The 72,089-nt window shown below is 42.1% G+C and overlaps 2 protein-coding genes and 1 long non-coding RNA gene across 22 annotated transcripts; all 3 read right to left on the minus strand.

Annotated features, from left to right (window-relative positions):
- Nucleotides 1-22,025: 22,025 nt before the first annotated feature.
- On the minus strand, nt 22,026-28,103 carry grk7b (G protein-coupled receptor kinase 7b). The gene is made up of 4 exons (XM_076281563.1): nt 27,501-28,103; nt 26,235-26,672; nt 23,622-23,893; nt 22,026-22,368 (listed from the first exon to the last, which is right to left on the minus strand). Exons 1-4 carry the CDS (start codon nt 28,101-28,103, stop codon nt 22,026-22,028), a joined length of 1,656 nt encoding a protein of 551 aa, XP_076137678.1.
- Nucleotides 28,104-35,739: 7,636 nt separating this feature from the next.
- On the minus strand, nt 35,740-53,552 carry LOC143121837 (uncharacterized). 18 transcript variants are annotated; one of them, XM_076282469.1, is made up of 22 exons: nt 53,311-53,551; nt 53,034-53,103; nt 52,292-52,366; nt 52,079-52,158; nt 50,256-50,290; nt 50,013-50,159; nt 43,082-44,788; nt 41,759-41,837; nt 40,988-41,094; nt 40,794-40,900; nt 40,272-40,556; nt 39,944-40,034; nt 39,796-39,859; nt 37,984-38,084; nt 37,768-37,806; nt 37,591-37,662; nt 37,443-37,508; nt 37,220-37,308; nt 37,024-37,135; nt 36,765-36,867; nt 36,532-36,611; nt 35,740-36,184 (listed from the first exon to the last, which is right to left on the minus strand). In XM_076282469.1, exons 8-22 carry the CDS (start codon nt 41,790-41,792, stop codon nt 36,143-36,145), a joined length of 1,392 nt encoding a protein of 463 aa, XP_076138584.1. In that variant the 5' UTR covers nt 41,793-41,837; nt 43,082-44,788; nt 50,013-50,159; nt 50,256-50,290; nt 52,079-52,158; nt 52,292-52,366; nt 53,034-53,103; nt 53,311-53,551; the 3' UTR covers nt 35,740-36,142. The 18 variants fall into 18 exon arrangements, 14 of the variants coding, with proteins under 14 accessions (XP_076138584.1, XP_076138585.1, XP_076138580.1 ...); XM_076282470.1 differs by adding an exon at nt 41,181-41,269 and having other exon boundaries at nt 35,740-36,611; nt 41,015-41,078; XM_076282465.1 differs by adding an exon at nt 41,181-41,269 and having other exon boundaries at nt 35,740-36,611; nt 40,988-41,078; nt 53,311-53,550.
- Nucleotides 53,553-66,385: 12,833 nt separating this feature from the next.
- Nucleotides 66,386-70,684, minus strand: LOC143121169 (uncharacterized). Of its 3 annotated transcripts, none has more exons than XR_012986421.1 (6): nt 70,532-70,684; nt 68,589-68,681; nt 68,222-68,328; nt 67,957-67,982; nt 67,708-67,854; nt 66,386-66,643 (listed from the first exon to the last, which is right to left on the minus strand). It is a non-coding gene; the product is annotated as an uncharacterized LOC143121169 (long non-coding RNA). The 3 variants fall into 3 exon arrangements; XR_012986420.1 differs by having other exon boundaries at nt 68,589-68,684; XR_012986422.1 differs by lacking the exon at nt 68,589-68,681.
- Nucleotides 70,685-72,089: the final 1,405 nt, after the last annotated feature.

The following is a 72,089-nucleotide window of genomic DNA, read 5'->3' on the forward strand; positions in this document are numbered from 1 at the left end:
ATCCATCTTCCAAGCACTTAAGGTGTACCAAGTACCAACATCAAACTAGCGCCGCATCAAAGAGTAGGAAATTAACTGAATGTCAACAGAGAGAGAGAGAGTGGAACAGAGAGAAAGAGGGAAAGAAAGAGAGAGATAGAGAGAATGAGAGAGAGAGAGGAGTAAGGGACTCGACAACACCCACATCTTTCAAGCACCCCCTTGTTCCTTGTTCCTTGTTCCCCATTCCCCGACACATCAGTCACCCAAGGTGGGCTACTGAAAGGTGCCCTGTGTGTTTTGGGGGCCCCCCTCTTCCCTGCCCCCCCCCATCTTTCCGTCTGTCCATCTGTCTGTCCGACTGAACCCCGGCTCTGTGCTTGCGCTTCCCCACAGGCCCTCGAATGCCCCAATCTGTAAGTAATTATGTCAGGAGCCAGGAGTCGGACGGAACAGAAGGGGACAGGACGGAACACAACAGACAAGAACAGAGCGGGCCTGTTTCTGCGGAGTGGAAGAGTTCACGTGTGGTGAGTAGGCAGGGCTGGGCTGGTGGGGGGTGGAGGTGGTGGGGGGTGTGAGGAAAAAGGGGGGAGGGATGGGAAGAAAGAGAGAGAGAGAGAGAACAAGAGAAAGAAACTATCGTTCCCTTAGCTCCTGTGAGGAGGCAGACCTACCAACATGTACACGCAGACAGAGGGGGGAGAAGGAGAGAGAGAGAGAGAGAGAGAGAGAGAGAGAGAGAGAGGGAGGGGAAAAACAGAGAAACATGGCAGATGAGAGGACCCCCATCCTCTCGTTCACAGGGGCAGGAAGTCGATGGTGGAGATAACAGCAGAAATGAGGGATGAGACAGATAAAAGAGTGATAAAGAGCTGCTTTTGTATCCGAAACACGAGCTGGCCTCCACCTTTCCACTCCCACTCACTCTCTCACTCACTCACTCTCTCACTCACTCACTCACTCTCTCTCACTCTCTCACTCACTCACTCACAGGTATGGGCAGTATTTCTGCTACATATATTTGAAATACACATTTCTAATACAGAATAGTATTTTGTCATTTGTATTTTATTGGGTTGAAGAAATGTACTTTGTACCTTGTTTTTGTTTTGTATCGAAATACTTTACTGTTGTATTTAAAAAATCTTTATAGGACATCTATGTGATGGCATCAAAAAAGTGCAAAATGATGCATGCAGCCTCTAATCGGTGCTGCTGAGCCAAGCAGACACTTATTTCTGACCTGATTTTAGCCCAAAATCAGATGGATCTAGCAACATTTTGAATTCAAAGTAAGTGAAGCGGGAGATCCAGGACCTGTACTGGTCCAGGGTCAGGAAAAGGGCAGCAAAAATCTTTGCAGATCCCTCACATCCTGGTCACAAACTGTTCAACCTCCTTCCCTCTGGTAGGCGATACAGGGCACTGTTCGCCAAAACCAGCCAACACAAAGACAGCTTCTTCCCCCAAGCAGTCACTCTGTTAAACACTCAGAAATAGCCCCTACCCTTACACTGAATAAAGTCAATCAATGCTGTTCTGCTTATCTGCCTAACGTTATTATAGTAATTGAACTGCCTTGCACTATATTTATATTTAAATCTTAAATCTCAGTCTATTCTGATATTGCACTACTCTTATGTCTCTCTCAATTGTATATTGTATCCTGTTGAGGTGTCCACGACCATGGCAGCCTTAACAGGGACAACAAGGAGGCGGACATCCCCAGCCACACCCCCCCTCCCCAGACAATTGCACTGCCCTAACCCACCCATAGTGTTATATTTATTGCAAATGCTGTAATTATACTTACACATAGCCATATTCTACTGCTCTTCATTTCATTCTTACTGTTCTGCTTTGTATTCTCTTATTTATTCTTTATTCTTATATACTACGTGAGTGTTAAGTGAGTGTTGTACTTTGAGAGCAAATATTAGTATTAGAGTCAATTAGTATTAGAGTCAAATTTCTTGTTTGTTTACGCAAACCTGGCCAATAAAACTGATTCTGATTCTGAGATAGATAGACTGAGAGAGTAGAGACTTAAAACATGCTGATCTTGGGGTCAGGGCCGGGGCAGCTCTATAGTCTACAGCGAGTGGTATAGCAACTGCTGTGCGAAAAATATATGGAAACACATGTGGTGGTGACAGTGCACAGAGAACAGCAGGAGGCACAGAGGAGAGGAAGGTGAGGGAGAGAGAAAGACAAGGAGTGTGTGTGTGTGTGTGTGTGTGTGTGTGTGTGTGTGAGAGAGAGAGAGAGAGAGAGAGAGAGAGAGGGCAGTGTGTGTGTGTGTGTGTGTGTGTGTGTGTGTGTGTGTATGTGTGTGAGAGAGAGAGACAGAGAGAGAGAGAGAGAGAGAGAAGGGAAGAGAGGAGGGGGCGCAACAACACTGATTCAGCATAAAGGTAGAGTCTCTGGCAGGCCATGCTGGCAGCAACAACATGTGCGTGAGTGCACAGTTGTGATCTTCAACAGAGAGAAGAAGAGATAAAGTTAACCAGAACGAGAAAGAGAGAGAGAGGGGGGAGATACAAGAGCATGTCTGCGTGTGTGTGTGTGAGAGAGAGAGAGAGAGAGAGGGGGAGATACAGAGAGCATGTCTGTGTGTGTGTGTGTGAGAGAGAGAGAGAGATGATAACTATCCGTGTGTGTATGAGAGAGAGAGATGATAACTATCCAGTCTTGATAAGATCAGTCTCTTCCTGGTAGGTGGCTCCTTCAATCAGTGCAAGCGGACTGTGAGCATGGCTATCGTGCGGTGCCATCTCACGCCTAGCCACTACGCCTCGCCCTCCACACCACCAGCAACGCACAGGGGCCAGAGACAGAAGAAGGGACCTTGACATAATACCTCCATGAAAAGCGCTGGCCAAACGTCAGCTTGGACGTTGACTCATACATTAGACACAGGAGCTCATCCTCAAATGCTGCAGTATAAAGAGCGGCACCTGGTCGTTAGGGTGCATCATCTGCCTTGACATATGCAAATTAATCTGTCCCTATGCTTATTATGTTCCAATAAGCGAAAAAACATTCCTGATAAATTTTGAAGTAAATTGGATAATATTTAGGTTGCCCACCATCAACCTTTATGAATGGTCGAAATTGTTGCCAAATTCAGGAAATCACCTCACAATATGGGGGACTATGGGGGTATATTTCACATTATTTCACTATTATCATTTTTTTAGCCAGTAGTTATTTAAATAATAACTGTATTAAGGGCATAAAGCTCATTGGATAAACATTCGCCAACTGTCCAAACTGTCGCCAAGTTCTCTATTGCTTCGTGTGGTATCTTTCGCATGGTTCATCAGAAACCAGGACAAAGTGGGAATCAGCAAATATCTGATGAACTCTAAATTTAATATGCATAAAGACTGAACCAAAAACATGGATATATCAATGCACAACTCCAAAATGAATGCAATATGAAATATGAAAATGAAAAAAGAATAGCCTAGAATACATGGATTTCTATGCAACGTCACGAAAACATGCGTGCGCAAGAGGCAGAAAGCACCATAGAACAGCATAGAGCAGTGCTCTCCATGAAAAGAACAAAATTAGTTTTTGTGCTGAAAACTGCACCAATTCGAAATCACGATGGTTAGAGAATGTTCAATATGTTCAATATCCCTAAAGGAATGCATGTCTTCGCCAAAAATGACAAAATACGATGTTAATGCAAATGAACGGCAAACTCTGAAATAATAGCCTGAAATGAGATGTTATGATCATTGAGACAACAGGGGACCAGGGGTATATAAAAACCAAGCGTCTTCTGCCCCACGGCTGCTCGCGAATGTAGTTTTGTTGGTAAACGGGAAACCCATCAGAGCAGCCGCTCCACAAACGTGTCTTAATTAACATCATGCAGTGAAAAAGGTGCGAAGGAGCTTGCTCTTCTCCGCAACCCTGTCTATCACGTCATCAGCATCCAAGTTCATTATAGGACCTCTTTCTCTGTCGCCATCAGCATAAAGGCCTCCAAATTATCCTGTGACAATCGTGTCCTTAGGCGATTCTTGATGAATTTAAGAGTGGAAAAACTCAGTTTGCATGCCACTTGAGTACATAACAGTGTTAGCAGGAATTCATTTGCTAACCATATATAGTTGTAGGCACAGGTAAAGAGGTTTAACTGCTGGAGAAGGAAATAGCAACAGATTGCACAGTTCTTGCAGGTAGCACATTTCTTGCTCACCAGTCACCAGGTTTATTTCTGTATCTCTCTGCGGCATCATCAAAGTCCGACGCTTTGACTGTAGGCCTATACTCGTTTAGAGGAGACTTTTTCAGGCTGTCAGAGTGCGTGGCGAGATGTGTCAATTCCGACTGTAGATTTTCAACCGTAGCACCTTCTCTGAATTTAAGCAGACATTCTCTTATGTTTCGAAGTGCATTTGGGGGCAGTTTATTCGCTTTTATAAGGGGAAAATTCCGAGGATCAAGGCATGCTAGATCGGCAATTCCCTGTGCTGAAGGAAGTAGACGCATTCGGTTTTGAAATTCCCAGAAGTCATTGCTTTATGTAGCCTAACTTTTGTAAACCAATAATAAAATAAAAGATACAGGCACCATATTTATTGTATTCCAATTTCAAACAATGCACTTTTAAATCATTTGATTGAATAAGGTTACAAAAGAATGTAGACTGATGTAAATATTGAGGGTCACCATGACTGTAGTGTAGAAACTCATGTCTGGTATAAATACTGATCAGGTTCCTACTCTGAAAGAGGAAAAGGGAGTTAGAGATAAATGGCTTATACGAAGCCATGTCACACTATTGATGCTTGTGTGGGCTGAGAAGATATTGTAAAACCGTCTTATAAATGGGCCGCGCAAACCCGACAACCATGCCGCTCCGTGATTGGCCGGCCCAAATGGCCCACGAGGGGCCGCGGCACCTCTGGCATCTGCCCAAATGCCAGTCTGTCACTGCCCAGGTGACCAGCTTTTATAAAAAGGCCAACATTCCTTTGATATCAGAAAGGAAAGCCTGTGAAAAAAATCAAACTTATATAAGTATAAGTATATATAGGCTACTCTTTTGATCCTGTGAGGGAAATTTGGTCTCTGCATTTATCCCAATCCGTGAATTAGTGAAACACACTCCGCACACAGTGAACACAGAGTGAGGTGAAGCACACACTACTCCCGACGCAGTGAGCTGCCTGCTACAGCGGCGCTCGGGGAGCAGTGAGGGGTTAGGTGCCTTGCTCAAGGGCACTTCAGCCGTGGATGTGGGCAGCCGTGGATGTGGGCACCCCTCGGTTACAAGCCCAAAGCCCTAACCAGTAGGCCACGGCTGCCCCCAAATGGCATGAATGGCATTGATTTGGATGAAAATGGCAAACTCTGAGTTATCCCACTGAAACGACAGACCAGCCCATCTACATTGGAGAAACTTCAGAAGATGGAGAAAAACTGACAAGACTTTTGCTCTGTGACCAGAAAACGCTGAAAGAACAATGAGGACTTGTTATTTCTGGAGTCTATGAAATATGACCGCCAGGCCTCATTTGGTTCATTCGATAAGGCATTAGCTGACCACATATATTGTTTTCCAGCCTTCAAATTTGGTACTGGCAAAACCCATGACAGCAAGCTTTTATTGATAGTTTACTTTCATGTTGTTTATTGAAAATGCCTGGCAAAGGCAATTTTTATTGCATCTTCCCCGAAAATGTACTACTGTCATATCTCAGGAAGTAATAAAGATAGAGACACACGACTCGCACCAAATGATGCGGAAAGTATTTATATTCAACTTCCATTGACATTATAGGGCTAGACCCATTATTTTTGCCGTTATTTAAGAAAAAAGGACATTTACAGCCTAGCTTTATGGACGTCTTTAGTTGGAAACTTCAGAGGCTCGGTGGGCCACCTAAACATCAATAGAATTCAATAAAATTTCTCATGGAAATTTTATTTGGTTAATGGAACCAAATTATTCTAGGGACAGATTGATTTTCACATTTTTTTCAAAAAGTGAGGCGGATGATGCACCCTACTGGTCGTCCTGGTGTTTGGATAAACACTATTCAGATAAAGCCTAATTAGACTAAAAAAAATTCAAGTTTATATATAAACATTAAGTTTATATATATATATATATATATATATATAAAGATACTCTATCTGACCTGGAGCTACACTTGGGTTTATGTAGATTGTATAGTAAAGTCCTACTTTCAACATGAAGATGTATTATTTCTATTTCAAGGTCTCAAGAGAGCTATTTGACTCCATCTGGACCAGACAGACAGTAACTTTCACCTTTTGTAAAGTTTCCCTCATGAGTGTGAGACTTGTGTTTGAACTTGAACTCAGTTTGATGTTGAGGGAGGCAGACCAGAGGGACGTGGATTACTGTTAGAGGCCTTTCGCTGAGGAAAGGATGAGTAAGGGGTAGACAGGGCAAGGAGAGTTCCCTTAAACCTTGCCATGGAATAATGAGTGTGTGTGTGTGTGTGTGTGTGTGTGTGTGTGTGGTGTGTGTGTGTGTGTGTGTGTGTGTGTGTGTGGTGTGTGTGTGTGTGTGTGGTGTGTGTGTGTGTGTGTGTGTGTGTGTGTGTATGTCTCTCTCTCTCTCTCAGGCCTGAGTTTCGATGATTCAGTTTCATCCCAAAGGATGGCTCAGAAAATCCCATTTAAACCAGGAGTGTGAATATGCATGGGCTCAAATCTTGCACACAAGTTTACAACAAAGACCGAGGGCCAAGTGGCCAGTGTGTGTGTGTGTGTGTATGTGTGTGTGTGTGTGTGTGTGTGTGTGTGTGTGTGTGTGTGCGTGAGTCAGAGAGAGGGAGAGAGAGAAAAAGAGAGAAAGAGAGAAAGGGACTGAAGTGTGTTCTTTTGGCAGAACTCGTGCTGAATTCAGTTTCTGTTTTCTGAGTGGTTCGGGAGTTTCATATGAAATCGAGTCCCGACCCAGAAGGCGCTACAGGGGCACATATTAAATTCACATTGTCACTGTCGATTAAAGATGGCTGCTTTTAACACAGGCAGACGCCATGGGCGAGCAACCAAACACGACTTTTGACGGTCAGAGGCGCTTTGCCCCAAAACATAATATCTGTGATTTATAGTTTCTGGGCCCATTCATTCAGAATTCACCAAACTGAAAGACTAAGCCCTCTCAAGAGAAACCATTGCAGGTCTGGCCAGATCGTACTTATGTGTGTGTGTGTGTGTGTGTGTGTGTGTGTGTGTGTGTGTGTGTGCGTGTGTGTATTGTTGAGTCGAGTTGAGTTATGTTCGTGTTAGTGTGTGAGTGAGCTGAGCGTGTTTGTCTGCGTCCGTCTGGTTGTTTGATGACTTGTTTGTTGACGCTGATGCAAACAGATGTAACCCAGTTGCACATTTTTCCACCAAAACAGCAGAAACTGGTGATGTCACGGAGGTCATCTTGTGCCTTTGGGCCCTGACGGGGAGCACCACCAAGTGTGGAAACGTATGTGAGTGAGAGCGACCGAGCGAGCGCTTCGTGGAGCTATTGGGATTAAAGCCTTAAAATGCTCTAACTATAGCACCCTCCCGCCCACAGATAATTATTTCTCTAGGAAAAACAACTCGCTGCGGTCGGCAATAAATCCGTCCGAGGGGTGGTGAGCGGGGAACGGGAGATAAGGATCTGCTGGCCGCTTCAGTTTCTGAAACTGAATATGGCGGGAGAGAGAGTGAGCGCTCGGAGCGCTGCGACACACCGCTGCGCTGCGCCCAGAGCCCGAATGGCAGGCGGGGATGACTAACGCGGCGATACACTTGTTTTTTCTGTGAGCTGTCACGTCAAGGTCACTTGAGGGTCAAGCGGGGACACCACAGCAGGGTCAGTAATGAAGGCTCGGGGTGTGATGCTTACACTCTCTCAGTCACACACACACACACACACAGAAGGAGGACACACACATATTCACGCAGTCAAAGGTAGCGGTTCATGCAGAAATATAGGAAACTATGCAAAGAGAAGGTTTCGAGCTCTACTTGCAGCTCCACTGACGTAGAGGGTAGGTTTCCTATGAGGAGCACAGCAGTGTGAAAGAGTAGCCTGTCTGAACTGTCCACTGGAGAGAGACACCACTACCCACTAACCTAGGCTTCATAAAGACTGCATTTTACAGTAGCAAGCACATACTGTACACAGCCACAGCCACAGCCACACACACACACACACACACACACACACAAATTTTTTATCGAGTGGCCAGGGCATGACCTCGGCCGCTGCAGAACTCAAGCCAAAGGTCTTAAACTCCACACTCAAGCACACCCACCCACCCACCCCACACACACATACACACACATACACACACACACATACACACACACACACACACACACACACACATACACACACACACACAGACAGTCCCTCTCACACACTCTCTTTCACAAAAATTCCACTCCCGCCTCCCCACACACACTCCACTTGCAAATGTTCCTGGCAAACATGGCAAACACAAGTGCTTTCTCCTACAATATAACCTTGTGCAGTAAAGACGAAGAAAGAGATACTCTTCAACACCTACCAACCATAGATGCCATCAGACGATGATCTACCATTGTAACATAATGAAGCATGTGCAACACTATCTGCGTGTCCATTTGTTATGTCTGGTGAATGTTTTCCTCCATTGCTCCAATTTATTACTAAAATAAATAAATCAAAAACTGCAACTGTATGTTCATAGACAACATTACAGTATGTCAGCATACAACAAACACACTCCAGACTGATACTTCAACTTTGCAAACGTAAATTAAACATACCAAACTAATATTCAAACTTGTCTATAAATATAACTCAAGTCAACCAAAGAAACAAGAAGAAACATATAGACTTTTCAGCAGCTTGACAAACTCACATTGTAAGGTCTGTGTCCATGAGCTCTATGTGTGTGTGTGTGTGTGTGTGTGTGTGTGTGTGTGTGTGTGTATGTGTGTGTGTGTGTGTGTGTGTTTGTACTGTATATGTGTATATATGCGTATGCGACTATGCGTATGCATATTTGTATGTGTATGTGTGTGTATGTGTGTATGTGTATGTGTGTGTGTATGTTTTGTGTGTGTGTGTGTGTGTGTGTGTGTGTATGTGTGTGTGTGTATGTGTATGTCTATATGTATGCGTATGTGACTATGCGTGTGTGTATGTGTTTGTGTTTGTGTATGTGTATGTTTATGTGTATGTGTATGTGTATGTGTATGTGTATGTGTATGTGTATGTGTATGTGTATGTGTATGTGTATGAGTGTGTGTGTGTGTAAATGTGACATATGGATATGTCATAACAGCGTTCATATCCTCAATGAAACTTGGGTAAGCTGCGCTCCAAATTGGTCCCTATGATGCCATGTAGGCGGCCATCTTGGAAAGGACACCTGCCCACCCCCCACCCCCCATCCAAATTCCCATCAGCCCCCTCCCCCTCCACTGTCGCCCACGCACATGTGCATCTCCATCATGGAATGTATTTGCACAGGATTAGAGTGGCCCTCCCTGAGAAAGTGCGTTCAACTGTTCCCCCCAACACACACACACACACACACACACACACACACACACACACACACACACGCACACACTGCACACAGAGACACAGACAAGCACACACACACACACACACACTAAGGAGTCCCAAGGACGTGACAGGAGGGCCAGGGGAGAGTGCCAACAAGGAGCAGAGAGTCAGAGCAAGGCCAAGGACAGCTGGAGAGAGAGAGAGAGAGAGAGAGAGAATGTAAATGAGAAAGGACAAGTAGAGAGAGAGTAAATTCAAAGGAAGGAAAGAGGGAGTGGTGTTGTTATTGACAGAGTGAAAGTGATAGAGCAAGATGCATATGTGGAGAGAAAAAAGAGATAGGGATTGAGCTGGACGTGTAGAAAGGCAAGAATGGGAGAGGAGACAGAGAGGCGACAAAAGACAAAAGGCTGGGAGAAGAGAGAGAGAGATGGAGAGAGAGAGAGATGACCAGTGACAGTGACTATTAAATAGAGAGAGGGGGAGAGAGTTGAATAAAGGGTTGAGAGAACCAGAGAGAGAGAGAGAGAGAGAGAGAGAGAGAGAGAGAGAGAGAGTGTGTTGAGAGAGGAGAAAGGGAGAGAAACAAAGGCCATATTGTCAGGGCAGGGTGTTAATCGGCCAGCCTCTGGTTGCCAGAGACAACAGGTGAGAGCAGTTTGTGTCCCTCCAGATCCCTGTAGGCTTCATTACACACACGCTCTCTTTCTCTCTCTCTCTCTCTCTCTCTCTCTCTGTCCCCTTCTCTCTGTGTGAGTGTGTGTGTGTGTGTGTGTGTGTGTGTGTCTGTGTGGACCCCCAGAATCATGCAGGAGAGGTAAGATACTGCCAACAAAAGCAGTACATGGAGAGACATAGACTGTGCGTGTTTGTATGACAGCAAAAAGAGAGAACTGCCATCAAAGAAATCCTTTATAAGGGACAAAGTTGATGGATAAAGGGATAAGGAGAGAGACTAGACTCTCTCTCTCTCTCGTTGTGTGTGTGTGTGTGTGTCTGGCCCATAACAGTAAGTTATTACTGCGGTGCTGAGGCCCACAGGATGGCTGTACGCTGAGCGCCCTGATGGGAAAGACTAACCTTTGTTCTGGGCCGTTCCACTGCAGAGGTGTAATATGTCATAATGATTTTGACACGACTCTGCTTCCACTGCAGGATCATTCCAGAGAGGCCGCGTATGTGTGTCTGTGTGTGTGTGTGTGTGTGTGTGTGTGTGTGTGTGTGTGTGTGTGTGTGTGTGTGTGTGTGTGTGTGTGTGGTAAAAGTGGACACAGAGGAGTGAGACTTAGCAGAACAGAAAACATCAACTGTGCGTGCAGAGGTAAATACACAGTGAGCCACCACCACATCTGGGTTCATTGTGTGTGTGTGTGTGTGTGTGTGTATTTATGTGTGCGTGTGTGTGTGTTAGCATGTGCAAGGTCTCTTTCAGTAAAAGTGTCCAGTGTTTAAGTGGTAATATAAATGTGTGTGTGTGTGTGTGTGTGTGTGTGTGTGTGTGTGTGTGTGTGTGTGTGTGTGTGTGTGTGTGTGTGTGTATGTGTCTGTGTGTGTGTGTTTGTGTGTGTCCATGTGTGCGTATGTGACCCTCTACAGTTGAAGGTTCCAGGTTCAGCCAAACTATAAATATTCATCCATATTCCTTTACAGAGACCTAAACTTAGCCTTCTGCTCATCCAGGGTCCTTTTGCATGCAGCCATCAAAGTCTTCCTGATCAAAGGAGGGTCACTCATCTTTCACTGGCCTGCACTAGTGAATGTAAATAAAATTTAAATGCCTTCTGGTGCTTACGACTTGACTAATCTTGTGGCTTTGCTTAATGGCAAAGTTGATGGGTTAGAATGTCAAGGTGTGAGACTATGCATGACGAGGCATGTCTATTTCAGATGAGATGTTAGACTTCCAGGAGCAAGCGTGTATTATGTATCAAATTTTATTATGACTATGTAATAGTATGTTAAGAGGTCCTAATATATTGGTAATTACACAGTAACTAACACATTATTATTTATTATGTGTTCTGAGTGAAATATACTTCTGTAACGGTCCCAGGACTTAATAGTGTAGGATTCGTATCACTGGATGGGACTCTATAAAAATGAAAGAGCTAAGCAGTGACTATTCTATCTTTAGGGGACTCGATGAGTCCTTTTATGTGTTGACACAGAGGCATTTATCCTGAAGTAGCATGAATGCTAAAATGTGCTATGTTGTTGTTGTTGTTTCTACATCAAAGTGTGGCTCATGCATGAGTTCCTATGCAGCCGTGGTGACTCCAGGGTCCCAGTCTCTCAATCTAATCCCTCTCAGACTCCCCCAGTAAACACCAGTACAGGGTTGAGGGCTCTCAGTCTCCACACACACACACACACACACACTCACAAGGTCACGCCTCCACACACACTCATGACAGCTGGCCTCTGAGACCTGCACTAGGGGTCTCTCTCTCCCCTTTCTTTCTCACTCTCTGTCTCTCTCTCTCTTGCCCTCTGTCTCTCTCTCACTCTCTGTCATTCCCCCTCTTTTTCTCACACACACTCACAGACACACACACAGGCAGACCGATATCAGCGCTGAAGTCAAGAGACTTGGCTAAGCCCTTAGTTACAAAAATCTAATATGATGCCAGAGACAGGTGACAGTTCACACACACACACACACACACACACACTCACACACACACACACATACACAGACACACACAGGGAGAGTGATGGCCTTGGATGGTCTCCAGGGCAGCCCACTGTGCCAACTGTCAGTCACATGACAGCACCCACAAGGAATGCAATAAGCACTGGCTAATTAGATTAAATTAAAAGGCCGCCCACTCCAAACACACACACACACACACACACACACACACTCACACACACACACACACACACACACACACACACACACACACACACACACACACACACACACACACACACACACACACACACACACACAGATCTGACCAGATCTATTACACAGGACCTGACGCTCAGACAAGTGGTTTCAGCTTTCTCTACTTTCGGTCTTCCTGTCTTCCCTCCCTCCTTCCCTTCACTCTTTTGTTGATCCTCCTTTTCCAGTCTGATTTTTTAACTCACCTGCTGCATCCGAGCTGCTTTCTCACCCACTTTCTCTCTGTCACTCGTTCTTTTTCTCTGTTTCTTTTTAACCGGTTTTCAATTCGCTGTCTGAGTGCCTTCTATTCAATTTCTCTCTCTCTCTATCTCTCTCTCACTCTGTTTCTTTCTCCCTTTCTCTTTTTCCCTTGCTCAACCCATCTCTATATCTGTCTCGGCCTCCCTTGCTAAGACTCTTTCTCTCCCTCTCACAATGAGATCCGTGTAAGTGGAGCCGGGGGTCGGTGAGCGTTATCTCCCCCAGTGTGTCTCCATATGCATGTGTGTGGGGCTCCGTGTATTTGTACTGAGGTAAAGTGGAGTCTTTTGTCCACTTTGCAGATAAAGCCGCAGAGTTAACTGGCCTCCACAGAAGCCCAGCTCGTCTCCAGTCAGTGGTGCCAAGCCTCCTCTCCCTCTCCCTCTCTCTCTCTCTCTCTCTCTCTGTCTCCATCTCTCTCTACAGCCAAAGGCAAGTACGCTGGGCCTCGCAGCTGAGGTTACTGGCAACCAGTATTTCAAGAACAAATGAACTCCAAGTGAACTGCTTATAGGAGTTAAATTTAAGAACCCATTTCTGATTCAAGTACTTGAGAGATGTGTATTATAGGCCTTTGGAATTGGAGTGAATATTTTATTATTTTTGGTTGATTTTTATGTAATCAATAACAGTGCCATGTCAAACAGAGCAAAAAAAAAGCATCAGTACGTATTTGGGTTTCTCAGTTTGGAGAAGTTGTCTGTCTCCACAGGAGATCATTTTTTTTGCAAGGTTCCATGTTCTCAAATAAGACCCATGAATCACCATCTATCAAGTGAAGCCCAGGAGTCAACTGCTAGCAGCATTGTTCTGATAAGTTTCAAACTCTCTGTGGGCTGACTGCAACACACACACACACACACACACACACACACACACACACTGCCATTCTCGTCTCTCATCTAGCTAGTGATGAAAGGCGAAGAGGTGAAGCCCCGTGGGTTTGTGAAGTCCGCTCTCATCTCGCTCTCCTGGTCCCCTCCCTTCTGGCTGGTGGTCATCTGGAGTGGCCAGGGCCATATGAGGTCTGTGTGAGCCTGTTCTCCAACACCAGAGAGGAGCAGCGCAAGGGGTTTGTGATGGGACAACACTCTGTCTTAGCACACACTCTGTCTTAGCACACTGGCCAGTGTGTATGCGTGTGCGTGTGTGTGTGCGTGTGCTTGTGCGTGTGCATGTGCGACGTGCGTGTGTGTGAGTGTGACACTTTATGCGATATGCCCATAGTGTGCAAGTGTTACAATTCAAGCATATGAAGCATATGGATTATATGTGTGTGCGTGTGTTGGCACGTGTGATGTATTATGAGATGTGTGCACGGTATGCATGTGTTAGTGCACGAATAGTGTGTGTTGTGTTTTTGAATGTATATGTTTGGGGTTAGGGGGCCTATAAGAGCTTTTGTTGTTTATTATGATTTAGTCAACGGATGTGCATGCTAGCTGGAGTTTGGTGTGACTGATTGTGTGTTTGTGCATGTGGTGTGTGTATGTGTATGTGGTGAGTGTGTGTGTGTGTGTGTGCGTGCATTTGTGCTTTGTGTCAGTGTGAATGTGTGTGTGTGTGTGTGTCCATGCTGTGTGTATGCAGTGTGTGTGTGTTTGTTTCTATGGTTTCAGTGCGCTCTGGTTCAGACGGGAAGCACGTCAAGGCCGGAGCCTTAGCCTCTGCGTCTCTGTGTTGCTGTTGGACGGCGGCGCGGGGTTCACTTATTTGTGGAAATGTCAAGAATTCAAGCAATGGGGCTCAGAAAATTGAGCGTAAAACAAAAAAATAAACCCCCGCTCCTCGGTGGTGAAGCACACACACACACCACCACCCATTCCCACTTACACACACACACACACACACACCACCCCACATACCACCCCATCCATACACACACACACACACACCACCCCCCATTCCCACCCATACACACACACACACACACACCCACATTCCCACCTATACACACACACACACCACCCCCATACACACACACACCATCCCCCATTCCCACCCATACACACACTCACTGGCCCACACTGGCAAGCCCGGAATACTCATCACCACTATCTGACGAGCAGAGAGGATGGCACTCTCTTTCTCATTCTCTTTCTCTCTCTCTTCCTCGTTCTTTTTCTCTCCATTGTTCATCCTCTCTCTCTCTTCTCTCATTCTTTCTCCTCTTCTTTCTCGTCCTCCTTCTCTCTTCGTCAGGCTTTGGTTAACCATTGGCCACACAAAGACTTACTGTTATTAATGTCTAGTCTTACCCCTTCTTCCTCTCTCTCTCTCTCTCTCTCTCTCTCACACACACACACACACACACACACACACACACACACACACACACACACACACACACACACACACTGTAGCCAGTCCATCTAACAGTCCATCTGAGCTCCAGAACTTGGTAGCTGTGGTTTCCCTCCTTGTTGTTTCACATAGGGCCTTCAGGCCCGCTCTCTCTCTCTCTCTCTCTCTCTCTCTCTCTCTCTCTCTCTCTCTCTCTCTCTCTCTCTCCCTTTCAGCTGGTGAATACTTAAAGGGGTTTTCATCTGCTCCTTTGGAAGAGAAAAACCCCTCTGGTCTCAGAGTTTGTGGTGGTGGTGACATTCAAATATTCATAGAGAAGCAATGGACATCATGTCCTGTGACTGTGCCTGTCCGGCTCGCTTGCGGATGTACACATGGACAGCTGCGGTCAGCTGCGGACACCACGAGCGCATATTTGTTCTCATTATCCTTTCGAGCCTGCTTGGAGTCCGTCCATGCTCCGTGGGTGCCCTTGTAGCGTGCAAACAAACAAACAAACTGGAAGGTATACAGACGTCCACACAGATCCATGGGTGATGACACGTATGTCACTTGCACCCTCACTTACTTGAGGACGGAGGTGGATAACCCAGTTTCAAAGAGTAAAAGTCCTACCACATTTGGTCCAACCGTTCACTGGACCAACCGATTCTAGACTCTTTAGCCAAGTATAGACAAGCTACTTTCACAGGTAGCAGGCTTTCCAGAATTGAATTGAAACTGGCTCTTAAATTCCAATTCAATTCTTGAATTTCACTTGCATTTCAATTGAGGTAGCAAGCAGGAAGCAGAATTGCAATTCGAATTGTGCACAACCCTGACAGGTAGAACCAATACCTGGTAGGACTTTTAGTTTCTGAAACCAGAGTAACCCACCTCTGTTCTGCGGACACACACAATTTCACACTGTCACAAGGATGCGCCCCCCCCACACCCTCCCCAGTGGTGTAGTCTAGTTAGCTGTAGTGGGTGTACTGTGATCAACCCCAAATATTAATACGTATCCTTGCCTATTTTATGTGGGTATACTGAGATGGTGATGCTTTTCAAAAGCCCACCACACACGGCGGGCGATGCGACAGTCAAACACGAAGGTGGAATTTTGTACTCGCTTTACGACACACACTGCTGGCGACGCGATCACCCATTGATTCAGTCAGACAGCTGTTTTCTATTATGATGTATCAAAAGCGCCCTGAAAAATAGAAAAAAAACGACGGCGATGGTCGCCCTGTCGTTCCACTTGCTGTGTGCGTTGCACCATTCACTTAATTTTCCATTTCCATTCTGCCGGTCGCCTGCCATAAATCGCCGTCGCATCGCCGGCCGTGTGCGTAGGCCTTAAGTGGGTATACTGTATAGTCCTGCGTATCACATAGACTACACCCCTGACCCACACCATTTTCCATCCTCCAAACACAGACCAGAAATCGAACTCTTGGGTGGGCGTCTGATCGCCCTCCCCCCCACACACTGATCCTTCAGTGGCTACAGTGCATGTTCTCAATGTTGAACAACACAACAAGCAGTCTGTCAGTACCCAAACCCTGAGTCTCCTTTCCAGAATCTCTGGTACGACTGAATAGACTTCATATTGTGAAGTCTGCTTCTTCGTTAATGACTGCAATTCCCACAAAACGTAAACATATTAGCGCTAATAGCTCTGTATGGGTACAGTGAGCTACTCAACACACCTTCACAGGCCATTTCCAAAACAACTATCCAGCACAAAATAAGCGTTCATACACACACACGTACACACACACACACACACACACAAACACACACACACACGTGCGCAGGGCGATAACATCCGGAGGATGCCAAAGCTCAGCGGAGTGTTTGCAGACTCTTTGATGTCAAGCCAGAGCATGTCACACACACCGCCTCCAAATTACCCCCTCTGCAGCTTTGATCTTACGCACCAACTGCCTGCACTTTGAGGTAGTACTATGCGTGGTGTGTGTGTGTGTGTGTGTGTGTGTGTCTGTGTGTGTGTGTGTGTGTGTGTGTGTGTGTGTGTGTGTGGTGTGTGTGTGTGTGTGTGTGTGTGTGTGAGTAGGCACATGTGAATGTGTGCATTAGAAATAATAAATGATCAAACTGGTATGAGGTACATAGACAGGCATTTGGAATGGGTATGCATGTGTGTTGTGAGTTACTGAAATAAATCTTTATCACCACCTGATAAATACTCTCAGTGTGTTTGTGTGTGTGTGTGTGTAGGCTTTGGAATCAACCATCAGCAATTCCTCAGTTTCTCTTGCTCTCTTCCACACACACTCCAACACCCACCCACTCACACACACACACACACGGTGTGGGTCACTATGGGCTGCCATTTTCACGCCTGTGCCTAAGTAGCAACTCCACAATCATGTTCGGAGAGATCTTGTGAGAGAGTTTTGCCTGTCATCGCGTCAACCACAGATGGCTCCCCTATCCCCTCTTCCGCGTGCGGCTCCAAGACTATCAGCTTGCACCTTGGATTGCCATCAGAGCGCTCAGAGGCTCAGCTCTCAGAACCCCCCCCCCCCCCATGCCCCCACAACACCCCACCCTCCCCCTGATGAGAACCACAACGTCCCTTTAAATCCATCTCCTGTGTCACCTCCTGTGTCATTAACGAAGAGGGGGGAACGAAACGGAAACCTGTCTGGATGCTTGTCAGATGCGAGTGTGTGAGACACCGAAAATGAGACCTGGGTGTGCGGGCTGACGGGTGTTTAGCAAGGTGGTGGTGATGTCGGGTGCTTAGACTTTTGAGGCGTAGTTGATGTGGAAGAAGGTTAAGTGAGGCGGCCGTTAGGTCAAAGTGACCCCTGTATCCTCTTGATGGAATCAATTCAGGAACCTTGGAGACAATGTTTTGGTCTTCTTCAGCCTATTTTCAGTGAAGGAGAGAGGACAGAAGAGAGTGATAGGGAGTGGGTTCGGGATATTACCTCAGGTCAGGCTTGAGTATAGGTCCCCATTGGCACTAAGTGCCGCTTACACTGCACTACACTTCCCCCAACTGGTGACGATTAAACAGCAACTCCATGCAGTAGCCTTAATGTTTCATGTCATCTGTGGAAGCAATAAAAGTGGAATCTTGTGTCTGATGTTGACCTTAGATGCCACCCTGGAGGAGTGTTCCCAGTACCATTGAGAACAGGGAGGGTCATGCTCTGGTGACTCTGGTGGTCAGGACTAGGCCTGGGGAATTGTTATGAGAGTCTTACGGTAAAAGTGGCGAACCGACACACTGTGGCTTTTGGTGGCACGCGGGCAAAAAACGGTACGCGACCGCTAAGCGCTTAAGTATCGCCCCCTCGGAGGCTCGCGGCCAAAATCATCGTAATTTGAGGTCGAACGGCCTGCTGCCCCCGACTTTGCGGTCCTCTTGTTTCCGTCAGAGCCGGTTCAGCCGTCTGGAGCCCCGTTCTGCCGACGCCAGAACACGCAGAGATGCAGACTTGTATTTTTAACGCTGACCGTCCGAAACAGACGTGCCAGTCTGCCGAGGTGTTGACACATGAATGAAGTCTCTGGGAGGCACAGGATGTGCCAGTGATCGGTGGACTTTAGTACGAACATCAGTCACCCTCTGCCCATTCACACAGAGTCACAGCCAGTGATTACAGTGGAAGATTACTCTGGGAGACTGCCAGGGTCTACAGAGGCCCCGAATGCCAATCAGATGGTAGGAATTCATTGTAGGCTACATAAGCAACCCCATACCATGGGGCCGCATCATACACATGAGTACTTCCATGAGCTTAACAGGGGCTGCTATTTTTCAATCCTGCAGGAAGTTTCTATCTGTGAAAAAAAGTTGCAGTCCTGCAACCAAACAATGTCAGAAAACATGGATTAGATTCACCTGGCAAGACAAGGAGGGAGTTTTCCCTGGAAGGACAGCATCTCTTTGTACAAGAATCACTCTATTCTTTTCTTGTCAACTCAATAGGTAGGCTATGTTCAGCTCAATATAATGTGTGTCATTACTTCATTAAATAAAAAAAATAAAACATCAGTAGTTGACTTCAGCCAGTTTATAGAGAACAAAAAACACGTCTCTGACTGTTATTCTGACGTCTTTTTGTTCCGAGTCTTTTCAAATCAAAGAAGCCTGTCGTTAAGGTTTTCTCTTTCTCTTTCGTCTGCAATTTCATGTGGAGCGACACAATAACAAACCGCCCCATACAGATGAGTCTGACTCTGCGTCCCCCGGCCGAAATTCCACAAAAGTCGGCCAAAACCTTGCGCTTGGCACCGGCGGTCGTACAGGCACTTGTTGCTTCATACACAGCTTCACGGGAACTCAAGCGCGACCGTTGTCCAGACACCAACTCTACGCTACATAACTTGGCCATAGCAGCTGACTAAGCTATGGGTCTAGCCTCCAGCAGCAGCAACTCTAAGGAATCTAGTAGGCCAAAGGTTTTATAGCCATGCAAGGAAAATTTTTTGGTTTCGTTTTAGTGTTAGGTTAGGTTTCTTGAAGGTAGGCTTAGATGACCTCTGACATAATCGCATATTCAATCTGTTTCTCTGCTTATGATCTCTGATGTAGGCCTACTTCCTTCCACACACCGGCAATTTAACCACCAATATGTAAGCGATCAATATCTGGTGTTAGGTTGAAGTAGTTTCCTGGGGCCTCCACTGCTAACTGTGTGTGTGTGTGTGTGTGTGTGTGTGTGTAATAGTAGGGGTTGTGATGACTGGAATGGCAACAAATAAATGACACAAAAATCTCAAGTAGAAATCTCAGAGTAAGAAACATATTATAATGGTTCCCCTCCCTCCACCAGTTAATACATCAGATATCCATTCAGACATCTGTCTACTTGTCTGCTAAAAGCAGTTTCCTTGCACGCCAATGCATTTATTGACAGTGTTCCTCTCCCTCTGCTGGTAATCCTGAGTATGACAGGTTAAAGGGGGACACGTAAAAGCATGGTCAGATTTCCATCATACACCAGTACTGGGGCAGAGAGATAAGCCACTCAGACTTCATTGCTTCATCAAAAATGTCTGTTGGAAATAATGGAAAGTGACTTATATGTACAACAGCAGTGAATTCAGTCGGCAAAGACATCAATATTTTATCATTACAGCACCCTAACACACACACACACACATAAAAGAACAAAAGTAATTACATAGTCACAGTGTAAAGAAATGCAGAGATGTGCTAAGGACTATACCTCTCTAATTAGAGTAAAAATAAGGCAAGTACAAACAAACCAACATAGAGAAATGACAGACAGATTCACATATGGGATATGAATTTCCTTATTTCACATACTTGAAAGAATGCTACATTATACATACAGTCATTGAATGTGAATTAATGAAATAATGAATGATTGCTAGATTAGACTCAAATCTTAGATTTAAGCTACAGCAGTTAACACTTACAGTGGCAACAAAATACAAGTGTTTTAATAGAATACAATAGACTTTATTGTCAAGCATGAAAATTGTCTTCGTTCTCACCAATAAATAGATAAAAACAGAAAGTACAGTACATAGATAGAGATAAGCAGCAGTGGTGAGATACAGGGTCAGCAGTTAGCAGCATAGCTATGTCCCTGGTATACAATTCACAATCGTCAAATTGTCAGCTGTCAGTATTGAGTAGCTACACATAATTTAATTTCTTACAGATGTAATGGTTTTCTAATGCTCTGTTGCCACCAGTACAAAGCCACCATTGGTTGGTATTTTTCAAGCTGCCATACAAAACACAAACAAAACAAAATAAAAGAAACAAACGGAACACTTGGACATTCCTGTATAGCTTCTATACTTGTACACTTGTATAGCCTTTTTGTCCAGACTGCCTTTGAAAAATCCTTTTCACCCATTATCTGTATGTAGCGAGGCACAGTGCATTCATGTGTGCGTACAGCACGTGTAAAGCTCCACTTCAAATGATTTGTAAAAGCGACACTATAAAACTTACAGGCACAAAACAACAGTAAGGTTTTTGGGTGACCACATCTGGTAAATAAGTGACACACATACAGTACAGGGCACACAACATTTAAGATGTGACAAAAATGATCATATTATAACCATCAATCACAAACGTTTCCTCTCCTGAAAAAGTTCTTTGCCATTGTAGATAAATAAAAATCAAATGCTTCACACATCACTTTCATTTTCAGTTTATCATTTGAACAGAACAAAAGGCATCAGAAATAGTTGCCCAGATTGATTACAGAACCATTAAAGTCTCTATCCACAACTATAAAGTAATGGGCTGAAATGCCCTACACTAGTCACCTCAGCAGTTAGGCAGAAGACAGAGTGAAGGTTTGGACAGTGGTAATGGTATAAGTACTATTGGGTTCTCTTAGGCATCCTTACACTCATACACATATTGCACTTCAGGAATACCAATTAACATAGAGGTTAACTTTCCATGTATGATATGCCACAAAGCAAAGCTAGGGAAAGGTTTTATCCTGCAGGTTCAAGTCTGTGGAAAGGCAGTTGGTGAGGAACTGATGACAGGGGAGAGTTGAAACTCTAATGGGTACCTACTGACACCTTGTGGTGGTGAGTAGATACTACAGCCACTATCACCTGCAACATTGTAGTCGAGGCTGGTAGAGAAGCTTCATTAAGACAGAGAAAGTAAGGCTGCGAAGAGGGCCACTCTTCTATTTGAACATGTTTTGACAGAGGGTAATTGGACTGTAATAAAATGAAATAGAATAGAATTCTGTATTGAGAAATACCGATGATAAGGCATTAATATACAGACTAAAGAGCTATCTAAAAATCTGTGAAAATCTGTTTCGTTCTTTCACCCCCATCTGCATATTTTTCTAAATACAAGATCAATTCAGATTTTCCGGGATGAAAAACCATGTTTAACTAGAAGTAACTATGTATGATTGATAGACATTGTAATACTTAACTAAAGGTATTCTAATAGTATATTATGATTTCATTGTGTACTGTAATATTGACTTGAAGGTCAAAGTGCACATTACCCTTGATGTGGTAAAAGAAGGAGATGAGTGCTGTGTTGATATCTGGCCACGCTTAGAGCAGTGTGCAGGATTTGGACTTCTTCTCTTCCGCAGTGACCAGTGCCGAGGACGACTCCACCCTGCTGGGGTCATTCAGCTCTTCAAAGAGCCCGCTGTCAATCATCTCTTGTTGCCAAGGGATGGACACCGCCCCTGTGCTAAACACCTTGAAGAACTTCTGGTCGACGGCATCAAAGTTAATGTTGCCCCTGACCTCGGAGAAGTCGCGGATGTCGCCTGTGTCTTTGGCGTACACTACGTTGGGCTTGGGCGTCCAGGGGGGCTCGATGAGGCCCGCCTCCAGACGGGCGAAGTTGATGGACTTGAACCACTCATGTTTCCGGGGGTCGTCGCCACTAGAGGTAAACACAAACGCAAACACACACACACACACAAACACATTGACCATTTTGATCAAGCCGAAAAAGCACATTTCTTCTCATTCCCTGGGTGTGCCATTCCCACAGTTCTTAATGAGGAGCACTCCTGTCCCATCCTTCCCACAGATGACCTCATGAGAATGATTACACCTAATATGGTTTCCAAATTGGACTCTAAGAACAAGAGTGTGCCATGTGTTGCCAGAGTAACTCTGACTCACACATACATACATACACGCACACACACACACACACACACCTTTCCCCTGTTTATTAGCTCTCTGTCAACACACACACACACACACACACACATACACACACACACATACACACACGCACACACACACACACACACACACACACACACACCTTTCCCCTCTTTATTAGCTCTCTGTCAACACACACACACACACACACACACACACACACACACACACACACACACACACACACACACACACACACACACACACACACACACACACACCTTTCCCCTCTTTATTGGCTCTCTGTCAAGTCAGGCTAAATACAGCTCTCCAGTAAATCCGCTGGTGGAGCTGTTTGTGGAAAGCCTACTTGCATGCACAGCTGAGCCAGATCAGGTCATCCCAGGACCCTATGTCCCACTAGAGAGTGTGACCTGAGAGAGTGTGACTGGGTGACATGGCAGAGAGCAAACGGGGCATTGAAGGTGCTGTGTTAGAAAATACCATCCTTTTTTGTTTTACTGTAAACAACACTGTTTCCTCGGATTTGGGCCTTCTGAATTCCTGTCATTGTGGGGAAATGGTTACATGAGCTGACATTACATCCAGACTCCTCCAACTACCTCAGCTTACCTACTGTAGGCCAGTAAGCATTGGGTAAGGTAAGGTCATTCGCCACTGGTGACATGTATCATTATACTGTGTTTTACATGCTCTAAATTAATTCCAATTGTATATGAAAGCAATCCACCAAAAAATGCAAACAGTTCTCATGATTAAACTAGGCTCTTGGCAGGTGCTATAACAAGTGGAAGGGGGCTACTGTATCTTTCTTAATGCTTTGACATCATTTGCCATTCTGTCCTAGAATGAACAAAAATGGATTCACCACTTTGTCTGATCTTTCTCTTATGTCATTTTTACTTTCCCTTGTATTTTTTTAAACAGTAACAGGACTGTGGCTTACATTGACATCTACAGTGTATGCCTGCCAAAAAGAAAAATTCCATGCGGCAGTCTTACTTGCATCCGAGCCGATCAATGATTCTCTTCTTCAGGAACAGGTTGATGATCTTCTTGGTGAGAGCATCAAAGTTCTTGTGTGTGTACTTGCACTCGTCTTCGAAGGTACGCCTGGCCACCTCGTCTCTCTGGACCTTCTCCTTGTAGTCCTTGAAGGGCAGGCGGCCGGCCACCATCTCGTAGATGCTGCAGCCCAGGGCCCACCAGTCCACTGACATGCGGTACGGCTCCATCTTCAGGATCTCCGGGGCCATGTAGCCACTTGTGCCAGCCTGGGGAGAGAGAGAGAGAGAGAGAGAGAGAGAGAGAGAGAGAGAGAGAGGGAGAGAGAGAAACAGAGGGAGAGAGAGAGAGGGAGAGAGAGAAACAGAGGGAGAGAGAGTGAGAAGGAGAGAGAGAGACAGAGGGAGAGAGAGGGATTAACATTCACACACACACAAACATTGACATTCACATTTAAAATCACTCTTGGTAGAGTTGACCTATGACTACCCAAAAGGTCAAAGAGCCTAATATCCACAGCAGCATCAGACACAGAAACATACACACACACACACACACTCTCTCTCACACACACGCACGCGTACACACAAACACACACACACACACACACAGGCAGACACACACAGGTTTGCAGGTGAGAGGTGAGACCCCCCTGGGTGACAGCACTCTCAGTAGATTGGGGTCCTGCTGTGGGTCTGCACACGGATGAGGAGCAGATTTGAGTAATGCTCAGATTAGCTTTATCGAACGCATATAAACACACACACACACACACACACACACACACACACACACACACACACACACACACACACACACACACACACACACACACACACACACACACACACACACACACACACACAGGCATGTATGCATGCATTGAGTATTAGAGCATCAGCAGGCACACAGACAGACATCTTAATGAGATTACAGGATGAGGGTCTGGAGGAATCATCGCTGAGTCAGAATCCCACTGCACCAATAACAAAATCACACTTCTTCCAGATGACCCCAGTCAACCTCCAGCCCCCAGGCCAACTGACAGAGGGAATACAACACTCCCAAGTCAACCTCCAGCCCTCAGGCACAGGGGTAGGTTACAACACTGCCCAGCAAACTCCACAAGGATTTCTCACTCATTACATGAAACCATGTCTTGATCTTGCAGTCATGATGATTATTGAGCCAAGATGTTTTGTTGTTGTTGTTGTTGTTGTTGTTGTTGTTGTTATCAATGTTTTTTTTTTTCACTTTCTGCCATTCGTCCAATATCTGTTTGATGAAAGACTGTCTCTGATGTACTGTGCAGATGCCCTGTCCTTTAGAACTCCACTTCTCAAAAGACTGAATCAGCTCAAGTTAGGCCAGACACCATGCTGTGAGTCCTCCCTGTGACCTCCTGCCTCCTGCACTTGGATACGTATTACACAAGTATTATCCAAGTAAAGATAAGTAGGTATCCAACATACAGCGTACACGTGAGGGGAAGACTAATCAGAGATGAACACAACTCACAAAATGTCAGAGAGAAAATGGGGAGAAAATGATCTCTGCTGTTGTTAGTACAAGGATTTAACTGAGATTAGCTGTAAGCCTATGTTAAGCTTCTCATAAATAAGAGAATGGTGTAACTGAAGACTGAGTAAATATTTTTGGTCACAGGAGCGAGCGGACAAAGTTTGCTGATTTGCACCTCTGTTTGTTACTTTGTTGTTCATGCAGTTACACAGTCAGCATCATCATCAAGTAACCATCTCAAAAACTCCCTTTCCAGTTAATATCATTCTCTGGGCTTTTGCCACGTATTACTGTCAAAAACATGCATATTTAATGATGATTAGCTGTTCTCTTTCTCTATGTTAGGTCTTCATAGCTATTTGGTTGAGCATGGGGTAGGTGTTCACTGTTCATTTAGAAGTTATGCACTTGGATAGGGCAATGGCTGGTCCTTTGGTATTTTTGTCATCTTTAACGTCATGCTTAAATTCATATATATCTTCAACCTTAAACTAAGCCTAACCCCATAGTGAAAACTATGCACAGACCCCACAACATTCACACAATATGTAGGAGCCTACATTTGAAGTTTTTCCCAAGTAAGAATTTACAGTGCTGCCCTTTCTGCCTATTAACAAGTACTGATAAATGGAAAAATCCAGATCTTGTGACAAGATTTAGATTTTACAGTTCATAATTCTGGCAAATGGTTGTTGACATTTGAGTACAAGAAGTCAATCAAGTTCATCCATCAGTAAAGTGCTCCTTCAGCCAGGTGGCCATAGTGTAGGCCTCTTTGTTCGACCCACTTTGGTTCCCATATGAGCCAGGAATGTCAATGAATGTGCACACAGAACACACACTAAACTACTAAACAGCTAAAGGCAAGCTAGACAGTGGAAGCATTTCAAGGACTAAGACAATTAAACTGTTCCTATCTTAGGATTCCTAAGGATTTTTTTCCCACAATAGCCAGATGAATCAGGGCTTAAAATTCCAGTTATATTGATATTGTACTCCAGATTGATATAAAACTCCATTAAATAACAACACAGACTACATCCCCCCCCCCCCACTCCCACCCACCCAAACACACACACACACACACACCTTTTGGCAGATAATCTTCCCATTGGGCAGTTCCACCGCCAGTCCCAGGTCTGAGAGCCGGCACTGGCCTTGGCTGTCCAGCAGCACGTTCTCCGGCTTCATGTCACGGTAGACGATGTTCATGGCGTGCAGGTGCAGGAGGCCAGTGGCGATCTGTGCCGTGTAATACACCACGCGATCCATCTCGATGCCACGCTCGCCCACGTCGTAGATGTGGTACTTGAGGTCGCCGCCAGTCATGAGGGTCATGACCAGGCACAGGTGGTCGGGTGTGTCGTAGGCATAAGCCAGGTTGACCAGGAATGGGCTGTTGATCTTCTCCAGGATCTGCTTCTCCACCAGGGCCATCTTCTCCCCGGCTTCCTGCTTCAGCCGCTTCTTGTCCAGCTTCTTACAGGCGTACATCTGGCCCGTATTCTTCACCTGCACGGCGCACACCTACAGAAAGAGAGATAAAAACAGAGAGGGAGAGAGGGAGACATAGAGATGGAGAGAGACAGAGAGAGAGACAGAGAGAGAGACAGAGAGAGGCAGGGTAAAGACAGGAGGGACATGAAAAGGGCTGATATTAAATCATTCACATTTATACAATGTGTTTTATTTGTTGTTGTTGCCAATATTCTATTTTGCCAAAAGTGTTTTGTAAGTTGCTTTGGACAACAGTGTTAGCCAAATACCATAACCATAATAAATGTACCAAAGGTGGACACTGAGATGAAGACAACAGACTTGAGGAAAGACATAGGAAATATACAGAAAGACAGACAAGATAGGAAAGAGAGACAGCATGCAGTAAAGGAGGAACCTGCTGTTTGCAGTGTTGGATGGTTTCATCAATTAATCAAACAATGAATCAGTGTTAAATCATTAATTAAACATTGATGGATAGGTGTTTAAATGTCTTTGAAGATTTGCTGGTCTAATGACAATGATCCAACAAAAATACAGGAAACATTAATGGACCTGACAGATTTCATAAGAAAATGCATATAATCAAGGCAGATATATTTTTACTGTGCCCATTTTATAAACATGTTAATAATGTATATTCAGTGATACTTCTGACATCAACCTCCGTATAGGACTAGTGTTCTCAGTACATTTCCCCTTTTGCAGTTGAATTTGTTTACTGCACCCCATTATATCAGAAACAACTAAAATCTTCATTTTCACTATTTAAATTCAGTCATGTTTGAGCAACACATAATAAAAATGCAGTCAACCATTTGCTCTTTAACTTAATAATAAACACAATTAAACGGTTACCTCTCCAAAGCCTCCTTTGCCTAGGGTCCTGAACTCATAGAAGTATTTCTCATTGATTGGCAGCTTCTCATACTGCTTCCACTGTAGAAACTTGTCAAAGTACGGGCTGTTCTGGTACTCGGTGAAGGGGTTTCCCCTAAGGAAGTCCCTAGTGGCGTCCCTCACCTGCCCCTTCACTACCTCCTCGAAGTCCTTCTCTGTGACAACCTTGCACCTCTCTGCCACGCCACCTGTCAGGAAGGTCAGGAAGCTATTGGAGTCGGCCTTGCAGAACCGGTTGATGATGTTCTGCCGGGCCTTGTCTTTGGTTCCGGCCTCGGCTAGTTCCCAGCCGGCGAGCTCGTCCAGGAACTCGACAGCGGCCAAGTACTCGGGCACGGCGGCGTCTCGCAAGAACTGGCGGAAAAGCCTCTTGCCGATGGGCTGCTGCTGGCACAGTGCCTCAAAGTCGTTGCCAACGGAGAAGCGCAAGGCGGAGCACTGCTCGGGCTTGGGGAGTGCCAGGCTACGCCTCCGGCGCCGCATCTCCTTGTGGTCGCCGGCCTGGGCTTTCAGGTAGGCCGTGTTGGCCACCAGGTTTTCCAGGCCCCCCATGTCACACATGGCTGTGGCTGGGCAGGTGGGGGTGAAACTTCACACCGAAGGGAAGAGGAGAGGCAAGGGCCTCTCTACACAACTACCTCCAGTCTAACTTGTAGATCTATGTGTGTGTACATGTGTGTGTATGTCCTACCTGGGTGCTATCCCCTCCGAACCCATGTTGCATCTGAGAGTGACTGAGAGTGTGACACCTGTGTGACAATCTCTCCCCCTCCCTCCCTCTCTCTCTCTCTCTCTCTCGCTGCTACTCATGTAATCAGTCAATTGGAATTACAGGCAGTACAGCAGGATTTACTCTTAAGTAAGTGTCTTTGTGTGCTTATTCGTGGACACAGCGCATGAAAAAGAACTCACACACTTTCTCGTGTAAGGAGCTTTGGCCCCGTGGCTAAATAAAGACAGCCAAGAGATAGCCATAGGGCTAATGACAACTCTCTTCGGTGTCGAAATGAACGGTCAGAAATCATCTTGTTGTGGCACAGACTCACTTGATATCATTAAATCAGAATGACTCTCAAGTATTAATTGAGACATATAGAATCCTCTTGTTCTTTCTTTTTTTTTACAAAGACTTAATTTGCAATTTCATTCTAAAGGCTTATGTTACAATCTAGCCTACAACAATCTCTTTGTTGAATTGTGACAGACACTTATCTTCATACAGCATCGCAGGACACAATTTGGCTTGACGGATTCTTTCTTAATCCATTCCCACTGTGCCGGCAGGATTAGTGGGCACCAGTGCCACTATGTGTGTAAATGTATGTTTGTGTAGGACACTGAAGCTGTTGGATGTGAGTAAGCACTGGACGCAGGGCAAGCAGACGTGAACTTCCTTTGACTATATGACTGCACTGTGGGGCTGTCGGGTGTGGTTAGACACCACACAACACTATTGAATTTGATTCCGAGAAATAAACTCACAATTTTTAGGAGAAAAGTCAAAATTACGAGAAAAAATAAATCTGAATTGTGTGAAATAAACTCGTACTTGAAAGAAAAAAGTCTGTAGCCTATATGAGAAATACAGTTGTAAACGCCATAGGCCTACAGCTCATACAGTCAATGCGCTTGAGCTGCAGGTTCGATGTTGCATATGGCTCTGCGATGTTGGTATAAACACTGCCATCTAGTGACCAAGCCTAAGCGTGCAATTTCAAGATGGAATCGAAACTCGAGAACAGGAGACATGTGGAGCCAACCTAAGCCCTCGCCATATTTAACTAGGTAGGCCTAAACCAAGCTGTTATTGCTCATAAAGCGATCTATTGCTTGAGGTCTGCGTTTGAACTTACTTGATTAGGCGGGAGAACTTACCAGTCAGTGTAGCATTCGTGGCAAGCCATGCTGTGACTGTCTTACAAATGGCCTTCCAAGATCTTGAAAGATCACAGACATGCATAGAACATAACCAGCACTGCTGTCATCTTGTTTAGCAAACTTTTCAAATAACTTCCATAATCTATTTTGCTTTTCTTAGAGGTGTGTCCTTTCATTTTAAATGCTCCTGTCTTCAGCTTCTCTCTTTACCGTCTCTATCGCCATTCTCCTATCAGATATGTGGCAAGCTCATGTTACATCTTAGCATGCAATTGAAATAATTCAGGCCAATTATATTATCTTTCCCTGTTCATGATATGTTTAATATATTTAATTTGTTTTAACTCATCCTCGAAATTAATTAAGAATATTACAAGTATTTTTTCTGATTTAACAGCAGATGACTACTTCAATTCACTGGTGGTAACCCTGCAGTCAGTAGGCTATGCTACAACATGGAATTTTGGCTAATCCAATGGACAGCTAACTGAAGCTTCTTGAACACTGGTACAGGTACAGACATCTTCGAACGAAGCTAAACGAAATTTCCCTGTGCAATGGAGAAGATTTCTAGGCAGGCCAAGGCCAGGCTAGAAGATTTCAAGAGTATTTTGACCGTGGAGAAGTAAGTCTGTTTTTGCTTGGTCTTTATTAGCATTAATGGTTTGTTTCGTGGCTAATGTTGCTAGCATTACTTGCTAGCCGCGATTGCTTTGTCTTTGGCTGCCACATCATTCCATTAAGAGCATCTCCTGGCAGGAATGAACACTCTTACAGCATTGTATTGATGGCTGAGAGAGTCAGTAGCCTATGTGTCTGTTGATGCTCCATTACATACAGTCATTCACTGCTTTCAGTGAGGTTTGATGTAGGCTATGGACTCAAAAATAACTTTCAGGGCTATATTTTGGGCTATATTTTGGGGCACCAGCGCATGGCGTACAGTTCGTTTTTCAGTCGCGCGAAGTTGAATTCGGTATTTTGCACCTTTATTTTTTAAGCATTGCGCCCAGGGGTGTGGCAATTAACAACCTAGGGCGGGCCCTGGCGCGTTGTCTAAAAATCGCTATCATACACCACCTAAACCTGGTCAGAAGTCAATGGCGAGTTGTTCATATGCTATTTTAAGAGCGCATGTCAACAGTCATATTGGCAGGTGCACGCACCATCCTTCTATCATTCATGAACGCACACCAGCGCACGTCCATGCAAAGCATTACAAATTGCACGATTACAATGTTAAACATAATTAGAATAAAGATATTACGAAATACTGTACATCTCATGATGAGTAGTTATTCACCATCATTTGCAAATTGGTAATGACGGTTAAAAGTGATTAGGGGAGAGGCGAGAGACACGTATGGAGCACAGCTGAAGACGCACTGTCACGAGATATAAGCAACTCCTCTGCAGGATAAATGTTGTTTTATTCAGTCATTTGAGCAACATTAGGGTAAGTGTTGCTTTTTCCAGCCTATGTTTTCGATGGTAACCCATTGTCAGTCAATAGTGAAAGTAACTGCATATAACTGTCTTGTCGTTGACTGACTTCCTTGGTGAAGTTAGTTTCACTTTGCCAATGAGTTCAAATAATAGACGAGTGCAAATGCGTGAAGGCTATGCTAAGTTTTTAGTAAAGCATGGTTTAAGAATGACTATTCCATACGGTCTCGCAAGCAGCCTCCTTCAAATGCGCCGTTGAATGCCAAAATACCGATGCATTTATCTGACATATCGCGCGTTGCGCCGTTAAAGGGAATGACAGATGTCATTCTCATTGGTTTAAAATGATGTTACGCCCCAAACACACCCATATGACTGATTAAAAGACCTAGGAACACCTTGTTACGCCATGCGCTCCACTTTTGAGGACGAAAACCCTCCCAATGTGAACTGGACATCCTACTAAATTTGAATAGACTTTTGACGAGTGACGATGCACTTTAGAATGTCATGATAGGGCCCTTTGGGTCACCAGCGCATGGCGTAAAGTTCGTTATTCACCGGCGCGAAGTTGAATTCGTTATTTTGCACGTTTATTTTTTAAGCATTGCGCCCAGGGGTGTGGCAATTAACAACCTAGGGAGGGACCTGGCGCATTATCTAAAAATCGCTATCATACACCACCTAAACCTGGTCAGACGTCAATGGCGAGTTGTTCATATGCTATTTTAAGAGCGCATGTCAACAGTCATATTGGCAGGTGCACCATCCTTCTATCATTCATGAACGCACACCAGCGCACGTCCATGCAAAGCATTACAAATTGCACGATTACAATGGGAAACATAATTAGAATAAAGATATTACGAAATACTGTACATCTCATGATGAGTAGTTATTCACCATGATTTGCAAATTGGTAATGACGGTTAAAAGTGATTAGGGGAGAGGCGAGAGACACGTATGGAGCACAGCTGAAGACGCACTGTCACGAGATATAAGCAACTCCTCTGCAGGATAAATGTTGTTTTATTCAGTCATTTGAGCAACATTAGGGTAAGTGTTGCTTTTTCCAGCCTATGTTTTTGATGGTAACCCATTGTCAGTCAATAGTGAAAGTAACTGCATATAACTGTCTTGTCGTTGACTGACTCCTTGGTGAAGTTAGTTTCACTTTGCCAATGAGTTCAAATAATAGACGAGTGCAAATGCGTGAAGGCTATGCTAGGTTTTAGTAAAGCATGGTTTAAGAATGACTATTCCATACGGTCTCGCAAGCAGCCTCCTTCAAATGCGCCGTTGAATGCCAAAATACCGATGCATTTATTTGACATATCGCGCGTTGCGCCGTTAAAGGGAATGGCAGATGTCATTCTCATTGGTTTAAAATGATGTTACGCCCCAAACACACCCATATGACTGATTAAAAGACCTAGGAACACCTTGTTACGCCATGCGCTCCACTTTTGAGAACGAAAACCCTCCCAATGTGAACTGGACATCCTACTAAATTTGAATAGACTTTTGACGAGTGACGATGCACTTTAGAATGTCATGATAGGGCCCTCAGAGGGTTCTATGATGTGTCTAATCAGTAGGCTAGTAGGTTTCATATTGCTCACTGTTAGGACGATTCTAAGGGCCCAGAGCTGACAGGGGGCCTCCAGAGAATCCCCTCAATGATATATCATCCTGGGGGCCCAGAATTATTGCCTGTCGTAGGACCCACATTTTCTAGCAGCGCCCCTGGTTGTGAATGATGCTCGAAATGTTTTGTTTTTTAAGCCATAATGCAATCTAAAAGTGGAACTGAGACTAAGTCCATTCTAGACCGGATCAGTTTTAACATGTATTTCATAAACAAATTTGTTCCGCGTCCACAAACACTGGATTAGTTTGGAAGTAGATACAATTGTGTGTCCACATTAATACTCCTGTTTCGCAAATCTCTCGCAAATCTTAGTGTTAAAATCTACATTAAAACTCACAATTCTGATTCTTGAAAATCATGACAAACAGTCAAGAAGTATGCGTAGAAGGGAAGAAATAACAATCAGAGAAAATATGCAAATTGGGGGGAAATGGGCAGTGTTTGCCAAGTGCACTGCCTGGGTGCATTAGATAGCGTGCATGCTACTTACTTAAGTTGCAATGGCTATTAATTATTAATGTTAAATTAAAGTAAATTAAATGTTTACTTCTTGAAAAGCAGCCCATGGCCATCGTCACGTGAAATGAGCACAATGAATCAGGGAAGGGAACATACTGTAACCATCTCTTTTCAGATGGTTCCGCAACAAACTGTCCACATTCGTTCAAAATGGCTTTGGTGCAAAACGAGTTTGGGCAAGGCAAGTTTATTTATGTAGCACGTTTCATACACAGGGGTCATTTAATGTGCTTTACATAAAGCAAAGAGTAAGAGTAAGCAAAGAGTAGCCTAATAGTACATAAAACCAGCGGGGTCGCCAGCGGATCACGGCACGCGGCAGGATTCGAACCCACGAATACTTGCACCTCGGAGCGGATGTCGAGCGTGTTAACAATTGAGCCAAAATCCCTGGGCTGGTCGCTAAAAAAAGCAAGCAATATGGGGCAGCTGACTCATTGACCACAGTATTCCTATATTAACAACTAAGTTCAGGGTTTGTGCCCTTCTTTTTTGTAAAACTTAGCGAGAAATAGGCCCTATTAATTAAAAACTTGGTAAACAAAGAATACTTATGGGCTCATGTAGGTAATTATCTAGTTTGACCAGACCTAACTTGTCAAACTGGCCTAAGGGCCAGCCGTGGCCTACTGGTTAGGGCATTGGGCTTGTAACCGAAGGGTTGCCGGTTCGATCCTGACCAGTAGAAAATATGTGGGTGGGGAAGTGGTTGAGCACTATAGAGCTAAATTTGTCTCAATAATATTTGTATATGCGCAGAGGGGGATCCACAAATATTTATTGATTTGCATGTGTGTTTTGATATCTACAAATAAAAAAATCATATTTGTAACTCGCATATTGATTTTTACAAATATAGATGTGCATTTGTAAATAAAATGCCATTGTAAAACCGAAAACTTCATTTGTGAAATGTGATTCTGCATTTGTGGATCACCAGCACCGCATTCTTCGCTTTCCAAAGTTATGTGTTTTTGAGACGTTCTTCGCATGAAAGTGGCACAAATCCACACGTAAAAAAATCATATTTGTAACTTGTAAATTGTTTTTCACAATTGTAGATGTGTATTTGTAAATGAAATGGCATTTGTAAAAACTGAAAATTGCCTTTGTGAAATCTAATTTTGCATTTGTGGATCACCAGCACACGCAGTTTTCGTTTTCACATTTGTGGATCAGCACACGTGTTTTTGAGACAATCTTTGCGGCAGAGGAGCCACCAGATCCACAAATAGCCTAACTCTAATTCGCCTGCTGACAGACTTTCTAATCCAGTAGATGGCAGTGTTGTTCTATGGGACTCATAACACACAGAGCTAACGAACCTAGTTGTTAAATCTAACAAGTTATGCCTTTTACAACAAGCTTTTTGGTGGAAAAGTGGTGTTTAATTTCCATAATATTTGTGGATCCCCCTCTGCGCATATACAAATATTATTGAGACAAATTTAGCTCTAGAGAGCACTGCTCTCCATGCTAGGGCTGGGCGATAAAACGAAGGCGATATGTATCGCAATAGACATGTAATCGATATCAATAAAAAATACGTTCGATAGAACATTCTATAATTAAAACACACACCTCCCGCCTTACGTTGTCTATAAATAAATAGGCTAAATATCTTGCATTGTATGTGCAACTCTACCAGAGTAGGCGATAGAAGTAGGCCTATCTCAACTCAGACTCTCAATGAGTCCTTGCCCCGTGCTCTCTCTCTCTCTCTCTCCCTCTCAACAGGCCCATCCCTCCTCATGCACATGTAATCCAAACATTCACAATCGTGCAAGACGACTGGCTAAATTGCTATTAAATCCGGTTAGCATCATTAGCACGCTGCACGAATTTGTTCAAAACTGTTGCATTCAAATTGACTGCTAAGTTCTAATCATTTCAATCCCGATGCAAATGGAAAAGTATTTTCCAAGACTCAAACGGGCCTGTCCCAAGGAGAAAAAGTATTAATTTGAAACTTAAACACACGTGGGGAAACTGAACAGTCTAACCAGTAGACTATGATAAACTAGCAAATTAAGCTACTTTGTTTACAATATTTCCAGGCTTCAACCAGTGCTGCTTTTCATTCAGACTTATGTGCACATTTATTTATTTGAGTTTTTCGTGATTGTGTTGCTATTTCTTTTCCCTGTTTGCTTTGATTGATAACTGAGGTGATTAAAATCAGAGGAAGGTTAAGTTTAAAATAAAAGTGTTTAAATTTAACTTTTTTTCCCTTCTGGTCCTTATCTGAAATAGATTTTTAAAAAATCAATAATTATTGATATCGACCGATATGGAATACTTATATCGTGATACAGTTTTCAGTCATATCGCCCAGCCCTACTCCATGCCCACATCCACGGCTGAAGTCCCCTTGAGCAAGGCACCTAACCCCTCACTGCTCCCCGAGCGCCGCTGTAGCAGGCAGCTCACTGCGTCGGGATTAGTGTGTGCTTCACCTCACTGTGTGTTCACTGTGTGCTGTGTGTTTCCCTAATTCACAGACAGTATTTCTTGTCTCGGGGAGAAGGGTGCAATAACCGTCCTCAATGACAATACAGTACATTTGTCAGACATTGTTAGACAAGACCTTTTATTTTCTTTGACACTTTGGGGACATTGTGATTTGTAAAATTCAAATGTGTGATGCTGTAACGTCCTGGCTTGAGGACGAGACAAAAACAAGGGTACACGCCTCACCGCAGAGAAGATTTAACAATATTTATTAAGAGCGTTTAACATAACCAACCCAAAATAATTAGAAACCCTGAATATGTCAGTAGAGTCAGTGGTGTAGGCAATGTATGGATGTACTGAGTAAATGTAGTGGTGCTAAATAAAATAAAGAAAAGAAATACCAAAACCTTAAAAAACCCAGACTCAGGTCTGCTGCTGCCACCAAAAACCCTACGCCCGCTCTCTAACCCACAATGCATCACGGTGCCTTTTGAAGACACCCTGGACACCAGGTGTCCTAACAATTAATCAATTAAAAGTGCAGATGAGCAGGCCAAGCTGATGAGGACGCCATGTACTCGTCACAGATGCAATCAGCATCTGATGCCATTTTGTCCTCTTTTGTCTCCTCTTGCTCTGTTAACGTCTTCCCTTATGGTGAAACAGCACTCTCTTTCTTCTGATTATTTTGCACCTGGAAAAATGTATTTGCAAGATATCAACATATTTTCCCACTGGAAGTACCAGCAATCTTGAAGTAAGAATCTAATGAAAGTTTATACAAAAGTTATATTTCATAATTCATGATGTCATTGGGTAACCTGACTACGCCAGATGGATTGCTTCGCATTTGCTCGGCATATCCATCGGGGAACTTTCCGTTGGAGCATTTTTGGGATGGGGCGAAAATACTGCTTAGTTGACTGGATAAACGGGCCAAATCTACCAATCAGATCAACGAAGAGTATGACATACTAAGAGAGCTTTGACAAAAATACAATCACAAGCTAGGCTACCCCATGGGCTACCCTTAACCCAAACCTGTTTCAAAACCAACGCTGATTGGTTATTCGTTTGGCGAACGGCTCCAAATTTTCTCCATTGCAAGAAGCCAGACTGATCTGCGAGTGGAAAAATGGAGCTCGCGAGATAAGGATGGTCTCACAAGGCTAGTCATTGGGGTCATTGTAAGGACAGATCAGGTAATAATCCAAGTAATGATTTATAAATAGTGCATTTTGGTATAATGGCAATACTATTACTGTATCGCTTACCATGCATCAGATTGTAAGCTATCTGCATTCTTGAATGACTGATAGCGTTTTCGTTGGTTTCCACTCCTCTGATTGCCCCTGTCCGTAGGTATTCTCTTGCAAACTACAGTACAAAGAACATAACAACAAACCCTGTTTTAACTTTGTTAAAATGTTGAATATTTTATTTAAAATCATTAACTTCATTGTTTCATCTGCTTATGTGCGGCCAAACTCTATAAACCATTCAGGGACGTGATATAAGCATATTAAGATATACCATCAATATCAACACTCCACAACTACTGGAGTCCTTTTGGAGGTTGTGTTCAAATGTGTGGAAGCACCACTCCTGACTACTGTCACTGCGACCCATCATCTTCAAGAATTCTCTAAAAGTTTAAAACAAAGTATATTGAAAACATATATTCTGAACATTTTCCTGACAATACCTAATTAAGAATGAGAAATGTTACCTCCAGTGTTGCATAACTTCCTTCTCATAGCGTCTTTCATTCTTCAGAGGATCTATGACCTCTATGATCTTCTTGGACATGTTGACAATCTAAAAAATATGTTTGGAATAGTATAAGTATGTTTAAGGCCACCACTTAATCGCCATTTTATTTGATGGCACAAAGCTTTTTCGTGAGTAACTTTAAGTTGATTAGGGAAGCTAGGCAAATGTAGAACACTAACCACAAGAATCCAGTGGGCCTGTAAATTGACAGGGCACATCAACATATCCTCCATAGGAAAAGTCATCTTGGTGGACAATGTAATGTAATGTTAGTAAGAGTAAATGTATAATATATTTGTACTAACTACCCTTCGGTTAATCAAATACCTTCTGCAGTGATTCATGTTTGCCAGTGAAGAGAGCATTTGCAACTGCAGCATCCATGTGGAATATCAGTCTCTGAAATGGCCATACAAGTGCAAATGTATTAAGTAAGATGTGCCAATGTATGACACAATAATTTAAAGATGTTTGAAAAAGCTGGACATTATAACTTTTACATACCTGTTTTTCCAGTAGTAGATGCAGATAGGAATCTATGACCTGTGTAGAAACGTTGATCATTTGTTAATAACTTGAAAATGCATTGTATGGGAGAGTAGGGCAAGTCCAGCAAGTGAGTTGAACCACCATTCTTATCTTGGAAATATTATTCACAATCTTTCTTATGTTTCTTATGTGTGTAATTCTAAATAAAACGTGGTTAAGTCCTTCTGTCACCTCATCTGGGAGCCTGTCATTCCCTATGAGTTCACGAATGGATGAATAGTCCAATGTGAATCCACCAACAGTGAACCTCCCACGGTCCTTTGCAGTCCCGACTGAAATTAAATTTTCACAATGTTAATACTTTAAAATAGTTCGGTCAAAACAAGCAGTGTTTTTTGGTGGACCTGTGGGATTAACATGCCACAAGAAAGATAAATACAAAATACATATAATAACCTCAAACTAAACTAACCTTAATATTACAAATAAATATATTTGTTCTATCAGAATGGTTGGCAGGCAAAATCGAGACATGGTGCCGCAGTAATATAGAATGAAACGCGAAGGGTTGTGCTGGGATTTACCACTGCATTGAACGTGATTCAGCCAATCATAATCAAGGATGGGAACTATCCATTTTAGAAAGTAGTGTTTGAGAATTTGTGGAAAAAACTTTTATAAATATTACATGAAATGGTAGCACTTTTTTCAAAATGTTTTACTGCCTCAGGATCTAGACCATACATGGGCAACATACGGCCCGCGGGCCACATCCGGCCCGTGGGCCTTTCCTGACCGGCCCGCGTAAGGTCCGTGAAAGAACAATAGTCAAGAGCCTAGCATAGAGATAATGCATGCAAATCAATATCGTTGTTTTTATTTTGAAAGCGACTGCTATTTGTACGCCCATACATTTGTGCGTGGATGCGGCGACGTAAACACCCTCACTGATGTGCTGGTGAATAGAAAAATGCTTCTGCGTCGACACAATGCAGTTGCCTTTACGTCGGCGTAAACCTTTCAAAGTTTTGTGTCTCTTATGTCTGCGTCGCTCACCACCGCAAAGGTTGTTAGAACTCCTACTGCTGCTCGTTGGCGATACGAAGTGTTCATTTCAAAACGTTACTGGCAGATAGACAGTTTACAATCGGATAACCCCGTAATTGTAACCAAAATATGTCTGAGTTTATTTGCAAAGCTTATGTTAGCGAACTAGTATGATGCTACAGGTTGCTTGAAGCAGCCGGCTCAACACACAGAGCGAGTTCACCAATCACAGTTATGTGCATAAAGTTAAAGCAAAAACATAGCCTACATTTTTAAAATAGTTTTCTTTGTGCATGTTGATTAACTAATGACAGCCTACTCTTGTCTGCTCCACATTTTCGTAGTCTAATTCTGCATAGAGTTAATTTAATGATGGTAATGATTTAATGATGAAATATTGCTGAGTGCTGATGAAATGGTGGCACGGCCTATCGGTTGTACTGACTCCTTCACATTTTCATGACCTAGCCTAATTATATAGATATTGTAGTACTTTTTTATATCAGTCTTTGAAAACTGAAAAAAATGTCAATGTCAAAAAATAATTTTGAGGAATGAGGATTAAATACTGGACATAGATTAAATAGGCTTATTGCTGTTTTTCCTTTGTCTCCCTCACATTTTCATCTGTTCTTACGACTAGTAAACAAAACCATATGATTTACTTAATGTTATACAAGAACAGAATAGAATTGAACAGAATTGAGTTCAGACTTGAGTTTGGTATTTTGAGTCCGGCCCTCCTCAACAGTCCCAGTTTGTCATGTGGCCCCTTGGGGAAATTAGTTGCCCACCCCTGATCTAGACATTTTATCATAATTGATACAGTAGATCAGTGAAATCAACATTGACAGCCTGTATTTCAAAATGTATGACTGAATCGAAGTTCTGTTCACAATTGGGCAAAAATTGTGTTTGCAAATTCCTGTTAGCTGCTATCTTGGAAACAGATATGAAGTTTGAGTATTTTTCTTGCAATGTTAACAGTGAACTCACTAGTTGTCACCTGGGGTGGTTCAATTTCTGGTTCAACGTGGTTATCCATACACATCTGGCTGACCTGCAGGTAAAATGTCAGTGTGTCACATATTCTTTTATTTATTTGAAGAACTTGCAACATGAATACAAAATTCTTTGTGTCTACCTTAACTTCAGCCGTCTGGGTTGTCACCTGGGGTGGTTCAACTTCCATGTCTTCCACTTTATCCAATGCCCCTTTTGGATCTCCATTTGACCTATGGCCATACATCGCTTATTAGACATGCAGATCCAGAAGGACTTTCTCTTTAATGGCTACTCTTTAATTGTAAAACCACAAGTTACACTTATGACCACATAAATCAACACTGGCAACTGTGATTATTTATCTGAAAATAACATTTTCCCAATGCTCTAACAAAGATATGTATTAGGATCTTTAATTCATTCTAGACACAGAACACTTTACACATCGAAAAAGTTGATAGACTTACGCGAAAGGGTTGTAAAATGGTTGACAGCTCCTAAGGCGGTAGTCCTTGTCACCATAAACCATTACTGCTCCCAAGCCAACTTGGTTATCCATACACATCTGGCTGACTTGCAGGTAAAATGTCAGTGTGTCACATATTCCTTCATTTATTTGAAGAACTTGATGCAACATGAATACAAAATTCTTTGTGTCAACATTAATTTCATCCGTCTGGGTTGTCACCTGGGATGGTTCAACTTCCATGTCTTCCACTTTATCCAATGCCCCTTTTGGATCACCATTTGATCTGTGGCCATACATCGCTTATTAGACATGCAGATCCAGAAGGACTTTCTCTTTAATCGCTACTCTTTAATTGTAAAACCACAAGTTACACTTATGACCACATAAATCAACACTGCCAACTGTGATTATTTATCTGAAAATAACATTTTCCCAATGCTCTAACTAAGATATGTATTAGGATCTTTAATTCATTCTAGGCACAGACCACTGTACACATTGAAAAAGTTGATAGACTTACGCGGCAGGGTTGTAAAATGGTTGACAGCCCCTAAGGGTGTAGTCTTTGTCACCATGAACCATTACTGCATCCAAGCCAACATGGTTATCGATACACATCTGGCTGACCTGCAGGTAAAATGTCAGTGTGTCACATATTTTTTCATTTATTTGAAGAATTTCATGCAACATGAATACAAAATTCTTTGTGTCAACCTTAATTTCATCTGTCTGGGTTGTCACCTGGGGTGGTTCAACTTCCATGTCTTCCACTTTATCCAATGCCCCTTTTGGATCACCATTTGATCTGTGGCCATACATCGCTTATTAGACATAGATAGATAGATAGATACTTTATTGATCCCAAGTGTTATTAATCTTATATTATTTTTAGTAAGAATAGACTTACCTTATTTTAAGGAGTATTATCATGAGAAATTTTCTCAACGCACTGGCAGCCAAATTTGCTTGTTTTTAGAAACAAATTTGCTTAACACACTGGGGAACAAATTTGCTTGTTTTCAGGATGAAATTCATGATGTGAAAGATTTGAGTAAAAAACTTCCTTTGCACAACACAGTTTTTTCTACTATTTTCTATCCTTTATAAGTCTGTTCACTAAAAACAATACTGAATAGATTTTTTGATCTTAATATAAGATTAATAACACTTGGTTAGATTTTATTTGTTGCAGTGCCAAAGTGATTATTTATCTGAAATTAACCTTTTCACAATGCTCTACACTGCAAAAAACTGCTTATCTTATACAATCTAGCCATGTGTTCATAATATAAGATCAATAACACTTGGTTATATTTAATTTTTTGCAGTGTAACTAAGATTAGTCAGATCAGAATGAACTCACACACCAAATATAAAAACTCTCCCACTAACAGATTTGCCCATAAACTATTACTAACAAATAATTGTTCTGCTAATATTTGCTACCACATCTTTACTGCTCCATTCTAAAGGGGATCAACTCACAAGATGGGGCTGGTTTTGAAGTCATATGATTCATCCATCTGTAGATAACAGGTTTATTCACAGGCTTCGCTGTTTGGCCCTTAAAACGGTAGAAACACAATGGGTAGCTTCAGAGCTCATGTATGTATTAGATTCCAGGCAGTAAAAGGACAGATACCAGGCAGTAAAACAGTGTATAACATATTGAGTACATGTATGACTGCATATTATTTTATCAACCCCCTATCAAGGTATTGTAGAGTTTTGCCTGTGGCCTAATATACTAAAATCTAGTTTCACACATTTATGATATCATGGCCCCTTTTGGTTTGGGACAACTCAATGAAAACAAACACATGGACAACTGATGTGAATTTAAAAATGAATTGGGGAAAAATCTTGAAAATGATTCAAGAATATTATTCTGTGCCAGCTGTTATTTTTTCCTGAGCCAACTGTTAGTTTGAAGGGGCACTCACTCAATCCAGCCACCCCCCCCCACCCCCCTTTTAAAAGCCATTTAAAAAAAAAGATATCAATTATCAACAATGACAAGCCAGCTTGAACCTGCCGCTCTTTCTCTCCCCCTCGTGCATACTCAGACACGTTCCCAATTAAATGGAGTAACATCGTCCTTATCTAACATGCTGTTTTGACATTGACATTGTAAATGTTCTCTAAGAAGAGTGAAAAGCAGTTAGCAGTAAAGCTGACCACAGCGTCGTCTATCACAGGAAAACAAATAGTGATCAGCCTATAATAGGCTAACCTAAATAAAATCTTGGCGGGCCGGATTAAAGTGCGTGGTGGGCCGGATCCAGCCCGCGGGCCGTAGTTTGCCCACCTCTGCCATAGACTGTACTTTATGTCTAGAGGAAATGACAGCACACTTTTATCCTCCATAGGGAAGCTGTTGTCATAATACCACCCTTGCATGCTAAGCCTATGACTCAACACAAAAGCCTGCAAAGCAGTGTTAGATACATCACAATTGGCACACAGAAAATATATTAATCATTATATAATAAGCACGTAGTCATCTATGCTAAAGCATCTTTTCCTAATCTGGTATGATTTTAAAATCAACTTTTTCACAGTTCTTTGTAACTTGTCAGCTAAAATGACATTCCAATCATGGTAAAGTATGCACCTTCACTTCCCTTCCGTTTTTTAGTCAATAGGCAGAAATAAATCTGAATGCGTGGAACACCCAAGTATGTTTAGCATACTAAGTTGAATAGCCATGTAGCAATATTAATAATACAGAGTTATGCAATGTATTTGATGAAATACCTATGAAGCAAGCAAGTGAACCATGCTAGTAGGAACAGTAAAAAGCCTTACCAGTAGATAGATAGATAGATAGATAGATAGATAGATACTTTATTGATCCCCAAGGGGAAATTCAGGAACGTGTAGCACGTGTAGGCAATGACTCACGGAACTACTTCTTCTTGAAACCCTTCCGGAGGAAAAGGAGAAGTCCTGCCACAATATAGCATTGAATTATATTTCCTGTTTTGGTGGACAACGCCAGTTTACTGCTGTGCAACAGAGATGAGGCAAGTGCTCATGAGCAATGATGTTTCACTTTCTTTGACCATTTGTCCACAAATATCTGGACAGTATGGCTTTCAAGCCTTCTGACCTAGATGGAGTATCTTACTTTTTGGGCATTTTCCCTTCATTTTCAGATGTGCCGCATGCATGAGAGCAGCGCTCCGTGGACATTCTTGCAAAGCTAAACAACGTCTTTGATATCTCAGATATTCTTGCAATGTGAGACTTGTGCCAAAATGACTGGAATGACTGGACGTGAAGCACACTTCCTCATTACAACATTTACAGTATGCTGTCAGTTACTGATGCACCACATGTGAGGCAAAAAATATATCATTGGGTCATGCAGTTTTCCTTTTTGCTTTCCTTGATTTGGATGTTCATACATAGCCATCCAACAACAAAGTTTTGTGTAATAAAAGAGGGTAATGGCTTTAGTGAGTTTCTCCCCAGCCTCCTCCAACAACGACCACTCATCCCTTGCTTCCAATTTGACCAGAAATTAGTCACAAAGGCTTAAGATGTACAGTGTACGATGTAAAAGCATAATAAATTAGGTAACAAACACATGAACTGGATTAGGTATTTAAATTTGATCTGTAATTCCAAATTATCTCTGTATATGGACCATAGTAATCACATTTAATCAAATTAACTTTCTTAGTCACTCTGGAAAACATCCAAATATTTTAGCTGTATCTAATGAGACCATGATCATTGAGGTTTTTGTCAAGCCAACAGTGGGGTCTGGCTAGTTCGCCCCCAGGGTGGGAAAAAAGCATAGTGGTCATCCAAGTTGGTTGAGGTCAACAAAGTGAAACTGGCTGACTGTTTGACTCCCTGATGAAGGCTTGTTTGCCGAAACACGTCGGAGTTTTTTTTAAAAAGGTTTAAATGTAACCAAGCCAATAATATAAAGGCTTTTTAACCTTTGAGAATTGAGAGTGCCTTGGAATTCCCTGTTTTTCTCATCTACATTCTCCCATCCAAAGAGCACCTCAAACAAACAAATTTGAGTCCAGGAAGCGCTCCTAGACAGACATTTTGTAAAGTGAAACTGGCTGTTGGGGTTCTAGGGGTGATTTTGAAAACTCTTTGCTTCATCTGGTACATTATGGTGGTATCACCTGAAAACCTCTAAACATGTCTTCCTTTGTCCATTCACTAAACTGGATACAGCATGGTTTGAATCCATTGTTTCAGTGATACCAAAGTGTTCAGGAATTATTTCAGATCATTTTTGTTATTTTTTATTAAAACATAGTCCCAGAATTAGATTTTCTGATACAGTAAGGACCTGGTGACTTGTATTAAAATGTGTGATGCAACTCTAGCGGCGGTTGCAGCGTGGTGCTCTCTTGCGTCTCTTCTTGCTCTGTTTACGTCTTCTCTTATGTTTTCCTCTTCCTTCTTCTTTCTCATCCGACCCCATTGGCTGGACTCTCTCCCCAGGCAGGCAAGTTTCCATGGATACTCCCAGTGGTTCCACACCTAGAAGAGGTGACAATTTACATAAAGTACCTTTTTTCTTAGTCAGATAATAATTGTTTCTAATGTTTAATGAAAAGTTCTCAATTTTTGTTGATGCACAGAAAACAGATTTTTTTTTTTATTTCATCTTCATCAATTGTTTGATACAACTCAACAGCAGATGCAACAGCAGATGCAACATAATATGTACGTGTTGTGGTATTGTGAGTGACAGAAAGATCATAAACACTATAAATCAGGGGTGTCCAAACTACGGCCCGCGGGCCAACTGCGGCCCGCCACGCACTTTAATCCGGCCCGCCGAGCATTTATTAGTTTATCATAGATCCGGCCCGCCACGCACTTTAATCAGGCCTGCCGTGCATTTAATTAATTAGGTTATCATAGGCCGCTCGCTATTCCAGCATAGACAACGTTGTGATTAACTTTAGGCTACTGCAAACTGCTTTACGCTCTTCTTAGAGAGCGTTTACCATGTCAATGTCAAAACACCTTGTTACATCGAGATACATAGTATCTCCATTGCAGCAGATCTAACTACGTTATGCTACTCCATTTAATTGGGAACGCATTTGAGCGTGCACAAGAGGGAGATACTGCGACAGGTTCCAGCTGGCTTGTTATTGTTGATAATTAATAATTAATGTTTCCACTACTGACCATTTATAAACTGTGAGTCATAGGCACAGCACTAGCCATAGGCTAGTGGAGCTAGCAAAAGAGTCTTAAAGTGACAGTGCACCATTTACAAATGAACAGTATTTCTTAAGAAATTAATTTTCTACAGCAGAATTACTTTGTCATTTAAATTATACAAAACATTATATATATATATATATATATCAGTTAAAAAAATAACGGAGGAAGGAATGTCCACTTGATTGATGTTAGTGGCATATGTGAATAATAGAGTATGTAGGCCGCCTACCCAGACACATTTATAGCAGCAGTATGTATTATGTAGCATTTTAACTGGCAATGTTGTGCAATAAATGCTGTTCTGACATTCTCAGGGGGGTCTGACCTAAGGAGCTAGGCTAGCATGCAGCAGTCAGAAAAGTTGTGGGTTCAATTCTTGGCTTCCACCACGATTGTGCATTTGAGCAAGGCACTTAACCCCAAATTCCTCCAGGGACAATGAAATTTGTAATATAATTTAAATAAGTCACTTTGGATAATAGTGTTTAATTAATAAATGTAAATGTAACTAAATGTAAATGTAGGTCTGGGAAGTCAGGGAAGGTGTCTAGTTATGAAATACTGTTTTCCAGATGTGCAAAATTATGGAATGTCTGGAGGTTTTGCTCAATGTAATACATTTGCAGAAAAGTCTTTAATACTAAAAATAGACACTTGTTTTATAAAACCATGTAACTATTTACCATTAAAAATAGACCTTAAATGTGGTTATTTGTAACATGCTATTGTTTTTAAAGACAAATCGCTATAATTTAAAGACAGGTTGTAAGCTAAGTGGGAATTTATACTCGAAAGGCAAATGTTATTGAAGACGTCATTACAGGAATGCATCATGGTCTGAAACATTCATTAACAATGTTACCATCCAAAGATACAGTTAGTAACAAGAACATATTAACAACAAGAACATTATTTAACAATTGTTTAGTTAAGGCATAACTTGGATGATTATAACAACGCAAAACTATCCAAAAAATTTTTATCACCAAATGAACTGTCCACGTTTGTGACAGGCCAGCAGTAGGCTATAGCTGATTGTTTTCTGTGCTAACGTTACAGTTAGCCATGAGTATTTGTCATACTATGTAGCATTCAGTAGCCGTAACACTAGCCTTACCATCTTTTTTTGGAACTGGTCTTCCTGCTTTGATCCTAACCTTCGCACTCTATTTGAATGTATAAAAGATGGACATTGTCCTCTGATTCCATTGTACTGTTTATTTCACAAGCAAAAAACAAGCTTTCCGTTCAACAGATTCTTAGCTGTATGACTGCAGATAACGTTCTTCCACCGTTGCCGCTAAAAACAGCACCCCCTATCGCAATTGAAAATTACTGTACGGAGGAGCTTCCTCCCTTGGCCATTGGAAACGACGTGATTCACGAGCCGCTAGGGTCCGAGGCGTTTATAATGGACTTCAATGAGGGGCTTGAGGAGGAAGCTCCTCCATACAGTAATTTTCAATTGCGATAGGGGGTGCTGTTGGCATTTTGACCTAGGGGAACGATTTTGTTCATTCAAAGTGCTAAAAATAGTAATATTAACAGTAATTTATCAGATTAGTAATTCAATTTATATATATTTTATTTTTCTCTGAAATGTTAGGGAGGATGTTCCTCCCTTTCCTCAATGAAGGAGCCTCCTCTGATGTATATATATATATATATATATATATATATATATATATATATATATATATATATATATACATTATTTTTTTGTTGTGTGGCCCGCCGGCCAATTTTCAAAACCCAATTTGGCCCTTGAGTCAAAAAGTTTGGACACCCCTGTCTTAAGCCTTTGTGACTAATTTCTGGTCAAATTGGAAGCAAGGGACGAGTGGTTGTTGTTGGAGGAGACTGGGGAGAAACTCACCAAAGGCATTACCCTCTTTTATTACAGACACCTCGCAAATAACCTCAGACTTATTTGCTGGTTACAGTAACTAGGTCAATGGATTTTACTGAGTCTATTTCTCGATACTTAGTGCAAAATCTAAGCAAGAAAAGCCCAAACAAATAAGATTAATATTTTGGCACGACAGTCTATGGGGTTTGCCGTTTCGGTCATACAGTCTATTGTTTCGGTGGTGAACGACGCAGACACAGGCGACACCGAGCGCTATGGCAGTGAAATACACCGCGATGCCAAGCAACCCGACACAGAACCATAAAAGTGTCATGACGCCGTAGGACTGGCGGCATAGCTACGCCGTGGAGTTGACGCAGAAGCATGTTGAGTACTCATGACTTTACTCAAGTATATTTGAGAGGCAAATATTGTACTCCACTATTTACTCCACTACTATTTACTCCACTACATTTCTATCCATAACCGTGAGTACCCGTTACTACTAAAAAAAAGGAAAAAAGAAGAATCTTGGAAACCCTCCACGTGATTGGATTGTGCATGCACCACTGATTGGGACAGCCTATCAGCAATCACCTTCAGCTTTCCGCCAAAGTCAACTCCATGGTCAGATTTAGATAAGAGACGAAACCATGGACGAAACAATTGATGAAGACGCAGCATGTTACTGGATGCCGGGAATGTGCCAACCCGTGGCCCCACCTCGCCAGACTATTTCAATCAAATTGCTGAACAAGTTAATGATAGTTTTCGCTTCAAGTGTTTCAATTACAAAATAGTATTTTGTATTTGAAATACGTATTTTAAATAGGCTACATGTATTATAAATACTGTCCATCTCTGGCAACATGGTAAAAAGATGAAAATGACTCGATTTTACTTTCAATTCCTTTTACATTTTCCACATCAACATTTTTCCTAACTCCATGTAGGACGTTTCTGTACATAAATGTAAGCACTGTGGCAGTAGTAATGCAATATTTAGAAAATGTACTCTTGTACTCTTGATACTCAATTACTTTTAAAAACAAGTACTTCAGTACTTTTACTTAAGTAGACATCTGACTGTTGTACTTTTACTTGTACTTGAGTAAAATTTAGCAAGGGGTATCTGTACTTTTACTCAAGTAATGAAGCTGTGTACTCTGTCCGCCTCTGGTTACTATGTGCATTGTTTACTATGTTCTCTATTTTTGCTCTATTACCACAAGATCATACACACAATAGATTAAGATGTACAGATGGAGGTGTCTGTCAGCCAGTTTAAGTTATGGTAGCAAACAAACTTTAGCACAACTTCCCACAAAGTACTGCTTGCTGGCAAAGTGCTAATTTCAAAACGTTACTGTCTTATAGACACTTTACAAACGGATAACAAACTTCTTTTCTTTTCTTTTCTTTTCTCTGATTGTCTAACACTGTAAAGCACCATGAGACATGTGTAATGTTTTGGCGCTCTATAAGTACAATTAAAATTGAAATTGAAATAACCCCGGCCGTCATTGTAACCAAAATATGTTTATTTGCAAAGCTTATGTCAGTGAACTAGCATGTTGCTAACTCCCCACAGTAGGCTGCTTGAAACACGGACAATCAACACACAAGACGAGTTGACCAATCACAGTCCTTGCGGTCTGCGTTGCCTCGACACAAAGTTACAATTTTTTGGAGGAGCACGTCGAGCTACGGCAGAGGGGTCGGAGACTGATTTGCGGTGACACAGAGGGGTCTGCGGGTTGTACGCCGTTGAACGCAGAAGCATAAAATAGGCTTAACTCTACCAAGCACCAGAACATTGGCATACACTGACAGGGACTGGTTCCCTCCTTGTTTTTCAAAAAAACGTTTGAAAATTTTCAGGTCACAACAAGTTGTAAAAATCACTCACCATATCTCAAAAAATGGTTGCAAAATGCAAGCATTTGGTTGCAGTCTGGAGCCCTGTATGTGGTCTGTTTGCCAGCACTGAAAGGCTTTTTTCCAGTAAATGGATGTGAAGAGAGTCAATTAATCCATCATATCTCAAAATAAAAGTCTTGACCCATTTAGACTAGTATTAGAATTATAGTAACTGTAAGTATAAGAATTCAAGTCGGATCTGTTTGTGGGTACATCCTTGGCCTAAGCTACATATTTTCAGCAAATTTCATGAAAGTAGGGCACGGGTGAAAACATTAACTCCTTGGTGGAGATATACTCCAAATACCTCCAAGATTCTATAGATGACTAAAGGAAGAAAGGTTTGCAAAGTATGACAACTATAGACTAATCCTCTTGCAAACTGCACGAGACACAAAATATCTGTTCTCTCACATTCTCAGAAGGAGCTTCAGGCATTTTTGGTGAGCACAAACGACAACTACAACAACAGTTTCCTCTTCTAATGATATAATATACATAACTAAATGGATGAGGAACACGCAGACAACATTGGACAGCATGGGACACAATTAGGGATAAGATTCACAAAATATCAGAGCTTTGAAAATGATAGGCCTGAGGGTGTTTTTGGAACTTCCCAATGCAATAGTAATGTGCTCAAAATATTGCTATTTTAAGTTAAATGTTAAATACCAAAGTTAAAAATGATTGAAAGACAGATTTGCATATAATTCAGGGATTGTGGTTAGAATATTTAATAAATGGTCCTCTTACCACCAGTGGGGTTCAAGCTGGGCGGAGTAGGAGTCGGACCTCCAACAAAGGCCCTCATAGGGGGAGCAGCAGTAGGGCTGGGGAGCTGAGGAACTGCCCTCATGCTGTCCACTTCCTCACTCTCACTCTCACTCTGACTCACAGTCACTGCAGAATATATCAAGCATAATAAGTTATCAGAAATCTTATTTATGAATATGATTTCTGGGACCAACTGTCTTTCTACTTGTCTGTCAGACTTACCTCCATTGCGATGTTCTGCCAAGGGCCTAGGGTCTCTGTGATGCAGTAAAAGTGGACAGAAACGAAACGTACAGTTAGCCTCTTACAGTGGATGGTGGTGATTTACTACAGCAGCCAATTCACATTGTTTGTCAGAAGCAGAGAGTACGAATAGGTATGTAACGTTATAACAAATTATAGGTAATATCTACTCTTCATGCATGAATGCCACACAGTTAACCCATCGGTTTTGGCATATTTATCTGAAAGGAACATTTGTTCATGCTTAAAGGTGCTATAAGCGATGCAGGCCAACGTCACTTCTGGTGACGTTCAAACAAAACATAGAACTAGGTCGCTACTCCCTCCCCCTCCCGTGCAATTGAAACTCTCCCAAACACGTATCTCGTCGGTGATTTGCTGGAACAGTTTGTTATGTTTTTATGGGCCAGGTTTGTCCAAGTTGTTTTTGTGGCCGTTTTTGGAGCCTAGGCTGTCCACGGAGACCGCATTTTTTTTACAGTGTATTCGGGGCACAGGCAGCTTGCAGATAGTGAGGTGATGTTAGCTGTATGTGACAAAAAATGTTTTAGCTTAGACACCGCGTTACATCGCTTATAGCGCATTTAAAGACAACTAATACCAGCTAATTACAAAAAATACCATGTGTCCTAATGCTCACTACAATTAGTGTTAAAATTAGAGATGCACCGATATGGAATTTTAGGGCCGATAACGATAACCGATATTTATTGGTTTGTTGTGGCCGATACCGATACGATAACCGATAATATTACTCTTGAAAAGAAAATGTAAAAAGTGATTTGGGGAAAGCATTTAATAAGCATAATTTTATTGCAGTCATTTTACCTACCACCAAATGATGGACAGAACTCATAATAGTCCTCAATAGTGCAGCAGTCAACAACATAACAGTAGCCTAGCCCTACAGTATGTGTGGCTCCTTTAAGTGAACCTGACGTCAGTGAATTGCGAGTGAGTGGCTAGAGAGTATGAATCGTTTTAATTTAGGACTAAACGCTCATAAACGGCTCAGCTGGGAATAAGCTACAGTATAGTGACCAAATCAGAGTTTGTGAGGGAAACTTATGTTTAGTTTCAACTGAATAAAGCTGCAACTCCTCAGACTGTATCTTATGTCCGTCTACTCTGTTGCGCACAACCTGCTGCAGCAGAAATGAAAGGGGTTAGCCCCGAAGGTTTTAATAACTTATTATGATGACCTGTCTGGAACTGAAGCAGGAATGGTTAGCATATTTCTAGGTAGTAATACAAAACCCAACCTAACGCAATGCAAATATAATACTAAAACACAACTTAGAACTAGGCCTACTTATGTACTCATCCCACTAATGAGTTTGCTTATTTGTTTCCCCGATCAGCGCGGTAAAGTGCAAACACACCAGCACAAGACGGCTCTAGATAGGGCTGAGCTCCGCTCTGGTAAGGTTAAATGGCAGATCATTCACGAGACAATTTTGAGATGCACAAATTCCCAAATGAACGCATATCCACAGATTTTGTTAGAGTGGTGAAATACATTCACACTGCTGACATTATATTGAGGAAAAAGTATAACCAAGCTCAAGTAGCTCAGTGTAGCCAGACGGACCTTACGTAGGCCTAAATTAGGACTTTAAAAAATATCGGCGCAAATTATCGGCCAGAATTCTGTTATCTGACCGATAATAATATTTTAATTTTTTCACTTATCGGCCAATAATATATCGGCCGCCGATATATCGTGCATCCCTAGTTAAAATATTGTTTATTGCTGATAAAGTAGATAAACTTATAAGACAGGGAGGTAAAATGGGTGATACCTCCTAAGGGGGAAGGATCTGTCCCCAATCACCACTGTGGCGTTGAAGCCATACGGATCATCCACACACTGCTGTGGGACCTGCAGACAGACATACAGTATAATGTTTGGGTGTTGAATAGCTCCTTAATGAAGCAGGGTGAACCCAAAGAGCATCAGAATAAGTATTGATAATGTAAATCATGGTTTCTATTGATAAATGTAAAAGCCATACACTCAGATTTTGTTCATGTTGAAAGAAGCTGTTGTCATAATACACCACGTCTGGCCTTTGACTGTCCACGGGGGCCTGTGTTAGAAACAAATCACAGTTAGCATACACAGCAATTCCTCTTAGACATTTTTTTCTGAAAATCAACTTCTACACAGTTCTTTGCAGAAGTATTTTGTTTTAGTTGTGGCAAGGCAGGGACTTTTGAGACGATGTGTAGCGGTTTGTTTTCCTTTTTCGCCACGTGGATAATTACTCAACATTGTTACAAACGTTGCTCATCTTTTTTGGCTTAAAGTCAAAAGCCAAGAGGAAGAAATATCTTACAACGTGGAACATCCAAGTATGTCCATGCTAAATGTGCTAACCACTTCGGAAGAGCAAGCGTACGGAGTTAAGCAAACAATGCATTTGATAAAATGACAATGGAATGTTGATAAGGAAATAACATGCTATTTAATCATTATAGGTTATATAATCATTATATGTTAGGGCTATTAAAATATTGAGGTATTTCAATGACAGTACCGTTTCTTCAGTCGCCATGTTGTTGTTTAGTAGTAGCTTTCACGTGTCAAAAGCAGAACCACTACCAACCCACTACCAACTCTTCCGGAGCACATTATTAAAAGTCCCACCATAACTTAACATGAAATCAAACAATGCTGGATAAGAAAATGACCAATTCACTCACAAGTTAAAAATAGAAAATGTTTAAACATTTAATGCAAAAACATCAACTTACCACACAATATTTCCAGCTTGAGCATTCCAAACGGCTCTGTCACTGCCATGCATATTTATTTGGGTGTGATCTGTTGTGAAGCAGGAAGATCAAGAAGATAATTATGGCATGTGGGATTGAAAGCACACTTCCTCATAACACACTTTAACTGTTTCACAGACCTAGTACACAGACCACAGTGCTCTTAAAACAAAAACTAATAATTAATAAACATTATTGTATGTGTGAATTTGACAAAATGTTGCCTCTCATGTAATATAACAATCGGTGTCTTTACCTAGCCATGTTTTGAATGATCCACCCAGTGATCCTTTGTCAATCTCTGCCATTGTGTTCATTGTGTTTCCTTTTTTGATAATGATGAAAACAAATAAATAACCAAGCTTCTCTCTCATTGAAATCCCAATCGAATATTTTCTCTCTGTTACCAAGAATGATAGTCACTGGGTATGTCACTCCAGTTATACTAGTATGGGCTCCGCCCTCTAACAGCTCCGCTAGTGCCTTTGTGAAGAATTTGCATACCCCGCCCCCTCCGGTGGGGGCTATACTAAACTGAAGCTTTGTAGGACAGGTAGGCTTGAGGGGTTAGAGAGGATGGAGCCTGTACTCTTATAACTGGAGCTACTACTCAGCAGCTATTGTTATACGTCGCATGGGGCTCTGCCCTCTAACGCAAGGGGGTGTTTCAACTTGCGCCCTCTGTAGACCTTCATGACATGCTGAAATAACAGCATAAACTGTGATAGTAGATGCAGCCCTGCCTGAATCCACTAGCTATTGCTGAAAAGACAAGATAAGAGTGAAGGGACATTGGGTCAACATCTCGTGAGCCACACCATTTTGACAACATCATCCATCGTGTTGTGTTGGGACTCCTGGGGTCCCCATCGGCTCCCTATCGATTGGCCGTGGCACATCCCACTCCAACCGCCGAGAGAAGCGTCCCTGAACATCTCACCAGGGTTTTACTGTCCTCTTCCTACTGGGCTGTTTGCGTAGCACGGGTGGAGCTGGTGCAACAGGCGTTGCTGTTAGATCGGGCTGTGCACAGCAAAAAATGAAAAGTGTTAGATAAGCTGATTAGATTTTATTAGTTAAGCAGTTTTTGCAGCGTGCTGATTAAGCATTTTCAGAGGGAGCAGGGGCTGGTTCCTCCGAGGACAAACATATTGGAGTTCCCAAAATGGACGAGGCCAGTCTGAGGAGGTCATCCCTCGATAAACCGCTTTCGACGGGATTGCTGTGTTGTAGCCTGGAAATCCAGACCCAAATCTAGAAAGATTTAGGGTCTGGCTATGAGTAATGAAAATGGCCTCGAAGGGCGGCACCAAGCATGCATTTGAAAATATCACTGCACACAATTGGATAACACTATGACCACTGTTTACTTAAAGGGGTGGTTCAAGATTTTGGACATAGGGCCTCATTTCCAAGTAAGCAAGTGTGATATTTATCAGTGAAGACCGTTTTCAGCACGTTTCATCCAGTCCTTCTAATTGCAGAGTTCGCAGGTGCTAGGCTAGCGCAAGTCAACGGTATGTGTTAGCCTGCCACTAAAAACAGTCTTACCCACTCTAAAGCACACCCGAGGCAAATAAATTGTAACGCCAGACTATCGATGTAAATATCTGTGTTGATAGTTTTATTTCTAACATTATTAAAAACCACCCTTGCAACTGTGGGCCGACGGGCCGACGGCCTCAGTGTCAGGAAGTATAACGAATTGCTTTACTGCATTCAAATACACATACACGCCAGGCACCGGCTAGAAAAAGGTAGCGATGGAGTTTCTCAGACATTCGTCATGACAGAGCCAGCGAAAAAAAAGCAAAAACCGAGAAAACAGTAAGGAAATTGCCAATACTGCATAGTTTACCTTTAACAGTTTAATGACAGGTTGCAGGTGCTGTCCCACCCTGTTATTAGCGTTTTGAACCCTTACACCCTCGCAAACTTGATAACTTACAACTGATGTCAGTTAAGGGTGTGAGGGTTCAGGCCTTAGGGTTTAGGGGAGAGATTGGGATTTAGCCATTCTCTCCTACAGGAGAGCTGGGCGCAGGTGTTTCCGTGTCGCGCTAAATCACTTTCAGGTTTGGGATTTTAAACGCGATTCAGAACAGCCAGGGGAGTCTGACGTCACTGTTCAATCTCTCCTGCACCTTTTTGGCTTTTCTTTTGTTTATTCACTACACTGCATTATACTGATTGCTTACACTTTTATTTTCTAAATCTGACACCACTACTGACTTTACTTAACCTAGCCTGTCCCCTTCATATAATAAATCTATTGTATTGCTACTCTGTGTGTGGCATTCCCTCTCTGTTACCTTGCCCTGAGCCAGGCTTGTAACAGCTTCATCTGGTACATTATGGTGGTATCACCTGAATACCTGAAAAACATTTCTTCCTTAGTCCATTCACTAAACTGGATACAGCATGGTTTGAATCCATTGTTTCAGTGATACCAAAGTGTTCAGGATTTATTTCAGTTATTTTTTATTAGGACACAGTCTTACATAAGAATTAGATTTTCTGATACAGTAAGGACCTGGTGACTTGTATTAAAATGTGTGATGCAACTCTAGCGGCGGTTGCGGCACGGTGCTCTCTTGCGTCTCTTCTTGCTCTGTTTACGTCTTCCCTTATGTTTTTCTCTTCCTTCTTCTTCCTCATCCGACATCATTGGCTGGACTCTCTCCCCAGGCAGGCAAGTTTCCATGGATACTCCCAGTGGTTCCACACCTAGAAGAGGTGAGAATTTACATAAAGTACCTTTTTTCTTAGTCAGATAATAATTGTTTTTAATGTTTAATGAAAAGTTCTCGATTTTTGTTGATGCACAGAAAACAGATTTTTTATTTATTTCATCTTTATCAATTGTTTGATACAACTCAACAGCAGATGCAACAGCAGATGCAACATAAATTGTACGTGTTGTGGTATTGTGAGTAACTGCAAGATCATAAACACTATACATCTATTGTGTGTATGATCTTGTGGTAATAGAGCAAAAATAGAGAACGTAGTAATTAATGCACATAGTAATTTATACCAGAGTGGCACTCAGTGAAGTGCATACCTCTATGACCTCAGAACATTGGCATACACTGACAGGGACTGGCTCCCTCGTTTTTTAAAAATGAAATGGGGAAAAAAATATCGGAGTGTCTATTCGTACCCCTGGTACAAATAGCCTTGGCCACACAACTGGGCTATTCACACCCTGTTAAATAACAACAAAAACATGTTGCTCGCGTGCCCAAAAAACATGGCCGACATTCGTTTTTTCGTCAGCAGAAAGTGAAGAATTCTGAACGGTTTCAGCACTAATATCTGTTCAAATTAAAGTTGAGATGGAAAAGTTGTGTTTTATTTTCATAATCTTTGTTCAGTGAACACATACAACCGTCAGTTTGTTAGCTAACAGAAATTTCGTGAATATGACGTTCAGGCCTATAAACTATAAGTTTACCTGCAAATTTCAACTTGTCGAAGCAGATAGTGCAGTGGTCACAGGCAAGGGCTGACACGCGGGAGACCGGGGTTCGATTCCTGTGTGATGCGTTTTGGCGGAGTGAGTGTGCATGTGTACCAACGTCTCTGGAGAGAAGGCGCGCAATTTGAACAAGAAATCGGTTCTCAAACGGAAGTTTTGATTGCAACAATTAGCTAGTTCATGCACCAGGGTGTAAATAGCATGCAGTACTATAAACACCTGGGTACGAATAGCATCCACTTCTAACTGTACATTGATGCAAACAGCATACCTTATTCAGAGTGTCTATTACACAGCTGAGCTATTCACACTCTGTTATGTAACAACAAAAAGAACATGTTGCTTGTTTTAAAAAAAATATTGTGTGATCAACATGCCAGATTAAATGCACAGGGGTGCAAATAGCATACACTGATATTTGTACCAGACAAGGTACTAATAGAACACTTTGCTGTGTGCACCGGGGTACGAATAGCATACACTGATATTTGTACCAGACGGGGTACTAATAGGACACATTGCTGTGTGCACCGGGGTACGAATAGAATTCACTTCTTATTGCACCAGGGTACGAATAGCATACACTGCTAATTGTACCAGGGGTACAAATAGCCTTACCCAAAAAATATTTGCAAATTTTCAGGTCACAAGTTCTAAAAATCACTCGCCATGTCGCAAAAAATAGTCGCAAAATGCGAGCATTTGGTCGCAGTCTGGAGCCCTGTCTGTTTACCAGCACTGAAAAGCTTTTTTCCAGTAAATGGATGTGCATAGAGTCAATTAATTCGTCATACCTTAAAATAAAAGTCTTGACCTGTTTAGACTAGTATTAGAATTAGAATTATAGTAACTGTAAGTATAAGGGCTCTATCTTCCACTCCAGCACAATTGACTTTGCGCAAATCGATTTGTGGGCAGATCTTGGGCACTGTTGCTATTTTACCGGCGGGATAATAACTGTTGCGCCCGACGCAAATCTAAAATGGGGTGGTCTGTAGTAGCTACATTACTCATGGGTGTGGTTTGGGCGTAACGTGCAATAAACCAATCAGAGCGTCATCTCACATTCCCTGTAACAACAGGCACGCTTGTTCCATAGCGGATTGCTATTACAGTATGATGGCGGATTTGCCAGGCGCAGCCAGTAACGGTTCACAGCGCTATAGTTAGTTGGGAACAGTTTGCTATTGATTTTTCCTCTTGACAAAATGTAATACAGAAATGTCACTTTCAAATTTATGTTTTGGGATCACTCTCACTGAATCACAAGGTTATGAGTTATTTCAGATGGGCTACAACAAGGTAGGCAAAATTGTCAAAACCTTAGCGCAGCTGGAATAATGCTTATAGGCTGGTGTTAAAGCGCACACAATGTTTAAAGCCATACACAACGGTAAATTGGAACAAAACTAAAGGTAACTAGCCTTTATAGGGCTGTATTAAAGGAGAATTCCGGTGTGATTTTGACCTAAAGTGTGTTGAAACATGATACCGAGTGTGAACGTATGTCTCATAGCTCACCTCGGCTTGTCCCCTGCACTCAGAAATCTGGCGCTAGTTAGCCAATGCTACCAACACAGTGTTTCGTTGTGGTACCTCGGGCATCGGCCTAGCCATGCAAATAAATCACTGTTTTACACCATTTACGAGGCTCAAAGTAGCTCCATACTTCATTGGTAGACTTCCAAGGGCCTTGACATTTAAAACAAGACATGGAGAACTTTGAAAAAGCACTGGTAGTTTATTTACAAGACGATTTATACAGACAGTACCTTAAGGAAATGTACCGTTCAACGCCATCTTGAATTTAGTCACGATAAGTTGAGCGACGAGTACGAACGAACAGGTATGATAAGGGATCAGATTCAAAAAATAATTCAGTGGAAATGCATGGATTCAGTTGCTTCCAGGCACCACAACGAAACACTGTGTTGGTAGCATTGGCTAACTAGCGCCAGATTTCTGAGTGCAGGGGACAAGCCGAGGTGAGCTATGAGACATACATTCACACTCGGTATCATGTTTCAACACACTTTAGGTCAAAATCACACCGGAATTATCCTTTAAGTTGTCCAAATTAATATGTCGTACTTAGGAGTTGTGTTGTAAAGATATTGCATGTAGATGTACATAGGATACTAAATTTTTAGTTGACCAATGCACGAACAAAACCGGGAAACGGACAAATATTATCAAGGTACTCAATAACCAACTCTTCACTTAGGAGTGCTGGTCGTCAAAGAGTGCTACTTCACTTTTTCTGCCAAGTAGGTGCACTTCGGCTCAAGGAAAAAGTCACTTAAAGATATGGCTAAACTCAACTTCAGTGGTGACTGCGGTTAAAGTCTTGCCAAAGATTCCAAAGGCACACTGCTTGATACAATTTAAAAAGCCTTTAATATACTGGGCTAACGCGTTGCGACTACTGTCTTCTTCAGAGCCTAAACACTGACTAATTCCCAAGTCCCTATAACAAAGAGAAGGTGCTTTTTAAGGCTTTTTAAATTGTATCAAGCAGTGTGCCTTTGGAATCTTTGGCAAGACTTTAACCGCAGTCACCACTGAAGTTGAGTTTAGCCATATCTTTAAAATATTATCAAGGCTTTGAATGTTTCCATCTGTGCACAGGGTGTCTGTAGATCGGTGTGCGTAGCATTCATTCCTGCAGGCTTGTGGCCATGCATGCACCCTTAAAATAGCATCTGAATTTGCGCCACTGACTTTAGACTAGGAGGTTCCTGGTCTGTGGCGGAATTGTTTTCTGAAACTGTAAAATATCAGGGACCGTTTGTGCCGGAACACCCCTCTTTTCGCTGAAACGCCTCCTGTGGGCGCACATATACCTGTGGTGGGAAAATTCCAATATGCGCTGACTGCAAAATAGGAAAGACAAAAGCGCGAGTATACAAAGTCAATTGCGCTGAAGTGCAAGATAGAGCCCTAAGAATTCAAGTGTCCCAAGTCGGATCTGTTTATGGCCTATGCTACATATTTTCAGCAAATTTCAAAAGTAGGGCACGGGTGAAAACATTAAGCAGGGCTCCAGACTAACTTTTTGCACTGGTTGCACTGGTGCGCCTAACTTTTTTTCTTAGGTGCACCAGCACAAAAGTTAGGTGCACCCAAATTTTCATCGCATTTAACACCGCAGCAGGTTCACTTTTTTTCCTTAATTACTGTCCTATATAGGTTGTCCTATGACTTATGATTTACAATTCTACAAGAAAAGTAACTTAATGAAGTGTTGGTGCTTAAAGTGCTTCACTGAGCTGAAATCTCAAGATGTATTAAATAAAAATAACAGTGCACGTCTTTTAAGGGCTTCAAACTGCACATCTCATGGCTCAATGTTTTACATACTATCCTTCATGATCTTTAGGCCTTGGCTAAACCAGCTCGCCATGCTAGCATCTTCCATAGAAATGTATTTGAGCACAATTTAAAGAGATGTTCCAAGTAGCCTGGGGGATTTTTATGTGATTTTGCAATGATGAATGCAATAATCATTTGACAGCCCCACAATGCAATTTACTTTTTAATTTTAGTATTTTTAAATTTTCAATAAGAACATGGTTAATGCAGTAACGAAATGGTAGGCCTATTATTATAGGCTATTGCAATGACTTACCATGCTCGATCTAAATGTGTCCATTCAATTCACCGTACACAATGACCACTGTATACATGCAGGGAATATTCGGGCTTTAAATGTAGCAGCGATGTTCGGTTTGCGCCAAATACCGGATTAAATTGATTGATGCCATCAGAATGAGTTTACACAACTCGCGCGCAAAACGAATATTGCTGTTGAAAACCGGGTTACTCCCTGCATGTAACTGCGGTCAATGACGCACTCCTTTTCGGCAAGATCTGTATCTGTCGTTCGCGAAGGCCTTGTATGCATTTTTCACAATTTTAAGAAGTCTTTTCATCTGCAATGACTCCTATAAATTTGGCGCAAGTGGCATTCCTGTACGTCGGGTTTACGTTCAAACTATTTTTCTGGTGAATAATTATTTTGGACTGAACTTGGCGAAGGGAAGTTTCACTAGGCCTATCGTAGGCAACGATAAACTTGATCATCATCTCGGGCTCGTCTGATCGGTTTGCTGCTGCCAGCCGCTGAAAGGCAGTGGGGAGAGGGGACATTTATCTCGGCCTATGTGACCACACTGTAATGCAACTACATCCACTCTGTTTATCTGACGGGTCTGACCTCCCTCTCTCTCTGCAGCACACGCATTTTCAAATTTACACACAGGCACTGGGCCAAGGCCAATCAGAGGGGAGGTCCCGCCCTTCACTATCTGTGATTTGTTTAAACCACGATATTGGTAAAATATGTGTCTGTTATTGAACCAAATGTAGAGTTTCAAATCGGACACTTTTTCCTCTCTCGAATAGCTGGTCGCACCGGTGCAACCTCCGATTTTTTTTAGTTGCACTTCTGAAAAATTAGGTCGCATATGCGACCAAATTGGTCGCACTCTGGAGCCCTGTTAAGTCCTTGGTGGAGAGCAACATCCTCCAAATACCTCCAAGATTCTATAGATGACTAAAGGAAGAAAGGTTTGCAAAGTATGACGACTATAGACTAATCCTCTTGCAAAGAGCACGAGACACAAAATATCTGTCCTCTCATATTCTCAGAAGGAGCTTCAGGCATTTTTGGTGATCACAAACGATAACAACAACAGCAGCTTCCTCTTCTAATGATATAATATACATAACTAAATAGATGAGGAACATGCAGACAACATTGGATGGGACACAATTAGGGACAAGATTCACAAAATATCAGAGTTTGAAAATTATTGGCCCGATGGTGTTTGGAACTTCACAATGCAATAGTAATGTGCTCAAAATATTGCTATTTTAATGTTAAATACCAAAGTTAAAAATGATTAAAAGACAGATTTGCATTTAATTCAGAGATTAGTCGTTAGAATGTTAATTAAATGGTCCTCTTACCACTAGTGGGGTTCAAGCTGGGCGGAGTAGGAGTCGGACCTCCAACAAAGGCCCTCATAGGGGGAGCAGCAGTAGGGCTGGGGAGCTGAGGAACTGCCCTCATGCTGTCCACTTCCTCACTCTCAATCTCACTCTGACTCACAGTTACTGCAGAATATCAACCATAAATACGTTATCATAAATCTTGTTTATGAATAGTTTTGGAGATCAACTGTGATGCGACTTTGGTTGTCTGTCAGTTAGACTTACCATCATTGGGAGGTTCTGGCAAGTGCCTAGCGGCTCTGTGATGCAGTAAAAGAGGGCAGAAATTAAACATTCAGTTGGCCACTTTCAATGGATGGCAGTGTTTTAAAGCAGCAGTTCACATGGACAGAAGCAGAGAGTACAAATAGGTATGTAACGTTATAACAAATTATAGGTAATATCTCTCTTCATGCATGAATTCCACACAGTTAACCCATCGGTTTTGGCATATTTATCTGAAAGGAACATTTGTTCATGCTTAGAGACAACTCAACTCACAAGACAGGGAGTTGAAATGGATGACACCTCCTAAGGGGGAAGGATCTGTCCCCAATCACCAGTGTGGCGTTGAAGCCATACGGATCATCCACACACTGCTGTGGGACCTGCAGACAGACATATAATGTTTGGGTGTTGAATAGCTCCTTAATGAAGTAGGGTGAACCCAAAGAGCATCAGAATAAGTATTGATAATGTACTTATTGGCCCAGTGACAGTTAAATCATGGTTTCTATTGATAAATGTAAAAGCCATACACTCAGATTTTGTTCATGTTGAAAGAAGCTGTTGTCATAATACACCACGTCTGGCCTTTGACTGTCCACGGGGGCCTGTGTTAGAAACAAATCACAGTTAGCATACACAGCAATTCCTCTTAGACATTTTTTTCTGAAAATCAACTTCTACACAGTTCTTTGCAGAAGTATTTTGTTTTAGTTGTGGCAAGGCAGGGACTTTTGAGACGATGTGTAGCGGTTTGTTTTCCTTTTTCGCCATGTGGATAATTACTCAACATTGTTACAAACGTTGCTCATCTTTTTTGGCTTAAAGTCAAAACCCAAGAGGAAGAAATATTTTACAACGTGGAACATCCAAGTATGTGTCCATGCTAAATGTGCTAACCACTTCGGAAGAGCAAGCGTACGGAGTTAAGCAAACAATGCATTTGATAAAATGACAATGGAATGTTGATAAGGAAATAACATGCTATTTAATCATCATAGGTTATATAATCATTATATGTTAGGGCTATTAAAATATTGAGGTATTTCAATGACAGTACCGTTTCTTCAGTCGCCATGTTGTTGTTTAGTAGTAGCTTTCACGTGTCAAAAGCGGAACCACTACCAACCCACTACCAACTCTTCCGGAGCACATTATTTAAAGTCCCACCATAACTTAACATGAAATCAAACAATGCTGGATAAGAAAATGACCAATTCACTCACAAGTTAAAAATAGAAAATGTTTAAACATTTAATGCAAAAACATCAACTTACCACACAATATTTCCAGCTTGAGCATTCCAAACGGCTCTGTCACTGCCATGCATATTTATTTGGGTGTGATCTGTTGTGAAGCAGGAAGATCAAGAAGATAATTATGGCATGTGGGATTGAAAGCACACTTCCTCATAACACACTTTAACTGTTTCACAGACCTAGTACACAGACCACAGTGCTCTTAAAACAAAAACTAATAATTAACAAACATTATTGTATGTGTGAATTTGACAAAATGTTGCCTCTCATGTAATATAACAATCTGTGTCTTTACCTAGTTTTGAATGATCCACCCAGTGATCCTTTGTCAATCTCTGCCATTGTGTTCATTGTGTTTCCTTTTTTGATAATGATGAAAGAAAATAAATAACCAAGCTTCTCTCTCATTGAAATCCCAATCGAATATTTTCTCTCTGTTACCAAGAATGATAGTCACTGGGTATGTCACTCCAGTTATACTAGTATGGGCTCCGCCCTCTAACAGCTCCGCTAGTGCCTTTGTGAAGAATTTGCATACCCCGCCCCCTCCGGTGGGGGCTATACTAAACTGTAGCTTTGTAGGACAGGTAGGCTTGAGGGGTTAGAGAGGATGGAGCCTGTACTCTTATAACTGGAGCTACATACTCAGAAGCTATTGTTACAGTATACGTCGCATGGGGCTCTGCCCTCTAACGCAAGGGGGTGTTTAAACTTGCACCCTCTGTAGACCTTCATGACATGCTGAAATAACAACATAAACTGTGATGTTAGATGCAGCCCTGCCTGAATCCACTAGCTATTGCTGAAAAGACAAGATAAGAGTGAAGGGACATTGGGTCAACATCTCGTGAGCCACACCATTTTGACAACATCATCCATCGTGTTGTGTTGGGACTCCTGGGGTCCCCATCGGCTCCCTACCGATTGGCCGTGGCACATCCCACTCCAACCGCCGAGAGAAGCGTCCCTGAACATCTCACCAGGGTTTTACTGTCCTCTTCCTACTGGGCTGTTTGCGTAGCACGGGTGGAGCTGGTGCAACAGGCGTTGCTGTTAGATCGGGCTGTGCACAGCAAAAAATGAAAAGTGTTAGATAAGCTGATTAGATTTTATAAGCAGTTTTTGCAGTGTGCTGATTGAGCCTTTTCAGAGGGAGCAGGGGCTGGTTCCTCCGAGGACAAACCTTTTGGAGTTCCCAAAACGGACGAGGCCAGACTGAGGAGGTCATCCCTCGATAAACCGCTTTCGACGGGATTGCTGTGTTGTAGCCTGGAAATCCAGACCCAAATCTAGAAAGATTTAGGGTCTGGCTATGAGTAATGAAAATGGCCTTGAAGGGCGGCACCAAGCATGCATTTGAAAATATCACTGCACACAATTGGATAACACTATGACCACTGTTTACTTAAAGGGGTGGTTCAGGATTTTGGACATAGGGGGCCCTATCATGACATTCTAAAGTGCATCGTCACTCATCAAAAGTCTATTCAAATTTAGTAGGATGTCCAGTTCACATTGGGAGGGGTTTTGTTCTCAAAAGTGGAGCGCATGGCGTAACAAGGTGTTCCTAGGTCTTTTAATCAGTCATATGGGTGTGTTTGGGGCGTAACATCATTTTAAACCAATGAGAATGACATCTGTCATTCCCTTTAACGGCGCAACGCGCGATATGTCAAATAAATGCATCGGTATTTTGGCATTCAACGGCGCATTTGAAGGAGGCTGCTTGCAAGACCGTATGGAATAGTCATTCTTTAACCATGCTTTACTAAAATCTAGCATAGCCTTCAAGCATTTGCACTCGTCTATTATTTGAACTCATTGGCAAAGTGAAACTAACTTCACCAAGGAGTCAGTCAACGACAAGACAGTTATATGCAGTTACTTTCACTATTGACTGACAATGGGTTACCATCGAAAACATATTCAATGATTCATTTGAATTTAAATATTTAAAATACTTTCACAGCTAAAATTATATATGCAATTCATTTAAATTAATTAATCACAGAGTATGTAATTAATTACATTAATTTTTTTAATCGATTGACAGCCCTAAATAAAATATGTTCGCAATGGATGCAGGCCTATTTATGAAGTTTACTTTATTTGGTATCAGAACTAATATGGTGGTAATTAGCCTAGGCTATTTAGTAATGTCATTAAAGCGTTCAAATTGGCAATCACTTTTGATAATTAAAAGCTGGCAAAGATTTTGCCTCTAAATGGCTAAGATCTATAAATGGGTAAGCATGGTGGTGTCCAGTAAGCGACCAACTAGGCCTATGGCAGCGATCCAACGTGTCCTTGTATTGAATCAAAAACGGCGCCGGCCGCGGAGCCATGTAGTCCATGTCGCTCCATACAGTAGCTCTTTTTTGTTGCTGTTGCACAAGTTATTCTGAAAGCTGGAAAACAGTGTCACCTTGTGCAAACTCACCTCGTCCAGCAAAACTTCAAGTTCCTCTGAAGAGAAGCTTGGTACCCTTTTTTACGTTGCTTCCCCACCATACTGTATCTAACTCTCTCTCTGTTCATTGTAGATAGGTTTATTGATAACATTAACCAATGGCAATCAATACCGCATTAAACAGAAGTAACTGCAGCTGCTTGCCAATCAATTCTAATTGTAAGGTACCTTACCATTAATATAAAAGTGTATTACATAATGTTTAGAAGTCATTAAGCCCATGTCAAGAAGCGGCACAAGTGGCACAACGGGATAAGGAGGGTGGATGATTAGCGAGGAATAGGCCTACCCGGTTAGTCACAACATATTGTGTGAACATATTACTGACAATTTGATAATTTAGTTAATAGTTTATATTTTACTGATAACTTAAACTATGTTAAAATAAATGTTACTGGAATAATTTGAGGAATGTTTCATTTGCATAGAACGTGTTGTCTTTCTTAACGCCGTCATGCACCTTCGCGTGAAGTAGAAAATCGATTCCTGAGCAATCGATGCCAACTAATTCAGCACCTTCACTTGGGACAGCGCCTTTCTAACGTCGAACGTAAGAGGCAGCGTGTTAAGAAGCCACTTCGGGGAACACACTTAGGAACATAAACAACTTTGGAAAGATATATCTTTTGAGTCTTCTTAGCGCGCTAAGAGTGAGCGTTATCGGGGAACCGACCCCTGGTCTGTTCCCTTCATTTGATAAATCTATTATATATATTGCTACTCTGTGTGTGGCATTCCCTCTCTGTTACCTTGCCCTGAGCCAGGCTTGTAACATCTTCATCTGGTACATTATGGTGGTATCACCTGAAAAACTCTAAACATGTCTTCCTTAGTCCATTCACTAAACTGGATACAGCATGGTTTGAATCCATTGTTTCAGTGATACCAAAGTGTTCAGGAATTATTTCAGATCATTTTTGTTATTTTTTATTAGGACACAGTCTTACATAAGAATACATAAGAAGGACCTGGTGACTTGTATTAAAATGTTTGATGCAACTCTATTGGCGGTTGCGGCGCAGTGCTCTCTTGCGTCTCTTCTTGCTCTGTTTACATCTTCCCTCATGTTTTCCTCTTCCTCCTTCCTCATCCGACCCCATTGGCTGGACTCTCTCCCCGGCCAGGCAAGTTTCCATGGATACTCCCAGTGGTTCCACACCTAGAAGGTGAGAATTTACATAAAGTACCTTTTTTCTTAGTCAGATAATAATTGTTTCTAATGTTTAATGAAAAGTTCTCGATTTTTGTTGATGCACAGAAAACAGAATTTTTAAAAATTTATCTTCATCAATTGTTTGATACAACTCAACAGCAGATGAAACAGCAGATGCAACATAAGTTGTACGTGTTGTGGTATGAGAATAAAGAATGTAGTACAGTAATTAATGCACATAGTAATTTATACCAGAGTGGCACTCAGTGAAGTGCATACCTCTACCAAGCGCCAGGACATTGGCATACATTGACAGGGACTGGCTCCCTCCTCGTTTTTCAAAATAAAAATCACTCGCCATGTCTCAAAAAATGGTCGCAAAATGCGAGCATTTGGTCGCAGTCTGGAGCCCTGTCTGTTTACCAGCACTGAAAAGCTTTTTCCAGTAAATGGATGTGCATAGAGTCAATTAATTCATCATACCTCAAAATAAAAGTCTTGACCCATTTAGAACTGTAAGTATAAGAATTCAAGTGTCCCAAGTCGGATCTGTTTATGAGTACATCCTTGGCCTATGCTACATATTTTCAGCAAATTTCAAAAGTAGGGCACGGGTGAAAACATTAACTCCTTGGTGGCAGCAACATCCTCCAAATACCTCCAAGATTCTATAGATGACTAAAGAAAGAAAGGCTTGCAAAGTATACACAACTATAGACTAATCCTCTTGCAAACAGCACGAGACAGTAGGAGCTTCAGGCATTTTTGGTGAGCACAAACGACAACAACAGTTTTCTCTTCTAATGATATAATTATACATAACTAAATGGACGAGGAACATGCAGACAGCATTGGACAGCATCGGACACAATTAGAGACAAGATTCACAAAATATCAGAGTTTGAAAATTATAGGCCTGAGGGTGTTGTTTGGAGCTTCACAATGCAATAGTAATGTGATCAAAATATTGCTATTTTAATGTTAATACCAACGTTAAAAATAGTTGAAAGACAAATTTGCATTTAATTCAGAGATTAGTTGTTAGAATGTTAATTAAATGGTCCTCTTACCACTAGTGGGGTTCAAGCTCGGAGGAGTAGGCCTCGGACCTCCAACAATGGCCCTCATAGGGGGAGCAGCAGTAGGGCTGGGGAGCTGAGGAACTGCCCTCATGCTGTCCACTTCCTCACTCTCACTCTCACTCTGACTCACAGTTACTGCAGAGTATCAACGATAAAGACATTATCATAGATCTTGTTTATGAATAGTTTTGGAGATCAACTGTGATGCGACTTTGGTTGTCTGTCAGTTAGACTTACCATCATTGTGAGGTTCTGGCAAGGGCCTAGTGGTGATGCAGTAAAAGAGGACAGAAATGAATCATTCAGTTGGCCACTTTTAATGGATGGCAGTGTTTTATAGCAGCCAGTTCACATTGACAGAAGCAGAGAGTACGAACAGGTATGTAACTTTATAACAAATTATAGGTAATATCTACTCTTCATGCATGAATTCCACACAGTTAACCCATCGATATTTATCTAAAAGGAACATTTGTTCATGCTTAGAGACAACTCAACTCACAAGACAGGGAGTTGAAATGGATGACACCTCTTGTGGGGGTAGGATTTGTCCCCAATCACCAGTGTGGCATTGAAGCCATACGGATCATCCACACATTGCTGTGGAACCTGCAGACAGTAGACATATAATGTTTGGGGGTTGAATAGCTTAACTAATTTTAACATACAGTGTTTGTTACCTCAATTCCTCCTACACACAGAAAAACTCTGGTTGTTACTTCCAAAATATATTATATGAATATGACATATTCATGTTTGGTCTTGAATTGATCCTAATCTGGGCACTGAAGTCTGTATGTGAATCTCACACCTATAATTTCCACACCATCTGACCAATGATACAACATATATGAATTGATCAAACATACAGTGAGATGAGTACTCCAGAGGGGGAAGGATTGGTCTTCAATCACCACTACTGCATTGACAGCATATGGGTCATCCACACATTGCTGTGCAACCTGCTGATAACATGAATTAATACCTGGGTGTTTAATGACTTCTTAAAATTGGCTTGAGGGTAGGTCTATATATTCTTATTGATTATACATTCATTGTTCCTGTGATAAGCATGCATTGAAATGGCGTTTTTAAAAAGGCAGGAAATGATATGATATGCATATTTGCCCTGTGCCTTGTTTGTTAAACAGGTGATATTAATGTTACGTTATCATCACATCTGCTTTAATCTATGGTTAAAATAAAGTGTCAATTTTACCGTTCTGTCTTCTGCACGTGGCTCCGTCATTTTGTATAGCTTTCGCTAGCACTTACGTCACATTTACTTTACATTTCCTTTCTAATGTCCCTGATAATATACAAAAGTCCTTAATACAAGTAAAGAGGTCCCTTATTTTGAAGTATATTCCATTCATTTTACTTTGATCTTTGTCTGACTCTTAGTACTCTTATTTACTTTTTAAAGTACATACATTGTAACCTGGCCCTAGCCAGATGAATGTCGTTCCGCTTAGCTCCGCCTAGCTTCACTCACATCCATCTGGAACCTCTTCCATTGAGAGTGATTTCTCCAACCAACTTTATGGTTTAGCGAATCAGGACGCAGGGCGGGAGTTTCATAGATGTGACATAGCGTAGAAGCGACTGTGAGACTGTTATCAGCGTCACGGGTTGGCTTCGATGAGAGTGGTTGAAGTAGCACGTCAATAGATGACGGACAAGTGGCTTATTCAATCATATGCAAGCATTTTTTGATTAGGTCCAGCCTTCTGAAGCAACATTTCAATGGATCGGTTCCAGATGGATGAGTGGAGCTAGGCGGAGCGAAATTCATCTGGCTAGGGTCAGGTTACATACATTGGGGATTTATGGAACAATTAAAGCCACAATTAAGAACTAAAATGTTTTGTATGCAGATGATTATTGTTACCCTTTATTTTGAAATCAAGTTAGCCCCATAGGCATTTGTTTTGTAATTTCATCATGTTGAAGATGAATGAAGAAGACTCAAAGATATCCAAAAGAGATGTATCTCATCAGAACTCCTCTTCTCTTGCAATGTTAATCCACAGACCAAAATAACAAGAGAGATGTATCTTTCCTTGATAACTGGGCGTAGACCCAAAACAGGAATCCTCTAGTTAAATATGAAGATAAAAGTGCTTTTCCACCTGCCTCCTGTCTCACAGATGTTCTCTTCATCCAGCAGGTATACTTTTGTTAAACCCTACCCTTGAAAGTCCCCTTTCCCCACACTGCATCAGTAAAAGTCTTCTTGACCATAAATTATACAGAGAAAAAAGTATAAAAATCAAATCAACATGCCCACATTACAGGGATCAATTCAAGACCAAACGTGAATGTATTACATTTATAGATAATTTTTGGGAATCACAACCTGAGGTTATCTTTGTTACAATGGGAGGAAGTAACGCCAGGTGACAAATGTATGGTAATTGGTTAAGTTAAACAAAGAGTCTTTGTGTGGAAAGACTATTTGGCTAGAAATGTGCAGCTTCCTCCAGCAGGTCTAAGTAAGTGAAAGTATATATACTCTTTTGATCCCGTAAAGAAAATCTGGACTCATTTATCCAAAGCTGTGTAGGCCCTATATTAAAGGTATACTTTTGTTAAACCCTAAAGTCCCCTTTCCTCACACAACATCATTAAAGGTCTTCTTGACAATTAATTATACAGAGGATAAAATAATAATATCAAATCAGTCTCAACTTCTTTTGGGACTTTTTGTATAAACCACCTCACCACTACCAACAGTGTAAGCAAACCTCTATTAGGGTTATTGGTACAGTTTTGATGACATACATAAAGACATGTATAAATACTGACTCACCAAACACTATTTCCCATTCAAGCATGCCAGACACCCCAGTTACTGCATGTTGCTGATGATGAGAGGTCGATCTCTGGCCCTTTGAACCATCAAAACCCACTTTATAAACACTTTACAAGAGGCTGTCCAAAACTCCTTGTCTGTAAAGGCTCACATTCCTATGGTGAGGACTTGCATAACTAGTTTGTTCTGTTGTGAAACAGGGAGGGTCAAGAAGATCATTGTTGAATGTTGCAATCAGGAACAAAACAGGCCTAGACCTCAGACCACAGCTGACCATTGAAATATTTCCATAACACTGACAGTGTGTCATTAAGGTATCTACATTTTCTCTTATGAAGAATATGTTCAGTGTTTTTGAAATGACCATGTCTACTCACATCTTGCCAAGTCACAGGTGCTTTTGTTTTTGCTCTAATCCATCCAAACAGAGAAAAAAAGAGAGACCTCTGTCAGTCTCTGTGACATTGTACAGCCTCTTTTGTACCACAGGGGGGTGACATTGTTCTTTCTTAAAATAATAGACAAAGCCTGAACAGTGTTCAGGTCAAACAAATGTTGCCTAAGTTCACAAAGAAACACACACACACACACACACTAACATTCTAGAAGTTCATTTATATTGTGTGTGTCATCATAAGTAACTAAGCCCCTCTGTCAGGACAGCTAAGAGAAACAGAAAAATATGGCTCTAAAATCACCCCTCTCCTTCCCCCATGTCCAACCAACCATAGCCTATCACTACCACCCCCAAGGGGGGGGGGGGGGGGGGGGTGTTAAGAATACTTAAGGGAGAGGTTCAATCTCACCTCCGCCAGCTGCCATAAGGCGCGATCTTAGGAAGCTCTATTGATTTCCACACAAAGATTCAGCCCAGAACAGATTGAGCACAATGAGGGAACAATGGCCCTTTGGCACTCATTGAAACGGCCCCTCTAAAGTGTGGGGCGCTGGATTTGCCTTACTAATGTACTTAAATGGCACTGCGGGAAGACATAGGTGGCACTGAGGTGCTGGAGCGGCTTTGGGCCAGATCATGCAGAGCGTTTTAAATGGACTGGAGATAGTGTGGTGTCCAGTGATCCCACTCATTTGTGCCACATTCAAGAGCTCTACAGTAGGTATTGTACCAGGCCCCAACAAAAGTAGACAGGAAACAACTATTTGACACTTTTTGGTTTTCTTGTATTGACTATCGATACTAAATAGCAGTAATATTTATAGGAAATAGTAAAGGGAATAATAAAGGAAAGTAATTGCTTTATTTGTATGTGTGTGTGTTTGTGTATGTGTGAGAGAGAGAGAGAGTTCTCAGCTTTTTGGATGTCCTGTTCTTTCCCTACGCAAGCAAGATCCAGTCAAGTATGACTAACACTGAATAGAAATAAATAGCCTCCCTGCGTAGATGAGCCCGTATGAGAACTAGACTACTCATAGCCCACACAGTCTGAGAGAGCGGGCGAGCCATCCCTCATCAATCACAATGGGCTCCCAGGATTAGCAGCGCCTGTATCACATGAGCTGCTCGAACTGAGAAGCTGTACACATGCAGCATTAG

This window comes from Alosa pseudoharengus, unplaced genomic scaffold, assembly GCF_046254945.1.
Source record: "Alosa pseudoharengus isolate Yale_2024_CS ecotype anadromous, Long Island Sound unplaced genomic scaffold, YU_APseudo_1.1 YU_APseudo_1.1_scf_13, whole genome shotgun sequence".
Classification (NCBI taxonomy): Eukaryota; Metazoa; Chordata; class Actinopteri; order Clupeiformes; family Clupeidae; genus Alosa; species Alosa pseudoharengus.

Excerpts from the sequence above, each read along its gene's own strand:
- grk7b (XM_076281563.1), bottom strand. The coding sequence starts at position 28,103 with ATGTGTGACATGGGGGGCCTGGAAAACCTGGTGGCCAACACGGCCTAC. Across the intron at positions 26,673-27,500 it reads GCAAAGGAGGCTTTGGAGAG|GTGTGCGCCGTGCAGGTGAA; the intron begins GTAACCGTTTAA and ends CTCTTTCTGTAG. Across the intron at positions 23,894-26,234 it reads GGAAGATTATCTGCCAAAAG|GCTGGCACAAGTGGCTACAT; the intron begins GTGTGTGTGTGT and ends CTCTCTCCCCAG.
- LOC143121837 (XM_076282458.1), bottom strand. The coding sequence starts at position 41,792 with ATGAATCATATGACTTCAAAACCAGCCCCATCTT. Across the intron at positions 37,807-37,983 it reads ATGACAGGCTCCCAGATGAG|GTCATAGATTCCTATCTGCA; the intron begins GTGACAGAAGGA and ends GTTTCTACACAG. Across the intron at positions 37,309-37,442 it reads AGGCCCACTGGATTCTTGTG|ATTGTCAACATGTCCAAGAA; the intron begins GTTAGTGTTCTA and ends CATATTTTTTAG.